The following is a 72,089-nucleotide window of genomic DNA, read 5'->3' as shown; positions in this document are numbered from 1 at the left end:
GACCTTGACAGACTGAGCAATAGGTGACCCGACATCTAACTGATGTCTCTACAGTTTCCCAGCTGTTTTCTCCCCACTCCCCACACTGGGTTCAGTCTCCCACTGGGCTGACTGAGTCCCACTCACTGGACTGCAGAGGTGTGGACTCTGAGAAGCTGACTGCCTCGGGTGTCCATCTGGCAGTGCCCATTACCCTGTATTAATGCCAGAGACTGCTCTTGGTGAACCTATCCTGCATGAAGGCAGCCGACCTTGCCTCGACTGTGGGTTACTCCCTTTAGATTCTGAGACAGTGCTTCCAGGGTGTGTAGAGTGATTTTTACTTATATATTGATGTGAAAGCTTTGTTGATTTTTATTTTGAGTGGCCTAAAAAGTCTGAAACCTGACGTCCGTGTTGGCTTAGTTAGGATTTTAGAGTTGTGTTTTCTAAGCAAGAGCAATGTGATATCAGAAGAGCAAACAGATCATGGACAGATGTAACTACACTGAAGTCAGCATTTTATCTTTTTTGGTCCAGTATTTAATTTTTATGGCAGTCTTTCTCTTTACATGTTTAATTTTGTTTTGTCTGTCATGATGGTTTCATTTATCTTATAGATTTGACTGTTATTTCCGGTCAGTCAGCTTGCCGAAGCAGTCAGATTTCCGTCATACTACTCTGAATAAAAATGGTTTGTACTATCCTTGGTTTTTTACACATGACAAATTCCAATCCCCTGATTACTTATTCTTCATATTCCTATATACCATCCAACACTCACTCACTCGCACGTTCTTCCACGATGTGCAAGATGTTTTATATATTTGGTCACAGGTTTGTCCCATTTCATTCTGAGGGAGCTGAAATATTTGAAGGCTGATGCTCTCGTCTGCTCACTTGGCCTTTTAAAGTTTCAATTGTTCTAAGGAAGAGCAAGATGATATTGAAAGAGTAAACAACATTTGTGTTGACCATGAGGGATTGTCCTTCTCAACTTCTCCCCGTGCCTGACATGCTGGTTAAACAACCACCAGCTGTCTCTCTCTCTCACTCATGTGAGCACAGCCCTATGATGTGGTGTGATAATGGTGACTTTTTTTTTTCGAAAGGTGGGTCACTTTGAAACAGACAAGCGGGTTTTTCTTGTGATAATCACTGACTGTTTATGTCAGGAAATATCTATTGCTGCACTTTTCAAATCCAAGCTATGTCCGTTGGGTGTGAAATCTGGCGACAGACGTTTTTCCAAAAATGTTGTCCGTTGGAGCTTCTGAAGTTGGAGTCTGTTGGGTTCATTCAGAACTTCAAGACTGCCATTTATGTTATGCCAGTGTATTCACGGTAAATGGATAAATGGTGGATAAATGGAGTTAAGAGAGAAACACATCATGATGTGATACAATGGAGCAAGCTCAAGAAACCTTATTCCTATGAATTCAGAAAATATCGTTTAAGTTCTGAGATATTCAGCAAGCAAACTGTAAGACAAATGGAGTAACAAAAGTATGCTGTGTACTAGGATAGAGATCTGTTCAACTTTTCTAATTGGTATTAATTAAGTAAGCGACGTGCAAATTCTTCTTTTCAATTTAAGACTGAGATAGAATAGTCACCCAATTTACATTCATGATGAACATAGAACAACGACATAATCATGAAGAGGAATTGTGTCCCTTGATGTAGTGTAGTGGGGGTGGTGAACGTAACTGTCATGTTTTTCGTAAATTTTTGACAATCATCATGACTAGAACTAACTTATAGCCACAAACTGGAGTGTGTTAATAGGAGTTAAGTGTGGACATGAGATGGTGTTTCAATCACTGGCCACATTCCACTGCTCTGCCACATGCTGTGCCTGGCAACCTTCAGTTAACAAAGTCCAAACTTGAACCAGATTTGCAAACCAGTTCCTGAATTTGAAACAAGAAGAGAACATGTCATCTGTCAGGCAAGCTAGTGTGTTGTGGCATTTTGACTACGAGAGGTAAATAAAACAATGTTCATGTGGAACTCTACTTAATATTTGAAACCTGAATGTGCACACTTCAGTTGATTTTCTCCACTGCATAATTAACTTCAACTCTTCCATCCTGCTTTTATTGACATGTTAATATCTGCTTGAGAGATTTCCTCCATGCCTGTTGATTGCTTACTAATTGCATATGTTCAATATGCTGTGAAAATGCACCAGTTTTGAATTATCGCCGCAAAAACTGTGCGTTGAGGGACTGTGATTTACTGTGCTCGATTATTTTTTTTTCCTTTTTGCTGGCATTGTGAAAACTTAGAACACTGAAGGGCACATCCTTCCATAGATATCCTGCCCTTTCTTCTGTTACACCGTGCGATGAATGGGAAGGAAAGGAGCGGGAAGAATGATTATGAAGTAAATTTGAGTAGGGGAGCTGATAGCCTGGTACCACAACAGCAGAACAGATGGAAGGAATGAGAAGTAGGGTGAGAGAGGAAGGAACAGAGATTTCACCATTAAAAATGGTGAAAGCAATGTATTGACAGCTGGTAGCCTTTATTTTAGTAACGTATTGCAACCATTCAATAGTTTTGCTCTTGTAATATTTAAACATGGACATTACGTAATTTCTCTTGCTGAGATTGTCAGCATGGTCATAAAACATCAATTTATTTTTAATGTTATTTGTCTTACTGGATCAAAATATGGTGACACGTAAACAATTTGAGCTTCAAAATCTCCCCTTCCCCTACCGCATCCCAATACCAGCCCAACTCGTCCCCGCTTCCCTAATCTGTTCTTCCTCTCACCTATCCCCTCCTCCCACCCCAAGCCACACACCCATTTCCTTCTGTCTAACCTCATCCCGCCCCCTTGACCTATCCGACCTCCCCAGCCTGACCTATCCCCCCCACCTCCCCACCTACACTCACCTTTACTGGCTCCATTCCTGCCTCGAAACTTGTCTGTCTCCTCCCCACCGAACTTCTCCTCTATCCATCTTCGATCTGCCTCCCCCTCTCTCCCCATTTATTTCAGAACCCTCTCCCCCTCCCCCTTTTCTGATGGAGGGTCTAGGCCCGAAACATCAGCTTTTGTGCTCCTAAGATGCTGCATGGCCTCCTGTGTTCACCCAGCTCCACACTTTGTTAGAGATAATGGGAACTGCAGATGCTGGAGAATTCCAAGACAGTAAAATGTGAGGCTGGATGAACACAGCAGGCCAAGCAGCATCTTGTGCTCCTAAGATGCTGCTTGGCCTGCTGTGTTCATCCAGCCTCACATTTTATTATCCACACTTTGTTATCTTTGTTTGAAGGTTATGCTTTTCTTCAGTCATGCGTTTTTATACTTGTGTGGGGTAAAGTTCTTAAAACGACAACTTCATTTAATTGAAACACATTTTGTACAATTTTCTATTACTTGGAACAAGTCTTGGAAATACATTTCCTGTGATTACAGACAATTCATCATTCTGACTGAACCGGCCAGCTACTCTGGCAAAGTTGAGAGGTTCACATTGGATTTCAAATTTCAAATCAGGCTCCTTAAAGAGTGCTCCAATTCCCTCCTTTGCTGACATGCTCCACCCTGACCCCTGCCCAATCCCAAAGGTATATTCATCTGCTGACATGAAGGAAACTGAATTTGATATAGGGGTGCTTGATGCGATTTGAACTATGAAGTTCTTTGTGAGAGTTCTTAATTTCTTTTGCACACTCCACAGTATCAAGTATGATAACCCTTAGGCAGCACATTGGAAGAGACCTTGCATAGCACGAGCTGTGGAACAAAAAAAAACAGAGGTTTCCTTTTTCTTCAGTTTCTCCCTCCTTCTATTTTCCGCCAAGTCAGCAAACATTTTACACCTCTCTGTTTTCCTACCAGTTAGGTAAGCTTGCTTTCAAGAGTAATTAGATTCCTAAAAACAATATTGTTCAGAAATGTGAAGTCAGTGATATTGTTAGCAGAGAATTCAAACAGGATTGAAGCCAGACTGTCCTGTTTCCGGTAGCTTGCTGTGGCCTCGAGCTGTAGACAGAAGTTGCTGTACATAATTCCACATTTACTCTGTTGTGGAAACTTTCTGGCCCATCTGATGACTGGATTGAAGTAGAAATTGAGAAATAGTGGGTGGTCAGCTGAAGGGATTTAATATTAAATGTTTATTTACTTAAAATGATGGTTTAATATTCTTGAGATCGATACAAAATAACTCCAAGGCTCAAATTTCTGTTTTATATGAATCTAGCTGGCCATGTTTCTGTGATGTTTTGACTTTAACTTTGTATTTTCTTTGAATGGTTCAAGTAATACATGAAGTGACCAGCTGCTTTATCATTGGATTGAACATATTGTATCTCCTCATCAATGGTATTCCCCTCCAGCCCTTCAATGCTCATATCTTTGCACTTCTAATTCCGGCCACTTTGATCTTGCCTGCATGCTTGATCTTCTTTATTCTGTCATTGGTGTGTTCAGCTACCCAGTTCTGCGACACTCTTCCAAAACATCTCCGCTTTGTCCTCAAAACCAATCTTTCTGACCAAGCTTTTGGTGGCCTGTCCTAGTTTTAGCTTCATGAATCTTGGAGTGATTTTTAAATGATTATGTAAATGTGAAGCATTTTGAAATGTTTCTACCATGTCAGAGATCTATACAAATAAACGTTGTTCCTGCATCACATTTACTTTTTAAATTCATACTCTCTGTAGGCATCAGGAGATGAGCTTCCATCACATCTCACTGTCGATACCTCCAACGTTCAAATTCTTAACTCTGAGACCTCAAAAAGACTCGTCGAAAATTTTGTAATCGCTCTCATGAACAAGGAGCGTTTCTACATCCGCACATTCTTTTCGACATACAAAGCATATACCACTGCTGAAAGTGTGTTGTACATCCTCCTGGACAAGTGAGCATAAATCTAATGAGCATCTCCTTTGTTTAATGGTAATGATAGAAAAGTATGTTCTGTCGAGTAATTTTTGTTATTAATCCTTCTGGCAATGAATCGCTGAAACTAGCCATATGGAAACAAACTCTCAGTAAACTGAGAATCTCCATCCAACCCTCAGTAAGGGAGACGATTTTTTGTTCATTGAAGACATGAACTTACCTGCACCCCAATCCCTCGGACGTTAAGCTCTGCAAATTTGGGCTTTAACTTTCATCCAGTTTCATCAGAAAAGTCCACATTTTTTAAAGTATTCTGGAGGATTTTATCCTCCACACAGATGGTTTTATCCTACACCTTCTGCCCAAAAGGTCCAGATTCAAATTCTATCTCCTATGTCATGTGTCATAATAAGTTTGAATAACTTGATTAAAAGTAATTAGACTTGAAGTCCTTCATAAAGAGAGACTGCAGTGGGACTGATGAGCTTGTTTGTTTACAACAAGGCAAAGCAGTCCTTCAGCCCTCCTGTTTTGTGCCCCCATCGCTTTCCAATATCCCTGATCCCAAATGGTGGCACAAATCATGTTTAAGCACCCGGCTAGTGATTTGGGACAGAAGTGAATAAAACATACTCACAAAACATAATGCTGAGACAGGTGCCAATGTATTTTTGATTATTTTTTCGCAATAATGAAGCGATCGAGAACCAGTACAATACAACGATTAAAAAGTGTGGTGAATGTATTAGGACAATGTCTAGACCTTGGTATTAAAGATAAACAGTGACGTTGACTTCCTTCAATGCTTTTTATGTAGTTTGGGGCTTCCTACAACTATGTTTGGAATGTTTAAGTTTCTGCATGTAGTGAATGGAAAAATGTTATTTTAATTGAAAGAAGCCTATCAATTGTCTGTAATAACAAAGTGTGGAGCTGGATGAACACAGCAGGCTAAGCAGCATCTTAGGAGCACACACGCTGACGTGTCAGGCCTAGAGCCAGCTTTTGTGCTCCAAAGATGCTGCTTGGCCTGCTGTGTTCATCCAGCTCCACACTTTGTTAATTCGATTCTCCAGCATCTGCAGTTCCCATTATCTCTGATCAATTGTCTGTAAGTCTGTGTTGGGCATAACAATCAAAGTTTGGAAGCTGAGTCCAGGGTGAGGAACCTTCATTGCAAAACTGAAATGTTGGTCAAATGAATGTCTGCTTCCAACTGAAATATGCAGGAATATCGCAATTCTGTAATAATGGGTGAAATGTTTTTCAAATGACATCAGTGATGGTTTCTCTCGTCACCTCAGTTTTTATACATTAGTTTTTTTGCACGTTGGGTGAGCATTGAACAGTTTATGTACTTCACAAATGGTGTTTTGGGGTAACTTATCAAAGCTCAGTTCGGGTACAAAGCGATTCTCACCACTGCTGACCTTCAATTGATGTACCTCTGACATTAGAGGGATATCCCTGGGTAGGAAAAGTTTCCCAAATGTGCTATGGTTATAAAATTTGAGAAAATCAGCAAATAACCAGAGATGATTAGATTTTTCTTCAAAGCAGTAAGCTAATGAGCTGGCTTTCATGAACCCAATGGGTTGCAGAAATCGATCCAGCTGGACCTTTCAAAAGTGAATTTGGGTTTCTCTTTTTGCCTGTTGCCAAAATATTCTCTTTCTTTGCCCAACTAAATAAATGTTCCAGCAGAATAATTCCAGCAATAAGCTTCTGAGTTTTTAAAAAAAGGTGACCCATTCTTGCCGTAGAATTTGAAACATCACAGCTCACTCATGTGTCTCATGTTATCTCTCAGAGGTGAGATAGTGGACAACGATTCTTCGCAGGTTATTACTTTCTTATTTGCTTTTGTGTTCGGCCGGTGGTCATCTTAGATGATGGTATTCTTTTAAAGGTAAAGCGAAAATTCCGTAAAACCAAGGAATCTCAGCAAACTGTGGTTTGTTGAAATTTGAGGAGTTTGGTTCTCATTAAACTCTAAGGTAGCTGCGGTTAAGACAATCATCTGTTATATTTACTGTCTCCTCCTTTCACAATGTAGCTGTTTATTACTTTGGCTGCTTTGATCTCTAACTTGTCCATTGTCTTTTGGTGAAAGTCTCCATCTGCAGGGAGATTCTTGGAGTTTTTAAAAAGTCAACAACAAAATGGCTTCCATGCCATTCAAATTTCAAACCCATTTTACCAATTGGACAGATTTTGTGTTTAAGATTAGTGTTTGAGTCAACCATTTTAATTCGGCTCAAAGATCATCATAATTCAACGGATGTTTATAGCATCCGTTCACCTTACATGCACCCTACATTTCAAAATTTTCCTTTATCCGTGGTGAAAGGGAGAAACAGTCTGACTAGATGCTACAGTTATTTTGGTGTTCTGTAATTAGATCCAGGGAATTCATCTCTTTTTACTTGAGTGTTTTCATTTACTGAGGTTTTTATTTGAGACAGAGAATTAACTTGAGTTCAAAATGGTTAGGATCGTATAGTATGAGTATAATTTTAAAAATCAGTTCCTGCCCAAGTTTTCCAAGTGTTGACGATCAGTCCATGACTTCTGAAGGAATGAATTTGTGACTGACAGATTTGGTGACGTGACAAAGATGCGCTAAAAAATTAACCTTAGAGGACATCGGAATACTGCAGAGAAATATAGGTTTAGCAAGTCGTCAACGATCTGACAAATAGAGTTGTATATGGTAAATTTGAAGTCCATTTTGGCAGAAAGAATAGCAGTTTTGTTTTTATTGAGGGAGATTGCATTGCTCTGAGATACAGTGGAATCTGGGTATCCTCGTGCATGAATCACAAAATGATCGTGTACAGACATGTTAAGTAATTTGGAAAGCAATTAAATGCAGAGCAGAGCTCTGGAATATTGTAAATGCAAAGATAAACAGATACTTGTTGAGGGAGAGGAGGTGAAAGGTCATTAGGAGAGGCAGGAATGTAGATTTGAAGTTACGATCAGATGAGACAGAACCACATTGAAGGCTTTACTCTTCCCTCCTTGTATGGGAAGTGGCAGGTATGCTGTAAAATGCCAAATTGGAGTTTCAATGCAAAGTATGAACAAACTCGGCAATCAAGGCTTCAAATGCCGAAATCCTGAACCTTCAGATGTTTTTCAGTGGCTGAATGCAAATTGTAGATTCAAGCTTGTTTAAAATCACTTAGTTTGTGCTGTCTGACCAATTGCAGATATGGAAGCTTTGACACCTCAGAGGCAGAAGAGATTCCAGTAATCGATTCAGTGAGCACAAAGTAAGATTTAATCTTATGTGTGACATAATTAAGTTTCATCCAAAATACATCAATGTTAAAAAACCTGCTGGCACTTCCTGTAAGATCTATGGAGGGCCTTCCTCCCACAGCAATGCAGCAAACACGAGACAGCAGCAGTCACATTAACAAAGTTGCTTGATTGTATCAAAAATCTACACAGATTTTGTTTGTTTAAAAAGAAAAGTTGTATCAACAGAAAAGATCCAAAAGTGTTCAGTGAAAAATTGCTCATCCATTCACTATTCAGATCTCCATTTGTCGCCAAACATTTAGATAGCTGAGCTCTGAATTAAGGATACAACATGTCGAAGAATTGAGGTTCCTACCTTCTCCCCTCCCCTCAGTCTGCCTGTGGTGTCTTTCAAATCTCCTGTGAAGGTTTTGAAGAAAAACCTACTCGCAGTACATCTGGAGGGTAATCTATTTTATAAAAACAGTTGACCAAGAATGAAATAGAGGCAGAGCTGCAATCTTTTCTTTGCTGTCATTACGGTTGGTATTGCTGAGCTTATACAAAAGAGATCTGCAGGCCAATGTCCACTGTAGGAGTTGAGGAGCTCCAATATTTGCCAGAGAGACAGACATGTGCAGCTCTCAGCTGGTGACTTAATTCATGCCCAGTGCGTCGTTAAGCCGGCTACTTTGCCCACCGCTGACAATACAGTACAATGGTGCAGAAGAGAGTTCAGCTTTCCTCCTGAACTCCCCTCCACTTTGCCAAGAATGTCATGTCTCAGGCCAAGGCCAGTTGACTTGGGACATTCAGCCCTGTATGTACAGACAGTATCTGAAGTTCTTCATTGGAAAGTTGGTTGCCCTTCTATATTTGGGCCAGGAGCTCTTTGTTTGAGATATTTTTAGACTTTGCAACAAATATAAAATGTTGAAGATATGAATCTGTTACATCCTTCTGTCCCTCTCTCTGTCTTTACAACCACACTCCAGTCTCACGGTCTTATCCTGTAAACTATCGTTCAGGGTTTTGGGGAGACCAATCACCATATTCTGTCGTTGCGTCTTGACCCGTTGTTAGAAAATTAGCTCTCAATGGCACGAAATGCCGACTCAATGTCTTTCAGGTGTATGGAGATAATTTTCTTGTGGATGTGGATGTTTCCTCAAATTTACTTGATAACACTTTTAGGACCATTTGCAGATCACCTGACGGTGCAAACTCCAAGGTAGATGGGAAACCATGCTCTCTAAAATCTGTCATGAAAGAGTAAATTTGAATACAATATGTGGTTAAGGTTTGCTTTATTCAGAGCACAAGGAATACAAAGGAAACTACCGATGAGCTAAGAATTACTGGGTACAAGTGTTTGTTTAAAATGACATTCTTCACAACTAATTTCAGCAGCGGAAACAATGCTAACATTCCGAGCTGTGAGGAGCTTGAAAATCCAATTCCTCTAGAGACAGTTGCTGAGATCAGAAAGTAAGTATTGATCCAATGTATGAGGAAATGATGCTTTAATCAGAATACAACTATGTGAAGGGCAACCTCTGGAGGCCGCCATTTTCAGGAACATTATTTGGAGACTTTCTCCTGAAACTTAGCAGCATCTGTGGTGAGAAAACAAAGTGGGCATTTTGAGTTGAGGTTCCCATGTTCAGAACTTCGCATCTCTGAAGACGTGTCACTTGGCTCAACTTGAACGCTGTTTTCTGTCTGTAGATGCTGCAAAACCTGTTGAGTTTCTCCAGCAATGTCTGCTTTTCTTTCAGCTTGTCGGCTTCTGTAGTTTGTTCTTTTACATTAAAGAAACAGTTGGCTGTTGTTCTAATATTTGCTCTGTTCTTAGTGTTGTAAAAAGAAATTTTAGATGGAAGATTGTGGTTCATGCTGCAGGCCTTCTGCTGGAACTGCAACCTGGAGGCATTGGCCGATTCTAGCGGTGACCAACAAAGAGATCATTGCCGGGTTACTCACCAGTTGACGGTTTGGCTCAGTTTTGACAGCTGCTAGTCCAGTGAAAGGGATGGCAGATCAGCACCTTTCTCAGCCCTACTGTTAATGCTGATTGTCACTGAGGTTGTGTAAGTGGGCGGAAAGTGAGGGAGGCAGTCCTTAGATGTCAGGGAGAGCCCAGGTGAAAAAGAGAACTGGCCCATGTCACATAGCTTTGCAATGTGTAGGTGGTAAACTCCCTCCCTGCCATTTTCCTAATCCTCCCACCTCCAATTTAATTGTCAGCGAATGATTGGCCATGCATTAACACACAGTCTTTAATGGAATATTTCTTTTCCAAACATTGGACTGTGCACTGCCGGTAAATATATTGAAAAACTTGACTCTCTAACTCTGTTTGCAGTGTTATTACATGTCCCACCTCCCCGCATCGCCCAAAAAAATCCAGACCATTGTGCTTTGAGAACTTGTGTGAAAGTTGAAATCCCTTCTTCCTTGCAACTCCCCCAGCTCCTCTTCCAGACTCAACTCCTGTCACTTGCAAACCACCTGTTAGAGCTTGGAAGGGAAAAACAAATCTCGATCTATTGTAGTTACATACATCAGAAATGTTGCCTGTTTAACAAATCCAGTTGAATAGGACTTGAAAACTTGAGAGGGCTTGTCATCTGAAGAGTGGTTGAGGGTTTTGGTTCTGTTTAGGATGGAGTTTAGAAGGATGGGAGGGAATTTTATTGGCACTTACAGAATACTGAGAGGCCTGGAAGGATTGTACATGGAACAGAGAAGATGTTTCCACTAGGAGGAGAGATTAGGACATGCGGGCACAGTCGCGGAGTGAAGAGGCCAACCTTTAGAACTAAGGTAAGAAAGAATTTCTTCAGACAGGGAGTGGTTAATCTGAGGAAAACATTGCAGGAAGCCGACGTCATTCGGACTATTTAAGATAGAGAGAGAGATGGGTTCTTGATTAATAAGGGGATCAAGGCTTTCAGAAGAAGGCTGGCGATTGGGCTTCAGAAACATCACAGCCAGAATTGAATGGCAAAGCAGACTGAGGAGGTCGAATGAGCTAATTCTGCCCCTATATCTTATGGTCTTATGGATTTGACACTAAATATTTCATTGGTCCTTTTGTGATGAAGCCACTTCTGGGTGCAAGTGTTTTTTTAAAATGTCTTTAGTTTTTGCCTTATATAGTCAGGAAGGCAAATGTAATGTTGGCATTTATTGTGAAAAGATATGAATCTAAAAACAGGGCTGTACCTCTGAGGCTTTATAAGGCTCTGGTCTGGCCGTACTTGGAGTACTGCGTGCAGACTTGGGCCCATATCTCAGGAAGGATGTACTGTCCCTGGAACGTGTTCAGAGGAGGTTCACGAGAATGGTCCAGGGAATGGAAACCTTAAAATATGAGGAACGGTTGATGACTCTGAGACTATACTCATTTGGAGTTTAGAAGGATGAGGGGTGATCTAATTGAAACTTTCAGAACACTGAATGGCCTCGACAGAATGGTTGTTGGGAAGATGCTTCCATTGGTAGGAGAGACGAGGCCCCGAGGGCACAGCCTTAGAATGAAGACAAGACCTTTTAAATTGGAGATTTGCAGAAACTTCTTCAGCCAGAGAGTTTTAAATCTGTGAAATTCACTGCCACAGAATGCTGTGGAGGCCAGGAAATTTAAAACTGAGACAGATAGGTGCCTGATTATCAAGGGGATCAAGGGCTATGGGGAGAAAGCAGGAGAATGGGGTTGAGGAACTTATCAGCCATGACTAAATGGCAGAACAGACTCAATGGGCCGAATGGCCTAATTTCTGCACCTATGTCTTACGGTTTTGTGGTCTTAAATAATTGCAGGTCTAAAACCTTTGACAGCCCAAACTCTGAGAAAGATGAAGAACCAAGTTCACCAAAAGAGACAGCAACAATTTCAAAGTAAGTTTCATCCTTCTGTGCTTCATTCATAATACATACCATGAAAAGAAATTGCAGTGAATATAGTAGCTCTTGAAAGATTATATCGCCGTTCGAGACAATAAAAATCACATTAAAGAAACAGCTTTAATCCCTCCGAGGCCATTGCCAGTAATTAAATCAATGACACATTTCAGCCTTTGATCGATAGAAAACATTTAAAAATGTTCAGTGAAAATTTGATTGGCCCTCAACATCCAGACCTTGTGGTCTAACTTGCAACAATGCTAAACTGCGAAACCTCCCACCTCCCCTCAAATGCACAAGCCGATGTAACTGGAGTGTCCTACATATTTTCTCTGAAAATTTGGAAAGCAAACCATCTAGTGTAGTCATTCATCTGGACTTTGACCAAATGAGGACTTGAAATACAGAGCATTTTGGGATTCAAAATTTATTTTCAATGTTTACAAGTCATTTGTAGATGCAAATCCTTTCCTTAATTTGTGCTTCATGAGCACTTGCAGCTGCAGATATTTTGGCCGTATAGATTGTCGGGTGGGTGGGAATCAAAGTTTGCCAGGCATCTGTGTAACCATGAGGAAGCAAGTTTGATCAGAAGTACTTTTGATGTGTTTTAATTCTGCAATTTGGAATGCAGCAGTGTGAAAAGGGAATGATGGAGTATCATTGATTTCAAAACTTTTTGTGCAATGTAATGAATGCCACTCCAGACTATGGCAGTCACATTAAAGTGTCTGCTGGACTGCTTTCCTAGAAAATTCATGGTAGAGATATTTACCTTAAATGATAGCATCACCATTGAAGCATCCAAAACACTTAGATGGGAAATTGTTCTCAGATCAATATTGAGGTTATATTTCTGGACAATGTGGCTCTGGTAAAATTGCTAAAGAAATGAGTTAATCTCCTCTACCCCACCTCAGCACTTCTCTGTGTTCCTCCTTCCTGCTTCAGCTGCACCCTCCCCACAAACTTCCTCCAAGTTCATTGAAGTGTCCTTCAAACGTCTGTGACATTTGTAGAAATATGTTATCAATTAAGAATGTGACCTGCTCCCCGTGTCCGAGCCTTGGTATTTCTCCCATACAATATTGCCATTGAATAATTTGCATTTTGAATTATCTAAGTTGGCCATTTGCCATGTGTATCCATGGAGTCAGGCAGAGACCTGGAATTAATCCTGAGTTTATTCTGTCCAGGTCTTTAAGGAAACTCAGAACTGTTAAAAGAGCAGGAAAGAAAAATGATTTTTTTTCAGCAAAACAGCCACTGGTGACTAATCTGACCTTAAGCTTCAGTGAATTTGAGCAATGACAAATTCCTACATCAGTGCTCCGAATCAAACTATGAGTTACAAGCTGTGCTTGTGAGGGTTGAATTGTCAATAGTCTGTAAAGAGCTTGAGTTTCTTTGCCAGAGATGAGGAAGTTAAACTTAAATCCTCTCTTTTGGGATGTTTATTGTCTGTCCCAGTGTAGAGGTTCTTTATTTGACCTCTTTACTCCTCATCTACCCACTGGCTCCCCCTCACAGCCAAAATAAGATAAGAGTGCCAGAAATTAAAAATGTGATCATGTGCACAAGTAAAATGATTTATTTGGTGTTTTGTGACCAGTTGCAGCTGTGAAAATGTTGACATGTCACACTGTGTAGTGGGTGGAAACCTAAGTTTGTCAGAAACTGAAGGAGTAATTGACAAGTAAATTTGATGTGATGACAGATTAAACCTGTTGTTCAGTATTTGGGATCTAATACTGTGAAAGGAAACTGTTGGGATTTGCTGTAGGATTATGTCAGGGTTGCCTCAGGAAGATACCCCAACTGGCAGTGCAGTGAGCACCAATCCAGACAACAGCAATCACATGAAGCAACTGCTTCACTGCTTCTGCAATGTTTGGCTTATTTTAAGAGATGGAATAATGTTGAATTAGCATAAAGCATTCAAAGCTTTTCAATGGTAGACTGAAATTTGCTTGTCTTTCAGTATCAAGTTCTTGCACAGCGCAGGAACGGCTTTCAACAAGGGTGAAATACTGAAGAAATGGTTTTCTCTCCTTATTGCCCTGCTCTGTCTCTTCCAACCCACACCCCAGCACTGCCTCAGTATGAAGGCCTGTGGGCATCCTGTGGAAGTCAAAAGGACCCCTCTCTCAACACTGTGATTTTTTGTTGTTGAATTGGGTTGGATTTAATTCTGGACGTGTTTGCCTGTTCTAAATGACTTAATTTGTTCTCTTCGATCAATTGCAGTTCTGGAAATGTTGACAGTGCAAATGGTGAGGAAAATGGAAGTTGTGTTTCTTCAGGATCCAGCGAAATAATTGCTGAGTAAGTTTAATTGCATGCATGACAAAGTGAATCATTATTCAGAATATGACAAAGCGGTAGGAAATAGCTGGGGAGCTAGCAGTTTGTGCAATGTTATACAGCCATCAAATGGTAATAGCCCAGAGACAATGATTTGATGTTTGTACCAGCTCTCAAAGAGGGACTTGCCTACGTTCACTCCTAAGTCCTTTTACTGTGTAATACTGCGAAACCTCTCCTTTCGAAAATTGTAGTTCACTTTTGAAGACCGCAATTGAAGCTGCATCCACCACACTATTCGGCAGAGCTTTCCAGTTCCTGAACAGGCTATTGAAAAAAAAAATTCCTTGTCACCATTGGTTCTTTTTGCTGATCATCTTGAATCAGTGTCCTTTTCTCCTTAAGCCTTCTGTCACAAGGCACCGATTGTTCTTATCCATTCTAACCAAATCCCTTATGATTATGAACACTTTTACAATCACTTCTTAGTTTTCTCCAAGAGCAGCCTGAGCTTCTTCAGGCTCTCCACAGGGCTGTCTAGTTTGTCATCTCTGGTAATATTTTTTGGGAATATTTTGTGCACCCTGTCAAATCCCTTCCTGAAGTGTGGTTGGTAAATACCAGAGTTGAGGGCATATCAGGAGTTTTTTTTATAATGATTAGTCAGAACATATTTGTTTTTCATACAATGCTCCAATTTTTAAAGTTCAGAATCCTGATGATATCTTCAACCTGCACTACCACTTCTATAATTATTGTGCACACACACACACACACACTATCGATCAAATATCAGACATGGATCATTTCAGGAAGCACCATATCATAAGATATTTATTTTGGCTACAGAAGAGAAGAAGGAACAATCCAGAATAATTTTGATTTGGAGGAGGTCCAACTTCAAAAGGAGCAAGAAGGCGTTTGCAGCAAGTAAATTTCAACACAAGTTTAGGCAAAACTGCAATGAAACAGCAGTCTGTCTTACAGCAGGAGGTTGTTTAGTGACAATCTCAGAGTGTTCCCACAAGCAGGAGAGAGTGGCAAATGGTACAAATGATGAGGATTATTGATGACCCCAATGTGTACAGAGTGAAATATAGGTACTTCAGAAGGGAAGTGTAGAAGGAAAGGAGACTGGCAAACATTTTCAGGTGCCTTGCAGCATTCAGTAATCTCTTGCTAAATGTGGATTTGCATGCATAAGAGATTTAAAGGACCCACAAAATATTGTGCCATATTAATGCAGTCAGAATGATTTCACGGGCAATACACACATGTTCTAATTTTCAAAATGAAAAGAAAAGAGATGTGGAAATCCAGTGTGTGACGTTCATTCTGCTTCCCCGACATTTACATTAGATTTTCTTTTCTCAAAGATGAACTTGTAACTATTTTGGGCTCTCCTATTTCCTGCAGGAATCCTTGACAACATCCTGTGATGAACTTGTTTGTTTACAACAAGGCAAAGCAGTCCTTCAGTTCTCCTGTTCTGTGCCCCTATCCCCTTCCAATATCCCTGATCCCAAATGGTGGCACAAATCATGATTAAGCACCCCGCTAGTGGTTTGGGACAAAAGTGAATAAAACATACTCACAAAACATAATACAGAGACAGGTGGCAAAGTATTTTTGATTAATTTTTTGCAATAATGAAGTGATTTTGACCCAGTACAACACAAAGTTTAATAAGTGCGGTGAATGTGTTAGGACAATGACTAGAACTTGAGATTAAGGATAAAATGTAACATTGACTTCCTTCAATGCTTTTTATGTAGTTTGGAGCTTCCTGAAACAATGTTTGGGATGTCTAAGTTTCTGCATGTAGTGAATGGAAGAGTGCTATTTTAATTGAACAAAATCTATCAATTTCTGTAAGTCTGTGTTGGGCAGAACAATAAAAGTTTGGAAGCTGAATGCAGTATGAGGAGCCTTTTTGCAAAACTGAAATGTTGGTCAAATGAATGTCTGTTTACCACTGAAATATGCAGGAGTACCGCAATTCTGTCATAATGGGTTGCATATTTTTCAAATGACATCAGTGATGGTTTCTCTTGTCACCTCAGTTTTTTTTAATACATTAGTTTTCTGAATGTCGGTGAGTATTTAACAGTTTATGCAATTCACAAATGGTTTTTTGGGGTAACTGATCAAAACTCAGTTCAGAGACAAAGCGATTCTCACCACTGCTGACCTTCAATTGATGTGCCTCTGACATTATAGGGACACCCCGGGGATGAAAAGTTTCACAAATGTGCTATGCTTATAAAATTTGAGAAGATCAGCAAATAACCAGAGGTGATTAGATTTTTCTTCAAAGCAGTAAGCTAATGAGCTGGCTTTCATGAACCCAATGGATTGCAGAAATGATCCAGCTGGTCCTTTCAAAAGGGAATTTGGGTTTCTCTTTTTTCCTGTGGCCAAAATATTCTCTTTCTTTGCCCAAGTAAATAAATGTTCCAGCAGAATAATTCCAGCAATAAGCTTTTGAGTTTTAAAGAAAAAGATGACCTGTACTTGCCCTCAAATTTTAAACATGACAGCTCACTCATGTGTCTCACATTATCTCTCAGAGGTTCAATAGTGCATAAAGATTCTTCGCAGGTTATTACTTTCTTATTTGCTTTTGTATTGTGCCTGTAGTCATCTTAGATGATGGTATTCTTTTAAAGGTCAAGCGAAAAATTTGTAAAACGAAAGAATCTCAGCAAAATGTGGTTTGTTGAAATTTGAGGAGGTTGGTTCTCATTAAGCTCTGAGATCGTTCTGGTTAAGACAATCATCTGTTATATTTACTATCTCCTCCTTTCACAGTGTAACTGTTTATTACATTGGCTGCTTAGATCACTGACTTGTCTATTGTCTTTTGGTGAATGTTTCCATTTGCAGGGAGATGCTTGCGAGATTTTAAAAAGTCAACAACAAAATGGCTTCCATGCCATTCGAAAGTTCAAATCCATTTTACTAATTGGACAGATGTTGTGTTTAAGATTCGTGTTTGAGTCAACCATTTGAATTCAGCTAAAAGATCATCATAATTCAATGGATGCTAATAGTATCCATTCACCTTACACACATCCTACATTTCAAGATTTTCCTATATCCATAGTGAAAGGGAGAAACAGGCTGACTAGATGCTACAGTTATTTTGGTTTTCTGTAATTAGATCCAAGGAATTCATCCCTTTTTGCATGAGTGTTCTCATTTACTTAGGTGTTTATTTGAGACAGAGAATTAACTGGAGCTCAAAATTGTTCGGATCACATAATTCCAATATAATTTTAATAATCTGTTTCTGGCCAAGTTTTCAAAGTATTGACGAACAGTCGATGACTTACGAAGGAATGAATTTATGGCTGACAGATGTGCTGAAGAGACAAAAATGCATTAAAAATTAACCTCAGAGGACATTGGAATACTGCAGAGAAAGAGAGGTTGAGCCAGTCGTCAAAGATCTGACAAAGACAGTTGTACATGGGTAAATTTGAAGTCCATTTTGGCAGGAAGCATAGCAGTTTTTTTTGTTGAAGGAGATTGCATAGCTCTGAGATACAGTGGATTCTGGGTATCCTCGTGCATGAATCACAAATTGCTTATGTACAGATACATTAAGTAATTAGGAAAGCAAATAAATGTTTTCATTTTATCATGAAGGAACTTAAACACAAAATTAGGGATCACTGGTGAGCCCATATCTTGAATGTTTTTCTTTGTGGTGGTCAGCCTTATTTAAAGATGGAAGTAAATATATGAGAGGCAGTTCAGAACAGGTTTACCAGAATAATACCGAGCCTAAGTGACTTGCCTCACAAGGAAAATTTGTACAGACAAGGCTTGCATCAGTCGGTGTTTAGGGCGGAAGGCGCAATGTGATTGAAAGAAAAAAACCTGAGCATTTGTACAGGGTAGATATGCAGACGGTGTTTCCTCTTTCAGAAGAGACTAGAATGAAGGGCGAGTGTCTAAAATTCAGTGGTTGTCAACTTAAAACAGTGGTTTTTTAAATATCTCAAAATGTGGGTATTCTTTTAAGTTTTCTTCCTGAAAAGATGGTAAAAGCAGAGCGCTGGAATACTGTAAATGGAAAGATAAATAGATACTTGTTGAGAGCAAGGGAGTGAAAGGTCACTCAGATAGGCAGGAATGTAGATTTGAAGTTACGATCAGATGAGACAGAACCACATTGAATGTTTTACTCTTCTCTGTTGTATGGGATGTGGCAGGTATGCTGTAAAATGCCAAATTGGAGTTTCAGTGTAATGTTTTAACAAACTCGGTAATCAAGGCTTCAAATGCCGAAATCCCGAACCTTCAGATGTTTTTCAGTGGCTGAATGCAAATTGTAGATTCAAGCTTGTTTAAAATCACTTAGTTTGTGCTGTCTGACCAATTGCAGATATGGAAGCTTTGACACCTCAGAGGCAGAAGAGATTCCAGTAATCGATTCAGTGAACACAAAGTAAGCTTTAGTCTAATGTGTGACTTAATTTAGTTTCACCAAAATACAACAATGTTAAAAAACCTGCTGGCACTTCCTGTAAGATCTGTGGAGGGCCTTCCTCCCACAGCAATGCAGCAAACACTAGACAGCAGCAGTCACATTAACAAAGTTGCTTGATTGTATCAAAAATCTACACAGATTTTGTTTGTTTAAAAAGAAAAGCTGTATTAACAGAAAAGATCCAAAAGTGTTCAGTGAAAAAAATTGCTCATCCATTCACTATTCAGATCTTCATTTGTCGCCAAACATTTAGATAGCTGAGCTCTGAATTAAGGATACCACATGTCGAAGAATTGAGGTTCCTACCTCATCCCCTCCCCTCAGTCTGCCTGTGGTGTCTTTCAAATCTCCTGTGAAGGTTTTGAAGAAAAACCTGCTGCTGTCCATGAACACACTAAATCTGGAGGGTGATCTTTTTTCATAAAAACAGTTGACAAAAGGATGAAATAGGGGCAGAGCTGCAATCTTTACAATTGTCATTGCCGAGCTTATAGAAAAGAGATTTGCAGGCCAATGTCCACTGCGGGAGTTGAGGAACTCTAATATTTACCAGAGAGACAGACAGACACAAGTGGCTGTCAGCTGGTGACGTGATTCATGCCCAGTGAGTCATTAAACCACCTACTTTGCCCACCTCTGACAATACAGTATAATGGTGCAGAAGAGAGTTCAGCTTTCCTCCTGAACTCCCCTCCACTTTGCCAAGAATTTCATGTCTCAGGCCGAGGCCAGTTGACTTGGGACATTCAGCCCTGAATGTAGAGACGCTATCTGAAGTTCTTCACTGGAAAGTTGGTTGCCTTTCTATATTTGGGCCTGGAGCTCTTTGTTTGAGATATTTTTAGACTTTGCAACAAATATAAAATGTTGAAGAAATGGATTTGTTGCATCCTTCTCCCTCTCTCTCTCTCTCTCTTTACTTCCACACTCCAGTCTCATGGTCTTATCTTGCAAACTACCGTTGGGGGTTTCGGGGAGACCAATGACCATATTCTGTAGTTGCGTCTTGACCCGTTGTTAGAAAATTAGCTGTCAATGGCACAAAATGCCGACTCAATGTCTTTCAGGTGTATGGAGATAATTTTCTTGTGGATGTGGATGTTTCCTCAAATTTACTTGATAACACTTTTAGGACCATTTGCAGATCACCTGAAAGTGCAAACTACAAGGTAGATGGGAAACCTTGCACTCTAAAATCTGTCATGAAAGAGTAAGTTTGAATACAATAAGTGGTTAAGGTTTTGCTTTATTCAGAGTACAAGGAATACAAAGGAAACTGCCGATGAGCTAAGAATTACTGGGTGCAAGTATTTGTTTAAAATGACATTCTTCACAACTAATTTCAGCATCGGGAACAATGATAACATTCTGAGCTGTGAGGAGCTTGAAAATCCAATTCCTCCAAAGACAGTTGCTGAGATCAGAAAGTAAGTATTGATCCAATATGTGAGGAAATGATGCTTTAATCGGAATACAAAAATATGAAGGGCAGCTGCTGGAGGTCTGGCATTTTCAGGAGCATTACATAGAGGCTATCTCCCGAAACTTAGCAGCATCTGTGGAGAGAAAGCAGAGTGGGCGCTTTGAGTTAAGGTTCCCCTGTTTAGAACTTCACACCTCTGAAGAAATGTCACCTGGCTTCACTTGAACTCTGTTTTCTGTCTGTAGATGCTGCAAAACCTGTAGAGTTTCTCCAGAAACATCTGCCTTTCTTTCAGATTGCCGGTGTCCATAGTTTGTTTGTTTTTACATTAAAGAAACAGTTGGCTGTTGTTCTAATATTTGCTCTGTTCTTAGTGTTGTAAAAAGAAATTTTAGATGGAAGCTTGTGGTTCATGCTGCAGGCCTTCTGCTGGATCTGAAACCTGGAGGCCTTGGCCGATTCCAGCGGTGACCAATACAGAGATTGCTGCCGGCGTTACTCACCAGTTGACGGTTTGGATCAGTTTTGACAGCTGCTGGTCCAGTGAAAGGGATGGCAGATCAGCATCCTTCTCAGCCCAACTGTTAATGCTGATTGTCACTGAGGTTGTGTATGCACTGTCCCTGGAACGGGTTCAGAGGAGGTTCATGAGAATGGTCCAGGGAATGGAAAGCTTAAAATATGAGGAACGTTTGAGGACTCTGAGACTATACTCATTGGAGATTAGATGGATGAGCGGTGATCTAATTGAAACTTTTAGAATACTGAATGGCCTGGACAGAGTGGATGTTGGGAAGATGCTTTCATTGATAGGAGAGACTAGGACCCGAGGGCCCACTTTTAGAATAAAGAGGAGATCTTTTCAATTGGAGATTTGGAGAAACCTCTTCAGCCAGAGAGTGTTGAATCTGTGAAATTCACTGCCACAGAAGGCTGTAGGGGCCAGGTCATTGAGTACATTTAAAACTGAGACAGATTATCAAGGGGATTAAGGGTTATGGGGAGAAAGCAGGAGAATGGTGTTGAGGAACTTATCATCCTGACTGAATGGCAGAACTGACTCAATGGGCCGAATGGCCTAATTTCTGCTCCTCTGTCTTATGGTCTTATGGTCTTAATGAATTGCAGGTCTAAAACCTTTGACAGCCCAAACTCTGAGAAAGATGAAGAACCAAGTTCACCAAAAGCGACTGCAGACATTTCAAAGTAAGTTTCATCCTTCTGTGCTTCATTCATAATACATACCATGAAAAGAAATTGCTGTGAATATAGTAGCTCTTGAAAGATTATGTCACCATTCGAGACGATAAAAATCACATTAAAGAAACAGCTTTATTCCCTCCGAGGCCATTGCCAGTAATTAAATCAATGACACATTTCAGCCTTTGATCCATAGAAAACATTTTAAAATGTTCAGTGAAAATTTGATTGGCCCTCAACATCCAGACCTTGGTGGTCTAACTTGCAACAATGCTAAACTGCGAAACCTCCCACCTCCCCTCAAATGCACCAGCCAATGTAACTGGAGTGTCCTACATATTTTCTCTGAAAATTTGGAAAGCAAACCATCTGGTGTAGTCATTCATGTGGACTTTGACCTAATGGGGACTTGAAATACAGAGCATTTTGGGATTCAGTATTTATTTTCAATGTTTACAAGTCAGTTGTAGATGCAAATCCTTTTCTTAATTTGTGCTTCATGTGCACTTAACAGCTGCAGATATTTTGGCTGTATAGATTGTCGGGTGGGTAGGAATCAAAGTTTGCCAGGCATCTGTGTAACCATGAGGAAGCAAGGTTGATCGGAAATAATTTTGATATGTTTTAATTCTGCTTCATTTGGAATGCAGCAGTGTGAAAAGGGAATGATGGGGAACCATTGATTTCTTCAAAATTTTTGTTGCAATGTAATGAGTGCCACTCCAGACTATAGCAGTCACATTAAAGTGTCTGCTGGGCTGCCTCCCTCAAAAATTTATAACAGAGACAGTTGTCTGAAATAATAGCATCACCATTGAAGCATCCAAAACACTGAGATGGGAAATTGTTCTCAGATCAATATTGAGGTTATATTTCTGGACAATGTGGCTCTGGTAAAATTGCTAAAGAAATGAGTTAATCTCCTCTACCCCACCTCAGCACTTCTCTGTGTTCCTCCTTCCTGCTCAGCTGCACCCTCCCTACAAACTTCCTCCAAGTTCATTGAAGTGTCCTCCAAATGTCCGTAACATTTGAAGAAATATGTTATCAATTAAAAATGTGACCTGCTCCCCATGTCCGAGCCTTGGTATTTCTCCTATACAATATTGCCATTGAATAATTTGCATTTTGAATTATCTAATTTGGTCATTTGCCATGTGTATTCATGGAGTCAGGCACTTTCACAAGTCAGAGACCTTGAATTAATCCCGAGCTTATTCTGTCCAGATCTTTAACGAAACTCAGAACTGTTAAAGGAGCAGGATAGAAAAATGATTTTTTTTTTCAGCAAAACAGCCAATGGTGACTAATCTGACCTTAAGCTTCAGTGAATTTGAGCAAAGACAAATTCCTACATCAGTGCTCTGAATCAAACTTTGAGTTACAAGCTGTGCTTGTGAGGGTTGAATTGTCAATAGTCTGTAAAGAGCTTGAGTTTCTTTTTCAGATATGAGGAAGTTAAACTTAAATCCTCTCTTTTGGGATGTTTGTTGTCTGTCCCAGTGCAGAGGTTCTTTATTTGACATCTTTACACCTCATCTACCCACTGGCTCCCCCTCACAGCCACAAATCCCAATGTTTATAACAGTGCCAGAAATTAAAAATGTGATCATATGCACAAGTAAAATGATTTATTTGGTGTTTTGTGACCAGTTGCAGCTGTGAAAATATTGACATGTCACACTGTGTGGTGGGTGGAAACCTAAGTTTGTCAGAAACTGAAGGAGTAATTGACAAGTAAATTTGATGTGACGACAGATTAAACCTGTTGTATGGTATTTGGGATCTAATACTGTGAAAGGAAACTGTTGGGATTTGCTGTAGGATTATGTCAGGGTTGCCTCAGGAAGATACCCCAAATGGCAGTGCAGTGAGCACCAATCCAGACAATAGCAATCACATGAAGCAACTGCTTCACTGCTTCTGCAATGTTTGGCTTATTTTGAGAGATGGGATAATGTTGAATTAGCATAAAGCTTTCAAAGCTTTTCAGTGGTAGATTAAATTTTGCTTGTCTTTCAGTATCAAGTTCTTGCATAGCCCAGAAACGGCTTTCAACAAGGGTGAAATACTGAAGAAATGGTTTTCTCTCCTTATTGCCCTGCTCTGTCTCTTCCAACCCACACCCCAGCACTGCCTCAATATGAAGGCCTGTGGGCATCCTGTGGAAGTCAAAACAATCCATCTCTCAAGGCTGTGATTTTTTGTTGTTGAATTGGGTTGGATTTAATTCTGGACGAGTTTGCCTGTTCTAAATGACTTAATTTGTCCTCTTTGATCAATTGCAGTTCTGGAAATGTTGACAGTGCAAATGGTGAGGAAAATGGAAGTTGTGTTTCTTCATGATCCAGCGAAATAATTGCTGAGTAAGTTTAATTGCATGCATGACAAAATGAATCATTATTCAGAATATGACAAAGCGGTAGGATATAGCTGGGGAGCTAGCAGTTTGTGCAATGTTGTATAGCCATCGAATGGTAATAGCCCAGAGACAATGATTTGATAATGTTTGTACCAGCTCTCAAAGAGGGACTTGCCGACGTTCACTCCTAAGTCCTTTTACTGTGTAATACTGCGAAACCTCTCCTTTCGAAAATTGTAGTTCACTTTTGAAGACCTCAATTGAAGCTGCATCCACCACACAATGAGGCAGAGCTTTCCAGTTCCTGAATAGGCTATTGAAAAAAAAAATTCCTTGTCACCATTGGTTCTTTTTGCTGATCATCTTAAATCAGTGTCCTTTTCTCCTTAAGCCTTCTGTCACAAGGCACCGATTGTTCTTATCCAATCTAACCAAATCCCTTATGATTTTGAACACTTTTAAAATCACTTCTTAGTTTTCTCCAAGAGCAGCCTGAGCTTCTTCAGGCTCTCCGCAGGGCTGTCTAGTTTGACATCTCTGGTAATATTTTTTGGGAATGTTTTGTGCACCCTGTCAAATCCCTTCCTGAAGTGTGGTTGAGGGCATATCAGGAGTTTTTTTTTATAATGATTAGTCAGAACATATTTGTTTTTCATACAATGCTCCAATTTTTAAAGTTCAGAATCCTGATGATATCTTCAACCTGCACTACCACTTCTATAATTATTGTGCACACACATACACACACACTATCGATCAAATATCAGACATGGATCATTTCAGGAAGCACCATATCATAAGATATTTATTTTGGCTCCAGAAGAGAAGAAGGAACAATCCAGAATAATTTTGATTTGGAGGAGGTCCAACTTCAAAAGGAGCAAGAAGGCGTTTGCAGCAAGTAAGTTTGAACACAAGTTTAGGCAAAACTGCAATTAGCCTGTCTTACAGCAGGAGGTTGTTTAGTGACAGTGTCAGAATGTTCCCACAAGCGGGAGAGTGTGGCAAATGGTACAAATGATGAGGATTATTGATGACCCCAGTGTGTACCGAGTTAATTATAAGTAGTTCAGAAGGGAAGTGTTGAACTAAATGATGCTGGCAGCTAATGTTAAAAGGGAATCCGAATGTCGTCCTCCATTGTGAGCAGTGAAAGGGTAGCGAAAGTGGGGCTAATGGTCATAAATCACTGTTTAATCTTCACAGAGGTAAGGGCCTGGCTGCGATACTATTCAGAAGAAGTTGATGTCCAATTCACGATGAAAAGTAAATAGTTGAGACAAGGATGAGCTGAGGTTGGGCAGCATTTTAGAAATGTGAACATTAAACAACTGCAGATGCTGGAAAACTGAAACGAAAATGGAAATTGCCGGAAAAGCTAAGCAGGTCTGGCAGCATCTGTGGCGAGAAAGCAGAGTTAATATTTTTGAGTAATTTGAGCCACTGAGCTTTTACAGCAATTTCTGCTTTGATTAGAACGGCTGGTTGTCCCTGGTGTTGGTAACTCAGAAGGAAGTGAATTGTAGACAACTGAGGATACTGAGAAAGAAAAAAATAGCTTGAGGCTGCAGTGGCACTTTGCACAACAACCTAATCCTGTTTGAATACAGGGGGTGGTATCAGAGGACTGGAGGATTACAACATGTACTATGTTTATGTTCAAAAGTGTGTGGATAAATCCAGCAACTAGATTCATCTTATTGGCGGGACGGCATCACAGGAACTGTAATCCCAGTCTCAAGCAAGAATACTTGGGGAGCATATGGGCTAACATTTTATGCTGACTCAGAAATCTTCACCATCTGGTGTGTAACCTGTTTAATAAAACCATCTGATGGAGGCTTGTCATTCTGAATCTTCAATTTTCATGGGTATTTTAATGGATTTAACTGAAGATGAAAGGGTTTGCTTGAGGTGTTTTAAATTGTTCTTGATGTTCAATTGCAGCTGTGAAAGTGTTAAGTCCAAACACTGTCTGAATTCTGATGAAATTCAGAATTTAAGTTCACCGGAGAAGGGAGCGACAGTCAAGAAGTGAGTTTGATCCAAAATGTGACCATATTATGCTTCATTTGCAATACAGTAGTGTGCAAAGGGAATGGCTGGAGAGCTGGTGGCCATAGGTTGGATAATCAGAAATCTCTTCATGAAGGCAGAGATGTTTCCATGCTGTATGACTCTGTCAGACATACCACAGAAACAAAAACACGGATATCATTCCAGATCATGGCACATTGATGAAGAAACAGCTTCTGAGTTCTTTGCATATTCTCTCCCTAATTCTGAGGAACAAGCAATACAAAGCACAAGCAGCAGTTGCATGTGAAGGTGTTGAGTTTATCTCAGACTGAAATTTCTGGACTAATAGCAAATGTAAGCTATTGAAGAAGTGGCTTCACTCCTTGCACCTGCTCCTTTCCCCTGTTACCACCAGCCACCACCACTGCTGGCGAGCTGCTTTGGCCCTCAAGGGCATTTCTGGTAAACTTCCTGAGGAAATTTAAAGAAGGCATTCACTATTTTATGCAGTTTTACATTTAGAGTGTGACCTTGTTTCATAAAGTTAGCTGATCACGGCTTAGGATGCTGAATTTTGAGACTTCATTTCTTATTTTACGGCTGGCAAGCAATTGTAGACCCAAACACCATTTTAATTTGCTTTTTCTTTTGTGGTTTATGATCAATTGCAGAAGCATAGACTTCAACAGATCAAGCTTTCTAGAAGAATATAATTTCAGTCCTGCAGAAAAGGAAACACTAATGAAAATGTAAGTTTGATTTGACATGCAGTGAAATTGTATTTTCAATGTGAAATTTAAGAATGTGAGAAGAATTGCTGGAGAGCCAGAAAGACCTGTAAAATAATGTAGAGCCTTTGTCATGAATATATAAGGCACCCAAAACAGGATGGCAAACAGCACTCCAACCCATAACAATCACATTCAAGAAGCTAAATAATAACTGAAAGAATCATGGACACTGCAACTCAGGGACAAAAACAAAGTTGTTGGAAAAGCTCAGCATTTCTGGCAACATCTGTGAAGGTTAGAACGGAGTTAATGTTTCAGGTCTGGGTGACCCTTCCAGTTCTGAGGGAGGGTCGCTGGACCCAAAATGTTAACTCTGTTTTTGCATTAAAGAAGCTGCTTGCCTTGCATGTCCAATGATTGCATTATTCCTAGAGATTGGCTTGTTAATATTTTTCAGTGTAAATCATCCAAGATTCTTTGTCTTTTGGAATTGTTTGTCCTACATGATCACGCTTTTGGGGTTGTTTATCTCAGATTGTCATTAGTCTAGTTTGTGATAATGATGCATTATTGCAGGAATGGTTTTCCTCTTCACACCACTTTATTAGAAGTTATCCTGCAAACTTCCTGTGAATAGTTGAAACCGAATTATACCGCTATCTAGAGCAGTCAGATACTTGGCAAGCGGTTTGTTTGTGGTGTCCTGACTTTGGTAGCCCTCCGACTCCATGCTGCTGTTGTACGTTTTGCACATAATCGATCTTGAATTAATACTTCCTGAATCTATGAAATCCAAATAATCTCGTAAATCATTTTTCATGTTTGAAGTTTGTCAACGAAGTGCATTCAAAGATATTTGACTGTAGAAAGCATCGCACAAATGCATCTCCAGCTGGAATTCTAGTTATTTTTGAGCTATACCAGATTGCTGAGGTTGTTTTACTGCTCTGAATAAGATTAGATTACCTACAGTGTGTAAACAGGCCCTTCGGCCCAACAGGTCCACACTGTCCCTTGAAGCATCCCACTCAGACCCATTCCCCGAACACGAAGGGCAATTTAGCACACGGCTGATCCACCCAGCCTGCACATCTTTGGACTGTGGGAGGAAACTGGATCACTTGGAGGAAACTCACTCAGACATGGGGAGAATGTGCAAACTCCTCACAGACAGTCACCCAAGGCTGGAATCAAACCCGGGACCCTGGAGCTGTGAGGTGGCAGTGCTAACCACTGAGCCACCATGCTGCCCTACATGACACTTTGGCAGCATGGGGTTAAAGATGGGATTATTCTGGTTTGTCTGGCCGTTCGATTAAACTCTGTGCTTTTTGATTAAGACGAAAGAACATTTATCCAATAGATTTGAGTGCTGGACTGGACTTGGGGACTTTAAAGTTTGAAATTCTTATCTTTATATATACAGTGATTTATTTTCTTTTGTACATGGTTTGCTTATTCATTTATTTTGTTTTCTTGAGTTGATATTGTTTGTCATTTTTATAATCAAGAAAGCCAATGCCTGAAGGGCCCAGCACAGATAAATTACTTGTGAGCAAATACAAAGGCAAATTTTTGCAGCATTGCATTGAGAAAAATGGTCAATTTGAGGGAGTGAGGATTTTCAGGGAATATTTTTACTTCAGATGCAATAGCAAGCGTTCACAACTGGGCTGCACTGAAGTTTGAAAGAAAGCTCAAACAATTTATGAAAAATGCAGCAAAGGAAAAATCCCTCTTGTTCATCAAACAAATAGGACACAGTTGGCCAGGCAGCATCAGAGGAGCAGGAAAACTGATGTTTCGGGTCTGGGCCCTCCACCAGAAATTTTCTGAAGAACGGTCCAGACCTGAAATGCCAGCTTTCCTGAGCCCCTAGTCTGCTAGCCTGCTGTGTTCATCCAGTTCCACACCTTGTTATCTCAGACTCCAGCATCAGCAGTACCTACTAACTCAGAACACAGTTGGGATGCCTTTTGCATTGCTATTCACTCTAACCCACCCAGTTGGCTTTTTGGGTAAATGAAACAAAGTTTTAGAAATCTAAGCCACAGGGCTTGGTGGTTATCTGGACATTTTTCTCCAACACCTAGCTATTCATGTCTGGATGAACACAGCTAATTGTGGATACCAAATTGGTCCTGATTAATTTCACAATATTCCTGTACTAATGTCTCAAGAGACATATAGGGATGAAGTGTATGAAGGAACCTAAATTATCCTGATCCCCGATTGAGGACAGTGTAATCCTCATGAAAGTAATGTGCTGGTTTGGCATGTTATTTGGTATGTTAATCTCCTTTTGAATTCAAGTTTTTTGGGTTGAGTAAAGTAGAAAAATATCATTTTTGTTTTCTACAGAATAATAGCTTACAACCTGTCAGTTTGACATTGAAGAAAACACAGATATTTTGGGGGTTGAGTAAAAGCATGGTCAAAACATGGTTTTAAAGGAACATCTTGAGTGAGGGCAGAAGTGGCAGGAACATATCCAGTGAAGTTGTCATCGATGAAACAATTAATCTCAGATGCGCAAGTGGCCAGAATTGAAAAGAAAGATAAAAGTGCACCTGTACATAATTATTTCAATTCTGGAAGACTCTAATACTTTAAGAATACACTTCTCTCCAGTGCCATTGCAATCTAAGTTTATGTTGTGCTCGCTTTCGGAAATGATCCTTTTAGATGGTGGAAGGATGATAATGAGTAATTAAATGAAATGACGTTGTACACTGCAGCTGATTAGAGGTTTCAGATTACTCGGTAGGGATGTAGTAACTTGTTAATGAATCTATTGGAAACAGAGACTTTAATTCTAGTGGGACGACAGAAAAGTGTTTTGGGTCAAATTTTGGACTCTGCACAGTCCTAATTAAGTTCTACCATATTGTCAGCAGGGTAGAGGCTCTTTAGCTCAGCAACTTATTTCCCAGCCACGAAGGCTTTCAGTAGGATATGGAATTTTTTGGTTTTGTGATCTTTTGAATTGATTTTTCTTTCTATATATTTTTGGAGGGTTACTGTTCGAGTGTTTGTAATGTGATCTAAGCATTTCTGAAAGATTCAGGACCAAATGAGCCCAGGCAACTTCCTTAAGTCACATTTCCAGTGTGTTTCAGTTAGTCAGTTTCCGAGAGGTAACATAACAAATAACATTTCCACAGCTTTGTCCCTCCATCTCTGCAATTTCCTTGTGTCCACTTCAGACGTTTCTCTTTTTTCCTGTCCAGTTTCACTTTTCTGCCTATCCCAGATTATGTTTGTCCTGTTGTTACCAGCCATGGCTTCAGCTGTTTAGACTCTAAAATCTGAAATGCACAGTATGCTTTTCTCCATTTTTAAAAAAGCTGATTAAAAACTTCACCTTTTATCAAGCTTTTCATAATTCTTCTGACCTCACTGAAAAACAATCTCTTGACATTTCCAAAAATGAGTCACTTCATTTCATAATTTGCCATGTTCACTAGTTAATATCATTCAGCACCTTAGCAGTGTGGGCCAGCGGTGTTTTTGAATCATTGCAAAAGAGTACGACCTATGCCAACTGACCTTGAAAGCAGATGAAGTCAAAATAGTCCCTCCAGTGTAAACTATTTCTAAGTCGTATATCTTTCTCAAACAACAAGAGGCTATTGCTGCATATGGCACTATGGCTGCCTAGCACTTCCTACACCAACCACTGTTTAACAGGAATGGAGCTGGTAAAGTCTGAGTGAAGCCCCAATGTCTGTGTGTAATGTTTCACATCATATAATTTCTGTGCTGTAATGATCTATTATGAACGGACTCAAATAAGTGATCATCTGTTTCAGTGTAGGGCTGCAGATAAATAAATTCCAAATTAAAAACTAGAACAGCACTTTCAGTGTAAAATATTCCATGTAAATTGGGGATGCTAATCAAACAAATGTTTACTTTTTGGAGTCTTTGGAACGTCAAAGGTTTCTTCTGCCTATTGCATCATCGACCATAGCTGCAACTCAGTCCATCTCCCAATTCACAACAAGACTCATTATTCTGATGTTTGCTGGCCCACGTTGTCTCTCGGTTGACCAATGTCTGAACTTTAGATTTTTTTTCGAAAAAACTTTCAATTCTTGTGTTCACATCCTTTCACGTTCTTATTTTGCTTTTGTCTGGAATTATTTTAGGTCCCAAACTTTGCCTGGTACATTTCTGTTCTGCCACGTCCAGTGTGCTGTGTACTTCTTATTTTTTTCATCAGCCCACCACCGTTAGTGCTTCTTCCTGCAGATGTATAGTTTCTTCCTCTAGACATCACCATCTCTCGCCTTTAAGAAACTCATGAAGAGTCACTATGACCGAATGTTTGGACACCTGTTTGAATATCTCCTCCTTTGTCAGTTTTTGAATGGTTAATCTGCTGTGAAGTACGCTGGGGAGTTTTTCTGTGCAAAGGGTTCGATTTCAGTGGTGTGATGACTTCTCTGTGCCGCTGACGTCTTGTTGCAAAAAAGTAACCATTGATTTACCTGTGAAATAATGCTACGTGGCCTCTCAGTATTAGCCAGGCAGGCAGTTAAAATAAGTGAATTGAAAGCTGACTATGTTGGAGTATTTCATTATTCATCCTCAGCTGGACCCAATTTATCCATGTTCCCGAGGTATCCAACTGCTGGCAATGCAACTCCCAGAACAAAGACAAACAAATCATCATTATCCTTGTGTTTTTCTTTGTTCATCTGATTTGTCCCATTTGACTTTTATAAAGAAGATTTTTTGTTAAAGCTCACTTTCTCTTTACTAGCAAACTCTAAACAACAAGAGGTCCTGCTGGTGTAATATGTAACCTCAGACACATGTGAAATCACTTTATACATGAGCCTTAAGCTTATTTGTGCAATCTACATAGAAGAAAACTTGGAAACATGGCCAACTTGCAGTTCCCATCCATGGCCAGCGTAATTCGAACTTGGACAGTCATTTCTTCATCATTGGGTCAAAGTGCCACACAGCCCCCCTCTGATGGCACAGCAGGATCACCATTGCCATGTTCACTGCAGCAGCTCAAGATGGCAGCTCATCTCCTGTGTGAGCACGATGACCCCATATTCCAACTTTAATCTATTGCATTTACATTTGTAGAATTAGAAGCTTTTTTCCCACACGTTTTGCTTCCCCGATAAACAGATATAAACTCTGACTTTATTTCCAGTGCTATACCTGAAATTCTTGAAATCTGGCTGGAGGACTCTGCTGAAGACTTTCGTCAAGTTCCAACTTACTCTTGTCTCTGGAAGGTACTTTGCTACTTGAACCGGACAGTGCCGGGGTCAGATGCTGAACATCGGGCCCAGAAACTCCTGAGTCGGTTTTTGGCGGAGGAAACAGCGGAGAAAGAGATGTTCAGTAAGATTTATAATTATGTTGCAAAAATGTGGTTTTAATTCAGGGTGCCTCCCTACAAGTTTGTGTGCGGCTTGCCCCTCTGTCTCAGGATTTAGTTCATTTTGGTTTCCTTTGACAAGCTTCAAAATTACTTACAAATTTTTGGGTAAATGAAGTTAATTAAAATTATTGCTCAGTGATTACCCCTGTACTACATGATGTACAAGGCCAAATTCTGCATAGAATTGATACTCTAATATGGTCCGATAAGACCCAGCAGCATGTAATACGACTTTCTGGACAATTTCCTTTTGAACTGTTGCCGTCAATGACATTTTATTTTATAATCTGATGTAATAAGTTTGCAAGTTATTGTGAAACAATAGATTGTGATTCGGAAGATTTCCTAAAGCTAGAAATTGGGATGGGAATCTGTCATTAAATACAATTTCTTTTGCAATTGAGATGCTCCCAACAAGAGGATTTCAGTGCAATATCATATTAATTTCACCAAGTCTAGATTTAGAAGTATGAATATTAGATAACTATTGTAAACCAATGCATGACTTCTATTCACCAGTTTGTGAGATATTTTAGAGCAATGTGAACTTTGGGCACAAAATAAATGTCTATCTTCACTTGCACAGAAGGCTACCGTAGAAGAGTTAGATTCTATATTGGAGAAGAACACGACCAAACCATCGAACAAGTTGACGAAAAGCTCCTGTCCTACCCATCACGCTTCATTGCAGAGCAGCTGACTTTTATGGATGCTGTGAGTAAACAGGAATCTGGGGCCCAGTCATTCTGAATAAGATATTTCAGTCAGCAGTAGGCATCTGAATCTCTCTGTATTGTTTAATGCTATTACTGCTCCACCAGTTGTTATAACTGAATTCCCTTCAAAATGCAGCCTTCCAAGATGTTAAAATGTGTTGTTTGACGTGTAACTTCAGTATCTCGCTTGAAATACCTGCCAACTAATACTTCAGCACTTGTCATTTGTTTTGAATGAACGTCATGTGAAATAAGTGACCTGAGAGAGCACTGAAAATCCTTTGTAACTTAGTGTTGAACCTTTACAAAATGAATAGTATTTCAGGGTAAAAGTTTAATTGTTTCATCATAACAGTCACTGTTTCTTCAAGAGTCCACTGATTTTGTTTGAAGTATCCAAGATGGCAATTTTGTTGTTTTCCCAGAATCTTCTGGAGTGGAATCAGCCACAGGGTATTCCAGTCTCGCCTGCAAGGTGGCTTGATGTCTACCTCTAAAAAATGAGACTCGTAGTTGCTGAATCAAAATTTGAGTTATGTCAAAGTCTGGTCATAGGCTTAGGCTTGAAGTGGAAGTTCAGTGGTCTGTATGTCAGCATTGGGTGTGACTCTAGAATGTAAGTAGTCCTCTAGGTCTCAAAAATCCCAAGCATATGTTAGTGTTCAGAACAGGGGTGCAGCGATCTCATCTGGAAGTGACCACTTTGTCAAAAGTAGGTTTTGGTTATGGGATAAGAGGTAATGGGAACTGCAGATGCTGAAGACCCGAGATAACAAAGTGCAGAGCTGGATGAGCACAGTTGCTCCTAAGATGCTGCTTGGCCTGCTGTGTTCCTCCAACTCCACACTTTGTTATCTCAGTTTGTTAAGGGGCAGCTGCTTTTCTGCACAGAGTTCCAAAGGTAACTGTCTGTTTTCACTGCAGTTTCTGTTGCATATGTGTATGTATATACCGACTGGCACTTAGAGTCTAATCATGTGACATAATGATGACAGCAGCCATTTTTGGTGGGCAGCAACCTCGTTGGGTGTCTGTCGAGGAATGTAGTTGCTTTTCTTTTGTTGAATCATAGAGATCTGCAGTGAGGGCTGTGAGTCTTTTTTTCAAATCAGTGGTTTGACCTGATGCATCTCAAAGCGGTTTTTTTGATCCTCATTGCCAGTTCTTTTTTTTTTCCTTTACCGCACAGGTCCAGGGGGCTGAAGCATTAAACAGCAGGAGTTTTATTATGTAGTTTGCTGTCGAGGCAGCAGGGTTAGCCTAAGCTATTCCTTGCCAGAAATGATCGCTGACATCATTGTGACGTGATCAGACTGTTAAAAGTGAGAGCCCACCATGCTTGCATAAACATGCAACAGTTTCCCACTCGATGGTTTCTGAGCATTCCATTCTATTCCAACCTGTCACAGCCAACTCTGGCTTTGAAAGTGATGAGACTGACAAATTTCTCCATTCTGAATGAGTGTACGGGGATCTGAAGGAACTATTTGCCAGCTGTGTTAACTTTCACTGTTGGGGCATAATTGTTGATGGGAATTGCTCATCTTGAAGAGGGAGACAGAAGGACATTATGCAATCTGAATGGCCAGTTGACAAGCTTGGATGTTTGGCAATATTCGTGTTCAGCATGAAACCAACAGTGGGGAAGTGTTGACATTGAGATCTGTTGAACCAACAGAGGGCCGGGCTGCCATCGTGTTCTGTCAACCTGCCTTGGTGCGAGAAGTAGACATGATGCAGGGCTGCTATACTGATGCCCAGCCTGTCTAGCCTGTGGGCCACCAGGTCTGAACATCTGTAGCAGTGACTATTGCCAGCAGAGCCGTGCATTGATGGTGTGCGTGGAGCCAACAGTCGGAGTTGGGTGGAGATAACCGGTGATTTTAAATCTAACCTACAAATAGGAAGCAGATGACTGAAAATTTGATGGTTTTGATCTGTCTGAATAGCCTATGTGCCCTTGTGCATCAATGTGAGTAATATGTAGCCAGTCATTGACAATATAGCATGCAGTTTTAATGTACAGTTGCAAACTAGCAGGACAAATGTACCCATGGACGGACAAATCTTGTTTGTCGTTCATTGCTAAAAACATGGCACGACTGACACCTTTAACCTTTGTTTCCTTTTTATTTTTGATCAGGATCTTTTTCGGAAACTTGTGCCCAGCCAATGTTTAGGGTCCATCTGGTCTCAACGAGGGAAGGAAGAAAAACAGCATCTGGTATCAACCGTCCAGGCCACCATGACACAGTTCAATAATGTTACAAAATGTGTCACCAGCACCATATTAAGACCTCAACAGCTGAAACCACGACAGAGGGCTAAAATCATTGAGAAATGGATTGATGTTGCCCAGGTACACTATTCTTTATTGGTTTTTAGCCTTTGTGACATGTTAAAGTCCACAGTGCATGAAACAACCATGGTGGAAGAGAGCAAGCCATTAACACTATGTGTTGATATGTCCAAGGTTTGAAAGCCTCTTGAACTGGCAAGCAGAATACTTTTCTGAATAAGAGTTGAATGCTTCATGGAAAATCCTAGCATTCATAATTTCTGTAGTGCTGGCTGCTAATCGTTCTTGCCTCAGTTTACAGTTGCATTGAAGTATTAATGTATTTTTTTCTCATCAAAAATATTTATGTGGATAAAAAAGGCAAACTGATTTCAGATTTTTACTGGCCCTTCAAAAATGAAGTTAGTTATTGGGCATTACATAGTGTTATTTGCCTCCCTTCCAAGCTGTAATCAGTCTACGAAACAGTGTACATTTTATTCCCAATGTTCTGCATTCTGTATGCCTACATGACGGCACTTCAGTAACTTGCCTGGTTGTCTGTTTCTTATGTGTTTGCCAAAGGAATTTGTCTCAGCATGTTAGTCAGCAATCGGGAAAAGAGTGAGGAAGGGCTGTCAGATCTGATACCAGGTTTGTACTTGTCGCCAACATGTGGCATTCCCATTCGTACATTTAGAAAGGATCAGGATAGGAACCGAGTAATTAACTAATTAAGTAAAGGAAGTAATTGATTCTTACTGATTTTGTAATCCTAAATTGCACTGGATTTTGCAACAAAACTGTACTTTCAATGTATTTTCCCGTATACACGTGACAACAAAATATTCATTCATTAGTAAGGTTTGGAATGAAAGTTCACAATAATTCTGTTGCCAGCTAATTTAGAGAAGTCTGGTTTGGGTCTTGGCAACACTGCCTGCATCAGTTTTGACTCGTTAAGAGTCTTGAGGCATTAATGGGACCTTGATGGGGATTTGAAAGTCTGTCTCCAGTTTTACAATATGGAGCAGTTCAACCGAATGTAGGCTGACACCCAGTCGTAGACGTGGATGAAAGAGTTCCTGACATATCCACTGGCACTATCAAAGGCTATTCTGAAGAGGAATCACTTGATCACTTGGCTGACTTTTCTAGTTCTGATTTTGAGTTTTTACAATAGTTGACAAGGAGTGGCTTCCATGTTGAAGTGCCCTCCATTACTTCCATTTTACTGCAGCAGCTTTATTTCCCTGAAGCCGGAAGACTCTGGGCTTGAGAACCTACCTGCTGGCCTTAATCAGATAAGGCACTTATGATTATGCCAATTGACGCACCTCCAAAGAAATCCCAAATGGTGTGATCACCCTTCCCCTCCCTGGCCTTCCTCCCCAAGCAGAAGTGGCTTTGAGACCTGATAACAAACACCCGCAGGCTTCCTCCTCATCTCCACCACACCCCAAAGTACACATTTGGGAGGTTTGATTTGATCCAGTTTTCTCCCTACCTCCAACAGGTTGGGGGGGGGGGGGGGTGGAAACAGATGAAGGACATTCAGCTGCTAATCTACGTAAGATTAGTTAACTCAGTATCAATAACATAGTGATTCATAAAAGTAGACCCAATTTCCTGATTTGTTTGTTTTCCCTCGAATGAGTATCTCACGTGACTGGTCCTGCCCTCCTATTCTGTCAGATAATACAACCTATCATTCATTTATGAGCTAAATGTGATGGATATAACAAAGATGATTACCCCGCCCCCACCCCCTACCTTCGCCACTTCTACCACTCAGATGTCCATGTCTCAATCCTACTCATTTTAAGCTCTCCTTTGGTGTCAGTAATCATATCTAACCAGTCACAGGCTGGCAGCAAGTGAACTGAAAAGGTTGTCTCAGAGGGATACAAAACGAATATCAAGGTTTGAGTTGCCAAGAATCATGGAATTCTTTCCCTCAAAAAGTTTGTTTGTTCATGCTGTTATTCTATCAGCTAACATTTTACTGATAGAACCTTTTTAAAAAGCCTGAGGTGTTGGGTAATGGAGAGTCACTGCTTTTTCCACAGAACTCACGGCTTTTTTTCTCTGACAGGAATGTCGGATCTTGCAGAATTTCTCGTCAGTGCATGCTATTACCACTGCATTGCAATCGAATAGTGTGTTCAATTTGAAGAAGACTTGGGCAGCCGTGTCAAAGTAAGTCATTGTTCAGAAAGAGCCTTGTAATATTTATTTAATAAATATCAGGTAGGAAATTGCAGGTTTGACCTCCAGGTTTACTTGCACAAGCGATCTTCACACACTCGGTGCATTAACAGGATTACCAGAGGCACTACAGTGCAATCCTAACAATTGGCTAATTTGCAGAATCTTTCATTCTTTCACGAAGGAGCGAAGAGTTAATTTGTTTAAGTGGAAAAAGAAAACTGTTTGGCATCTTGAAATATTTAACTATCGTGTTCCAAAACTGATCTGCTGTTGGATGGAACGTAACACAGTTTCCTGTGGATATGCTGTGATGGGGTGATATAAGCCAGAGGTTTGTGTGGGATGCTAAAATACAAAGACAACAATAACTTTAATCTCCCAAGAAAGCACTCTATAACACTTTGAAGTGCACACCTGTAGTTTATGTTCGTGTGCCTCAGACCATTTGATCATGGTTGTTTTTTGTAGGCAGCTTGGGAATGAAATCTCTCTTGCTGCAATGAGATTCACCAAAACGACTGCACTCAAGAGCTTTTGCGGCACAATGGCAGTATCCCCATCCCTGGGTTTCAACAATCAGGGTTCAAGTTCTACCTGCCCCAGAGATTGCCAAAACATTTCTGAACAATTAGGTTAAAATAACTATACTTATTGTAAAAATGCTTCACTGCCGTTCACTCTCTGTATTACTTGCTTATTTGTCAGATTCCATATCAGCTGTTTGTTATCTTGACTCTATTCTGTCAAGAGTAATTTGTCTCATTCTCTTGACTAGGAGCAGTAAGATAACATTTGAAGACCTTTCAAACAATGAAGAAGATAACTTTATAGCAAGTAGAGAGCTGCTAATGGAGGTAAGGTGTTGCACTTGGCCCAGTGTGACTATATTCAGGGCGTGATCAATAGTTTCTAGTAAAATATCTGCAATGAACTCAGTTGGTGACTGAATGCGTACAGATTCTGTCAATCAATACTGCAACAGGAATATATGTATTGCAGTCCAGGTGGTCTGGCTTGGCTCAAGTCTTCCAAGATTGTTTTGCCATGATTCTTATAATTGCTGATGATATTGCAGTTAACATTTTAATCAACATCTAATGTGGTTATGCTGCAGTGATGCAGCCTTCATAGATTATCTTTCTCAGTGTTCATTATCTTGGAAATTTGAACTGAAGCAATGTCTAAAGTGTGATATGTGCCAATTTCTTTTTCTTTTGCTTTGTACACTTCAAGGGCCTTGTAATTAATAAAAGCCAAGGCAAAACATTAAGAGATTTAACTGGTTCTCATAAGTGTTTTTACTCAATTACCATGTCTTCCTTTTATTGTTCTCCGCAGTAAGGACTATTTGCTGCGTAGGAATGGAGAGATATTCATATCTCTTTGTTTGTTCAGTATTTCAGACATCGACTATCTAGTTTCAACTAGCGTGGACAAAAATTGACAAGTTTCTAGCCATTCCTCCTCACTCCTTTTATCATGCTCTTTGTCCACTCATTTTGCTCCTGAATTTGACAAAATAACAAAATAGTTGGTTAGATATAAATATTTTGGTGCCACTTTACCAAACTAGTTGTCCAGCTCAGAAAATAGTCAAAGTTTTCTTATTCTCTAAATCATTCTTAGATGGAATTGAAGCATTTTTAAGCTGGTATTTGAAGAGGGAGAAATGCAGTAATCATGCTAGCATGTTGTCAGTTTGACAGACACTCATGTTTCAAACTGCTCAATGTTCTAGTTGCCGTGAACGATCTTTTTACATTGCTTTCCAGATGTTTGCCCCAGAATTTCTACTGCCCTGCTGTCACACTTTGTTTATTGTGTGTTGTGATTGGTGCACTGTACAGAATTTCAACATATTTTTCTGATCTAGATTGAATCTAAAAGTAGGTTTGCTTTTATAATCAAAAATGTGTGCTCTGCATGATGATTGTTTTTGTGGTGCAAAATTCTGTAAGTATACAGGGGAAAATGTGAGTTCATGATTGGACAGTTGTATAACTTCCATAAAGCTTTCTCCCAGATTATGCAGTGAATTACAGTGCATGGTTTGCTAATCTTTCAGCATCTTACACAAATGTGTTTTGGCAGTGGTGCAGGGCACCGTGGTAGTTCTTGCTGTGTGTACATTAATGCCCAAGACACAAAAGCTCCAAGTATGAACAGCAGGTTCACAGATGACACAAGAATTGGAGCGGTAGTAAGTAGCAAAATGCCTTAGTTTCCAGGCACACATTGTTCCAGCTGTGGCTCAACTAATGTTATTTACAGTTCCATCATTACCCCTTTGCTCTTATATTCAGGCAAGTATCCAATATTTTACCAACTTATCCAAAGGTCCTCCTGCCTTCAAGAATATGTTTATGCACACACCAAGGTCCTTCTGATCCTCTGTCATACAGACCCAAAACAATAACTTTCCTGCTCCTCTGATGCTGCCTGGCCTGCTGTGTTCATCCAGCTCCACACCTTATTATCTCATTGAACATATATTCTCCTGACTTATTAGACTCCCAAAATGCTTCACCTCACACTTTTCTGGATTGAATTCTATTTGCCTCTGTTCAAGCCTTCTAACCAGCCCATATGTGTAACCCGAGAGACTAAGGCTTTTTGCTGTTTACAACCGTCCAATTCTTGTGTCATCTGTGAACCGGCTGTTTATACTTGGAGCTTTCGTGTCTTCAACATTAATGTACGTTCAGTAAGAACTATTACTGTACCCTCTGGTATGCTGCTGGATGAAAGCATCAAGTTGCCGAAAAGCCCCTCAAAAATCGCATTTACTTCCTGCCACAAACCCAATATTGGTTCCAATTTGCCAATTCCGATAGATCTCCTAGGCTGTTAGGTTCTTAACCAACCCATCGTCTGAGACCATTAAATTATTTCTTTGGGTAAGAGAGGTGTCCTATGAAAAGACATTGAGAAGAATTATATTCTTTTGTTTAGAAAAAAATTACATTTAAACTTGTTGAGCAAAGTTTTGGAGATCTGGTGAGGTAAATTATTTTTATCTTCAAGCGAAATTGCACATTACGTAGAAAATTTCCAATCTCCAAATGATGAAGTTACTCAAATATTGAGTTTGGTTTACAGTTCACAGATGAGGGATCAAATGTTGAACTTGTCTGGCCTTTATAACTCCAACTTTGCATTCCACCGTATGACAGTCTAAAATTTTGAGTTCTAAGTTTTGATTCTAAATAGATTTAGTTGCATGATCAAGGGAATAAATAAGACATGGAGTCGTATGTTTGGGAACTATGACACTGAATTCACAATGGATTAAACAAATTCACCTCTCTTTTTCTAGGATATAGTTCAGGGAATTGTGCCGTACCTGGGAACTTTCTTAACAGAGTTTTCAGTGCTGGATTCAGCTTTCCCTAATTACTATTCAGTAAGTCTCTTTTACAAGATTTGGATTCCTTATTTGCAGATGACCACTATTGTTACAGTTTCATTGCAAACTGCTTGTAGATGAGAATCAAAGCAACAAAAAAAAAACGATTGAGTTTGATTAATCACCCTGATCAGATTAATTTGATGCTTTGCGCTGTGAATCAAACAATTTGTAAACAAAGGAACATTCAATTCACTTTGCAGTTAATTGAATATGGGTTTAGTTTTACAAAAAGTTGGATAAGTTGCAAATCATTTTTATTCTGTACAGCTAAATTTGGTACCTGGATGTCACTGCCTATTGAGAAGTTGAGCAGCTGAGAATGCCACCAGCTTGGCACTGACCTACTTGACTGGAGCAAAGGGCTCTATGTAATGTCCAAAGTTGGACCTGGTGGTATGATAGATCATTTGTGATTGACCTTTGACGATATCCTAAAATGGAAGCAAGTTTACAGAGCTTGTACTTCACTTCTGATCTTTTAAATTTCAAGATCGTGTAGTACCATTTGATCTTTGTCCATATTGAATTAATTTTCTTTGTCCTTGTCTATCTCTTACAGAATGGCTGGATCAACTTTGACAAGAGACAAAAAGTTAGTACTGAAAATTGCATTGTGCAAAATGTTTGGAATTGTCTGAAAGGGGAAAAGCATGCTTTTCACTCATGTGCTGCTTTATTTGCTTGATGGGAGTGTAGGGGGATCTACAGCTGCATCCTAAATGTATATGGTCACTAATAAATCCAATAAAGAATTAAGGAGATGCTTTGTGGCTCAGAGCAGCCAGATTGCAGAAGCTGCTGCTACCAGGACTCGTTGAGAGGATGAGCACAGATGAGTTTGAGAGAAAGTTAGATGTCAGAAAGGACAAAAAGAGGCATATTAAGAGTTGAATCGAGGTGGGAGAGGTGTATAGATCAGCATCGAGCAGTTCAGCCAAATGGCTTGCTTTTGCGCTGCTAATGTGCTGCAATTTACCTTTGAGCAGTCACAGCCACGTACAGGATATGCCAGGCGTTATGTGAGTGAAGATGTTGTTCAATTAATCTCAATGTCATGGAAGCTATTTCATTATTGAAGACACTGGGTAAACAATCTCTCCATATTAGTATTTTACTTTAGATGAGAGACATCATTTCGTCATGGGATGTCAAAAAATTGAGGGATTGCAGCTGTTGGGGTTCTCACTGACTGGGCAGTATTTTTTACTTCATATTTCTGAATTTGGTCATACCAAATTCTCAAACATCCCTGTTGCCATGGTTACTGTTGAAGGTATCATCAAATCCCCACAGTGTGGAAACAGGCCATGCAGCCCAACAAGTTCACATGGCCACTCTGAAGCGCGTCCCACCCAGACCCATTCCCCACGTCTAACCCACAGAACGTAAATATCCCTGGGAACGACAGGCAATTTAGCATGGGCAACCCACCTAACCTGCACATCTTTGGACCTTGGGAAGAAACCAGAGCACCCAGAGGAAACCCACACAGATTGTATTTTCGTCTTGTACTGCAACATTCAGCAGGCAACCTGGGAATATTAATTTGAGAGGAATTTGACCTTATGACAAACAGAGCTGTAACTTGAGATCCCTATGAATAGAATAGGTTCCGATCAGAAGCAGCTGATGCTGAATTTGCCAAACTGGGCCATGTGATGTAAAATCAGCTGGGTGGCAAAATAGGCATCGAACGCTGTGTGACTCCAATTCACCAGCTCGGAATGTAATCTGTCAAATGGCCCGCCATTTGTCGTGGCTGATGTGGATGTAGTGAAGTGTTTCTTTTCACTGACCTGTTGAAAACTGGCTGGCACTTTACAACTTGGCAGTAACATGTTGTCAGAGTTTGACTTAGAGAGGCCTGCCCCTTTTTACATGTCAAATTGTGACAAGATTCAACCAAGAAGCCACTGTGGTTGAAAGAAAATAGTCCAGTAACTTCAAGCTGCTCATGGTCCATTCAATTTCGTGGTGGTGCAACTTTGAAAAATTAACTCAACATTTTCACCGTCTGTCTTGGTACCAGTTACTATAGATCAGCCACTTATTTTGTACTTGGCAGACTTCCTTTTGCATCGATGAATGACCTTTCATAACATTTCTTGTCTTCACCCGAAATCAGCGTATTGTTCTTGAGTGAATCATTTAAAAAAAAATCCATCTTTGAAGCACTGTTTTGGGAATTAGTGTCCTGAAACCATCCTGGATAATTTGTACAGAAATATCTCCTTCAAAAATCACGTTCGTGTCATTTATTTCCAAAGCAGAAATATTTTTGTGACATGATGTACTGTGCACTTTGAATAAAGTTATCGATGCTGTTCAAAATACCACGGACTAGGATTTAGCAGGAACAATTATAGCAGTTTAAACTTTCTTTAACAGCTCATTATTTATTTGTGTTCTTTCAGGAATATGAAATAATTTTGGGTATCAAATCCCTGCAGTTTGCTTGCTCATCATACACCCTTCGTTCAAACGAGAATTTTCTAGACTTGTTCTTTATGCAACAATACTTAAGTGAGGATAGCGAGTGCGTAACTGGTATTGTAGGAGTGTGCAGGTAAAACAGTTAAGGGTTTTGTGTGAAATCTTCTCTAGTTATAATTGCTGTTTAATGCTAGTGAGCTGCCAGTTTACTTACTGTCTTCCTTTTCCTTGGTTTCAAAGTTTTGACAATGAATTCTGACCTATGAGGATAAAGCCAGTTGCTCAATGAATCAATTCTGTCGTGTTGCATCAAATTTTTTTTCAATTCCATGTGTTCTGCAAAAAGACTAGGATGGTTATCGTCTTGGTAAAAAAAAAATACCCAAAGGAACTGCAGATGCTGGAAATCAGAAACACAAAGAGAAATTGCTGAAAAAAATTAAGCAGGTCTGGCAGCATCTGTGGAAAGAAAGCAGAGTTAACTTTCGGGTCTGGTGATACTTCTTCAGAATTCTTATTGTCTTGATCTGCTGTTCATAAAGCAGAAAAGATTGATGTGCCCACAGAAGAGATTTTGTTGCTCATTAGTCAAAGTAATGTTCAGTGTTCTCTTGCCTGAAAATGCGTGCCTTTTGCAAACAAAATTATCATTCATGCAGTTTCAATTCTCTGTAAATGATTCATTTTGCCAAAAATATTCAGAGTATTGAACAAAGGCACCTGATTCTTTTTAAATGAATCTTGTCTGAACATGTTTATCTGCTGTCCTGCAGCTCCTCTGAACTCGAGAAACCGCCAAAGCCCAAAAAGAGTGTGTTGAAGCGCCTCAGCTGGTAAGTATCCCATGTTAAGCATCTCAGATATCTCATTATTTCCTTTTTTATCGGGATGATTGGACAGAAAGATAAGTACATCTGTTCCTTGATAAATAGAGACATTTGATGCGTGGTCATTATTGTTTCATTGGAGTGGGATGTTTTCAGTAACTGGTCGAGTAATTTGAGACGCTGCAAGGAGTGGTGGTGTTATTCTCACCACGTGCATGTGTCTAGTGTAGACTGATTGATACAGATTCTTTGCTATGGCCATGAATGTGGAATGTGGACCTGTGATGAGCTTGGTATTGCCTCGCGATTCTCATTTATCCACTGTGAAGTTTCTGCACCATGGCTAAATTTATGAATTTGTTTATGAGAGACAAGTAAGCAAAAAAGGTGTTACAGTGAATTAAATTTGCATATTTGTGGGCCTGTATAATGAAAACTAGCAATGTTTAACAATTTTGAGTGAAAAATCAGATTTGTGTGCTACTTTGTGGGTCAGCAGGCAGCAGAAATATCTTCTGTTGAAAAATTATCAGCCATGCTTCTCACATTTGAAACTCCACCTCAAAACTCAAATCTCTTTCCATGTAGAAGTTGACATGAAATTATGTGTTTGTGTTGTCACGCATACATGTGTAAAGACTTCAAAGTTATTGTTTTCAGTAATGTTCCTGAGTTGGAGATATTATCTTATATTTCTGTTCAATAGGCAAGGACTGACCAGAACTCAGCAAAGTCAGGTTTTTCCCCCACCTACCCGTGCAGAGTTTCAGAGAAAAAACCATGCCTTGTTGCTGTGTTGTGCCTTGCAGCGATCTGGACTGTGACATGTGACTATTGTTATATAGAAACCAAGAAAGAGAAGGGAAACACTTAATCACTTCCTGGGATATCTTCTCTTTACATGAGTGTGGATGTTACATGGATGTGATTTAGGCTTCCATGGCTTAATTGTGATTCTCGAAGTGCAGGCAATCAACATTGCAACATTAGTGTGCAATCTCACATTTCAGCAGCCATCTGCTCTTGCTCCCTGTACTATTTAATGCCCAATATACCAACAATCAGGATTTTCAGTGTGGGAATTTTTTATCATGCCATCTGCTGTACTTCTTTTGAGAGTTTTGGAAAATTTTCTATGTTAAACGTGCAATATAAATGAAAGTTACTGAATAGAAATCCTAAGGTTTGCAGTACCAATATACTGAAGGCCAAATTCAGAGTTCACTGTCCTACCTTACAAAGTGCTGTGGACAGTTTTCTATCAATTATCAATGGTGTTACTTTGTTTTACGTTTTATGTTTTATTTTTAATAAACTTCAGCTTTCGGGAAGAAATTATGTACACACTAGCATGTGGCCAGGTTGGGGGAAATTTTCCACTCTCTGGGTATTCAAGTCCACATTTTGCCTTTCATAAGATCTAGGTTGATAGCAGGTTGAATAACATTGCAAGAAGTCCAGATTTTCGTGCCATCTGAATATGCAAACATTATCACCTATTCATATACTCCCTAACTATTAGACAATGTAATGGTGTTCAGTACTAGTAATGCGAGCTCTTGGTATGAGTGTGCCACTATTAATTTCTCACAGGTCAAATGTGGCGAACATCAAACTTCTGGTACTCTCATCATGAATATACCTTCATTCTCGTTTAATTTTTTTGACAGTTTGTCTAGAATGCAGTGACGTTTCCATATTTTTGTTGTGTCCCCTTTCCCTTGTGCAACCTGTTTTCAAGGAGAGGTGTTAAAGTACACAGCGCTCCAACTAAAAGCTCTGAGCAGCCAGCATCCCTTCGGAATGAGGATTCAGATGAGAGCATTACCTCAGCCAGACACTTGGAAATGGAAGAGCCAAGCACCTCGCAAAAAGCGCTGGAAAAGGTGAGACAGTGAGGCACTCATCACATAAAATATGTTGTTCTTGGAGACACTGGTTTGTTTAATAATGTCCAGACACTTTTTTTCTTCTTTCTTTCCTTTCTTTCTTCTGTCTTCCTGCCATCTATTATCCTGACTACACTTTGGCAGTCAAGAGGACACAAGGGTACTCAGTGAGACCGTCCCAGCCACTGGAGCTGGATGACTGCCTGGCCAATCTCCTTCTCCTTTTCAGAGTTATTAGCCTAATTGCCATTTTGATGTTTCAGCCAGACTGAAATCCTTAATTTGAATGCCATTCCATCGAGCATCTTCATAATTGGCTGCTGCCAGCAATTTTCCATCCCAGGTCCCACTTGCCAAAGTTGGGTTACTTGCTTTCAGAACGAAGGCAAGACAGCTGTGCAATTCCCAGCAAAATTCAACCTTTGTGCTGGTTACTGAAGCATTTGATTCCAGAAAAGATATTATTCGCTCATGAAGTGAGAGCTGATTTTTTTTTCAGATGTGGTTTGCTTTGTTTTGTTTAGATATTTTATATGGTTTTAAAAATGTACAAAGGAAGCTGTACGTGTTTTTTTTAAAGATCGCCATATCAATAACCAAAATATTTCATCTTTAATTATTCACAGCATGTTTAATTTCTACACAGTAAATTTTAGTGCATGGGGTACATCTTTCGCAGCTTGAAGCTCACTGCCCACAAAAACAGTATTTAGAGTATGTTGGACAGGTCTTGATCCAGCAATTGCAACAAAGTAATGCAGCTCTCTGCATGGAGTCCTCGTGACTGCATGTTTTGTTTTTCTTCAATATTTGGGCTTTGAGCTGTTGATTAGTGTGTTCTCTTCCAAACACCATTGTATTCTGGATGATTATCAGAGTTGTGTTATGGTTATTGTTTATAGAATATGTCTAGGACTTGTCCCAGGAATGTTTTCGCAATGTATTCTCCCATGAATTGGGCTAAGTATTATTAGGTCACATTTGGGTGTTTTGGAGTGGTATTTTTTGTTTTAAAATACCCTCTTCCTTTTTATAGATTCTCCTGTTTAGTGTTGTGACTGCCTCTGTATTAATAATAAACTAAGAGCTGCAGTGACTTGGATGATTTCGCTTCCAGTTTCTTTAGTTCTCTATCTCTGTGTGTTTTGCTGTTGCTATCTCTCTCTTTCTTTCTGCCAGTGGTGCTGTGCCGCACACATTCTGACCTGCACCATACACTTGTTGGCCCATTCGCAGTCACCCACACTTCATAAATGTGTGTTTTAACTCCAAACATTGTAGTTGTATTCAAGATTTCTGTGCGTAGCAGGGTGAAGTGGGCAAATAAATATTTATGTAAGCATGTTCACATACTGAGTGCAAACTGAAACCCCAAAGGGTTTATCTGACAAACTTGGAATTGAAGCAGCAGTTTACATGGTTAAGTGAAATGACCACAATGTTATTGTGCTGAGGGAAACTAATTAGTAATTTATGGGCATGCTAAGTACTGAATTGTTGATGTTGACTGAACAGCTAGTAAACACAAACAGGGGTATAATTCCTCAGAAGTGACCTTTCCTGGTAGAGGAAAGAACTGCAAGTAAAAAAATTCACAAGACAGCAACGACCAAGAATTCATGTACAACATCATGTTCTTGCAATTAAGCTGTCCTGCGCAGAATGCCTTCACCTTTATGGGCAACAGGCGAGCATATTTTGTGTAATAATAAATATAACTGGAAAGGGGGAAGTTTCTAATGTGCAACAATTGACAAACGTCTTCTTAAACAAAATAATTATTCCACAGTCATTAAAATCCGTGGATACCGCCTCCTGTGGAGGTTCATCCAACAGTGGTGCACCAGCAAAACCAAATTATGACACAGCCAAGTCTGGTAGGCGTGCGGGTTTGGGCAGCTGCTGGTGTGCAACACGTCGGAGGGACAACCGCCAGAATGAGAAAAGCTGCCTCATCCGAGTCCGATTAGAGGAGGACAGAGCACTACAATTCAAAATGATTTTGGTAAGTCCCTGGACTGGTTGCTCTCGTCATGCTCGGTCCAAATAATTGCCATTGCTTTCTGCCAGTATCGCAAGAGGATTTTTTTATCCCAATTATTTGTTGCCATGCAGTCATATTCACTGTGTATTTTCCACATTGCTGAAGTCTTTTTTGGTCAATAGGAGTGCTTTGACCGTCATTTTGATACTGTTTTGTAATGCAGTAGCAATGTTTAGGTTTTAGGCCTGAACACATTTTCCTTGCATTTCTCCTGGCAAGGTGCAGCACTCTGTTGCCCCACTTTGTGGATGAACCGATAACTATTCAAGAGGAAATATCACAAATTAACACGTATCATTAACTGTACAATAAATCAGCAAGGAGGTACCAGATCTTCAGTTAGCTGACCACAAGCACTTTGGCCCATCTGTAAACTAATCGAGTAATATTGGCAGAGATATTGAATATTTCTTTCCTGGTTTTGGCTCATGTGAAATTTAAAAGGCTGGTACATGGAAGAAAGCACATCAAAAATGGGTTGGAGAAGAACATAGAACATTACAGCACAGTACAGGCCCTTCGGCCTTCGATGTTGTGCCGACCTGTCATACCAATCTGAAGCCCATCTAACCTACACTATTCCATGTACATCCATATGCTTGTTCAGTGTCGACTTAAATGTACTTAAAGTTGGCGAATCTACTACTGTTGCAGGCAAAGTGTTCCAATAGCAAGAGTGCAATCCAAAACAGAACAGCTGCCTACTGGCTAGTTCAGGAAAGCCGAAGGAATATTGGCCAAATTAGAAGGCACATCGGTTGTTTTGTTTGATCATGTATTTTCCTTGAAAGGATCAGTCATACTCTGATTGTGCCTCCACAGAGGTCAGTGTGATGCGTGGAAATTGCTTCTGGTGTTTAAATATTGTTGACAAACAGCGCCTCTTTACTCTGGTAAAGAGAATATTTGTTAGCTTGTCAGTGAGCTGGAGATGGGGCAGAACCAGCCTAAGATCTGAGGCAGAATTTGGATAAGCAAATGGCAAACAGCATATTTAAATTGGACATCTATGAAACACAGAAAACAAAATTCTCAACCAAAATGACAATAATGTCTCCTGATGAATGTGCAACAAATTGTTGCCAACTAACACAGTCATGAGAGGCCAACTAGAGAATCGTGGAATGTTATCACAAAGCAAAAAAAAAAGCTTGACTTATTGTGTCTGTGCTAAATCTCAGTAAGAAGTCGCTAAATTTGCCACCCACCACCACCACCATTGCCCTTTTTACCCCTGCCCAGCAAATTTTGCTCCATGTAATTATTCAGTCGTCTTATGAAAGTAATTTAATCTGCTTTAACCACCTATTCAGATATTGCGGTTTGGAAAAAGCAGAATTCTTTTTTTTGCTTTTGCTCCCCACCAATGACCTTAGATTTTGACCTTGGTACATAGTGTCAGAAGGACCAGTAAACAGTTTCCCTCATTTACTTTAGTTAGCCTGAGCAAATGACTGTTCTTCATTATTCTACTTCATTATTCTATGTTCTCATCCTCACCCAATTTTGTGTCTATACCGCCACTGCCCATTTCATTCCACAGGCTTCAATTTTGCTTGCACACTTGTGTGGCACTTCTTCGAACATAATTTAGAAAATCCAATTTATCACTAATTAATCACTAAAATTAGTGATTAATCATTTAAAGTGTGAGCATACAGAGTGGAAAAGGTATTGGTTATTCAAAAAAGATCACTTTACGGGATGTTAGTTCATGTAAGATAACAAGGTGTCGAGCTGGATGAACACAGCAGGCCAAGCAGCATTAGAGGAGCAGGAAGGCTGACGTTTCGGGCCTAGACTCTTCTTTAGAAAGATAATGTAGCTCATCTAATCTCTAGTTGTGTTATATTTGACTCTGTAACTTATAGAATTGTAGAGACATACCGAACAAAATATCCCTCCAAGCCTTTCCTATTTATGTACTTATTCAAATGTCATTTAAACATTGTAATTGTGTCTACATCTGCCACTTCCTCAGGAATTTAATTCCACTACATTTGTTGGATTTTTCAGATTTGTTATCCATTAATATATTTATTATGATCTTTGCTTTTGACTGGGTGGCAAAAGTAATTTTTTTCACCATGAACTATAGCACAATTAAAGTAGAATTAAGTGTGAGTCTGCTCAACCAGAAAACATTGGAGTTCTCCAGAAGAAACAGAAAATTTGCGAGTGCATTTCATCTTCCAGGTCATTGCTCAAATTTGAGCTGAGAAAAGCAATCTCCAAATATAACACAGAATGAAACAAAAGCAGACAATTGCCCCAAAAAGTTGGTCTTCTCAATATCCTGCCTATCAAATATTATTCCTGTCCAGCCACATTGATTGAATATTAAATATTTGCACTGTCTTCAAATCACAAATTGCTAAATGTTTCAAATTGTTAAAGCAATTTTATGAATAATTTATACGAATAAGCATTGCATTAGGAAATGTCAGACTTCACAAACAACATTGAGCCATTTGCTGTCATGACAATAAATGTTAAAAGCATCAAATGGTATGGGGGTAACAAAGTGGGAAGCTGGATGAACACAGCAGGCCAAGCAGCTTAGCGTCTTAGGAACACACAATCTGACGTTTCAGGCCTAGACCCTTTTCTGATGAAGGGTCTAGGCCTGAAACATCAGCTTTTGTGCACCAAAGATGCTTCTTGACCTGCTGTGTTCATCCAGCTCCACACTTTGTTATCTTGGATTCTCCAGCATCTGCAGTTCCCATTATCTCTGATACAATTTTAACCTCATTGCGAAGCCTCTTCCAGGGATGCCTAACCTGAAGAAGTTACCCTCCTCCCTCCGGACAAACCTCAGTGGATCTCTTTCCCACTGCAACTCTCTTGTAATCTCTTCAGCCTTGAAACAAAGCTTTTCTGTTGAAGGGTCTGTGCCCGAAACATCAGCTTTTGTGGTCCTGAGATGCGGCTTGGCCTGCTGTGTTCATCCAGCTCCACACTTTGTTATCTTGGACTCTCCAACATCTGCAGTTCCCATTATCTCAAATGGTATGGGGGTTTTGGGTGGGAGGGGATGGAAGTGGATTATTTAAATTATGAATTTCGTCATTAGTTACTTGTTTCAAACTGTGTGTATAGGTAAACTTGATCACTGGGCTCTGTTTCCATTCAAATTCCACCCTTTACTGTTCACAGTAACTGTGTTATGGAGCGTCGAATGCAGATTTTACAACAACAGTCCCACCAGATATTATTTTATTAATGTAACTTTTACAGCTTTCAGTGTAATGTCCCAATTAGTTTTCTGGGTGAAAGCAGCTATATTTATAAGCCCTTTGGAAATTGAGGCTTTACATATTTCATTTGGTGTGTGTGTGTGTGTATAATGCATTAATGAAAAGTGAATGTTGTTTTAATTGGGTGACTAATCAAGATCGTGTATCTGAAGTTCTCAACAAAGCCATGACCGCGCTCAAATTTGAACCCGAGCGTCCTCAGCAATTTGCTCTAGCACAGATCATTGAATCAAATAAAGGTGAGCAGTGGAAATTGCTTCAATTTAAGTTAAATCTATTTCTGAACAGCATAGCCACTGCAAGGGAATTGATATTTTCTTTTGATTTCACCAAAAAGGTGAAGATATCTAAATTTGTATCATTGAACATATCCAACCATGTTCAACAGGATTCAAGTCTGAGGAATGTAAAGCCAATAAACAACTAATATCTGCACCTAATAAAAGCAAATTATTTCATCAGATTGCCCTAAAGCCAAATCAGAACAAAGAACCGCAAATGCTGGAAATCAGAAACTGCTGGAAAAGCACAGCAGCAGTGGCAGCACATGTAGAGAGAAGTCAGGGTTAGTGTTTGGAGTCCAGTAGCCCCTTTGTAAAGCTACTTAAAGCCATATTGAGTGAAGGATGTACATCAGGATTTGGTTGTGGTATTATTCACATTGCTTTGTTCATTCTTATTTTAACTGGTTATTCCAAAATAAATGTTTCCTGTTGCTGAAATTAATCTGTTCTTCCCCTCTTTTTGGCCCGTGGCTGAGAGACCAGAAACATGGATGGGGTCCCTGCTGTCAAGTTGCTCATCTGTCGCAACCCTCCCCCAACTCCATTTCCTGATGAAAAGTAGAAATGAGGACTCATGGGTTTAATACGTGCCATCCAGGCTGTGTTAAGCAGAATGCCTTATGAAAATGAAAGGTCTCAATGCTTTTGCAGCAGGCGATCCCTGTCAGTTTTCACAGAAAAGAAAAATCAATCCCCTGGATGCAAGTCTCACTGACAAAGCTGGTATTTATTCTGCATCCATCATTGCCCTCAGAAAATGGCCATACACTGGATCACTAACTCGTGTTTGATTTAGGTGCCCTCAGTGGTGTTAGTTTCAAGATTCCAACACAATGCTGAAGGAGAGGATAGCTTTTCTCAGTGTTTTCACGTTGAACACACTGCACCTTTTTGTGTTTGATGCTGGTATCAGCAGAAGTGACCTTGTAGCTGCTGGGTCATTCGTGAATCAGTTGGGGTTTTGCATTGTTCTAAAGAGAGGAAAATCTGACATCTTTACCTGGGCTACTGTATGCTTGGCTGACTCTTCATAGCCTCATATGTAGCCTAATAAAGCCAGTCAATTGTACAAACTGTCATGAAGAAGGCCTGTGCCATCGGAGAGCGAGGGGTTTGAAATGGATTTTAGTCTTGGCCAACAATGCTCATCCTTAGAATGAGTCTTAGATATAATGGTTTTCAGTTATTGAGTTTACCTAAGGATGGTATAACTCCAAGACTTTCTCTTGTGTTTTGTAATACATTCTGAATCCTTGCAGTACATTTGTTCTGTTCCTCCCAGCCATTGATATTTCCATATCCAGGAAGCAGTTGGACTTGTGCACAATCAATATGATGAAAACACGTGTGAATAATAATATGCTTTCCCTCTGCTTTTTCAGTGCTCATACTTCCGGCCGATGCCATCCTGTATTACGCAATGAACAAGAAAGTGAGTCACGACTTCATCCTGAGATTCACTGAAAGAAGATCTTCATGTCTATGCAAGTTTTAGCTGTAAGAAATATAATGTTTCATGGGACTCTGTTGGATCTAAAATCTCTGCTCAGTATCAAAAACCCTGCAATATATGAATAAATTACTTTGGCAGTTTTCTACTTTAAATTATTGGACAATTTGGATAGTGTGACTTGACTTCAGACAATTGCTGAACATTAACTTTTGAGTCCAGTGCTTGTTTGTTCTTTTCAAACATCTTGCACATCAGCTATTTTTTCTGGAGGGCTGGAGAATTGAACCCTGCTCCCTGTCTTCTATGAACATCACAGTCATGTATCAATTGGTTGGATGAGAAAAAGAATCTTTTACATAACAATCTTGTTGACCAATTGTGATTGACTTTTCCTTGGTTCCTCAATGGTTGTTTGGTTACAAAGCAAACCAGCCATTTGTTCAGCCAATGGCAGGATGACGAATACTTCAACTGAAGTGTTTGGTTTGGACTTTAAACTCTTCAGTACTCCATTCCTGCCTTCTATATTTTTATTTCTCCAGTGATTTTAGCTAATTTGGAGAGAATGCCATTGACATGCCTTCAACAAAGGGCAACTACAAGAAATAATAGAGTTATTTATTACTGCCAGTGATACTGCACTTGTTTGAGACTTTAACTGTTTTTACTTAATGTTCAATTTTACAGAAATTGAATATAAAATTATTATACGGGCTACGTAGTGAGACCAAGTGTGTGAGAGTACGAGTCAGACCATGTGTGTGTGAGTGCCAAGTCAGTGAGAGTGAGTGAAACTGTGTGTGAGTGAGTGTGAGAGACTGTGGGAAGTCAGAGTGAGACGGTATGCATTAATGAGACTGTGTGAGTGAGAGTCAGAGTGAGCTGATGTGGAAGAGTGAGACTGTGTGAAGTTAGAGTAAGACCATGTGTGTGAGTCAGACTGAATGACAGTGAGTATGAGACTGTGTGTGAGCGATACTGAGAGTTTCTGTGTGAGTGGGTGTGAGAGAGTGGCACTGTATGAAGTCAGTGAGACTGTGAGTGAAACCATATGTGTGAGTGAGACTGTGAGAGAGAGAGTCAGAGTTAGATTGAGAGAGAGAGAGAGAGAGAGTCGGGATTTGTATGTGAATGAGACCATGCATTTGTGAGAGTGAGACCATGTGTGTGACTAAGAATGTGTGTGTGAGTGAGAGAGTCCGAGTGGGGCTGTGTTCGAGTGAGACTGCGCACTCAAAGTGAGACTGACTAAGAGTGTCAGAGACAGCGTGTGTGAGTGAGACTGAGTTGGTGTGTGAGAGTCAAGATTGAGCATGTGTGTGTTTAACCCTGAGTTTGTGCGTGTGACACAATGTCAGTGTCTGTGTGGGAGTGAGTCAAGCTACGTGTGTGAGACTGTAGGAAGTGAGAATGAGACTGTGCAAAGTCAGTATGGGACTGTATGTGTGAGACTGAGACCATGTGTGTGAGTGAAAAAGTCATTGAGGCTACGTATGAGACTGATGTGTATGCGTTTAGTTCTGAGAGTGAAACTGCAAAGTCAGCGTGACACTGTATGAGTGAGGGTGTGTGAGAGTGCTTCTGAGACTGTGTGAGACTGAGTGTGAATGAGACTGTGTGAGAGTGTGTGGGACGTGAGTCAGTCCACGTGTGTGAATGAGTCGATTATTTTTGAGTGAAACTGAGTGTGAGTGAGGCTGCGTGAAGTGTGAGTCAGACTGACTGAGTGTGTGTGAGTGACTATAACAGGCTGAGTGAGACGATGTGCGTAAGTGTGAGACTGAATGAAACTGTCAGAGTGTAAGAGTGAGAGAGTGTGTGTATGAGAGGATATATCAGGAAAGTGCATGCCATCTCAGGGGGGAAAAAAAACTAACAAACTAACCATTTATCCAGACCATTAGGGGGGGGATGATGAGTACTTCAGCTGGACTGTTTGGCTCGGCCTTTAAAGTCTCCAGCAGTTTTAACTAATTCTGGATTAAAAAACCATTGCTATGTTTTTAACTCACTGCAGCTGCAAGAAATAACAGCATTGTTTATTATTGCTAGTGGTATTGCACTTGTTTGAGACTTTAATTAATGCTCAGCTTTATAATGAATTTATTTTGAATGGTTATGTTGTGAGATGTGCGCGTGTGTGTAAGAGAATATATATTTGTAAAGTGCGAACCATTTTGGGGATAGCAGGTATTTAAAAGACGTACAGGGGACCAGATCACCTCAGACATGAATACTGTAATACACTTGTTGTTCCCAGTTTATCTGCTCATGTTCCATTACTCAGATCTGTCATTGTTTCAAGTGGGTCTCATTGGTTAACAGCCTAATCTGACACTCATTCATTGACCTTTTCATCTTCATGCAATCACATCTCACGTGCAGTACAGTGTTGGTTATGTGTATTCACTTTTCAAATGGATCCAAAACAATAATCCATTCAAAGTAGCAAAATGTCAGGAATTTTAAACAGTATTTGCGTCTCCATCAAATTCACATTTGCACGATGTATAAATTAACACCAGGAACAACAAACACTTTAACATTTCTGGCATTCCTTTCTTCCACAGGCAATGTTCGAGCCTCCTTCCCAATGTGAATCAATGAGCTCTAGTGAGGAAGGGCTTGAAGGAGCTCACCGCCCTGATTTTTGAGAGGTCGGATGTATTTTATTTTCTTCTCCTTCTGTAAATCGCTTGGTGCTCGATATAGGATTCACTAATTAGACATTTACACATAACCACTTTAAAACTAAAATGGTTCAACATCGAAGCTATGCCAACAATGCCAGCCACAGGTAGAAGAGGAAATCATCTCAGTTCTTTGTCTAAGTTTCGTTTCTAAAAATAGTGTTCAGTAAATGTTTTCAATATTAGTACATTTGTTTTAAATTAAAACAAACTTAAATTGCAATCTTTTGTTTCATTCTTTTGAAGTAGAAGACAAATTCTGGGCTGAGGGAGTATACTTCATCTCTAATTAGTGCTGCTTCACTAAATATAACCTCCTATCAACAATTTGTGTTGAGAGCTCACCTCCACCAACCATGTATCTGGGGCAATTGACAGTCATAATCCTAGAGAGCAAGGCAGGTACCTTGGCACCACACAGGAAATCTCTATTGGGCGGGGGGGGGGGGGGGCAGCTGATGGAGAAAATGGTTGAACAAATAATGGCTCTGCCAGGATTGGAACAGTTTGTTTGCAATATGTGGGAAAGGTGTCTCCATTAAAAATGGCCTCTGACATCCATCTACTCACTTGCATCACTGACCCCATGCCATTTGTAAAATGCAAGCTTCAGTGCAAAGGCCACATTGGCCTAGATGCACTTCCAAAGAATTTCTGTGCAAGACTTTTGTATAATGGCGTTTGCAGTGACTGTCACATCAGCGCTGTGGGGCAACTCGTGCTGGCACAAGCATTGGTGGGACAGATAGAAGAGTTAGCTCCAGGAATAGTGGGTGTACTGTTGTAGTTTTCCTCATCTTTGGATTCTGGGGAAGTATCTGGAAAACTGCCAATGTGACACCCCTATTCAAAAACAGAGGAAGGCAAAAGGCAGGTAACGTTAGGCCAAACATTTGCAGAAAACATAAAAATAAGTAGAAAGGCGGGTTGTGAGAGAGATACAAACAGTTCACAATGAAATATTGCTGTCTGAGTAGACAAAAAGCAAATGGAGTATAATGTGGGAAAGTGCAAATTTGGTATTTTTGGAAAGAGAATAAAGGAGTTGTTTTATTCAAATGAAAAAAAAAACAAATCTGCAACAAAGGTAATTGAGTTCCTTGTGCACAAAACACAGGAAGCTAGCACACAGATGCAGCAGGTAAACATGAAGACAAATCGAATATCGGCCCTTACTTTAAGGGGTTAGAATGTAAGACGAGGGAGGTGTGCTGGTGGGACACATTTGGACGATGTCAGCAGTTTTTCCTCCCTTATTTAAAGGATATCATTTTACTGGAGGCAGCACTAAGAACGGTCACTAGATGATCTCCAATGTGTTGGGATGACCTTATCAGCAAAGGCTAAACAGATTGGGACACGACTGTCTGGAATTTAAAAAAAAAACGAGGATGTGATTTTGTTGAATTGTACAGGATTCTTAAGAGGCTTGACAGGGTAAATGTTGAAAGAATATTCCCTTCATGGGAGACTATATGACCAGAGGGCGTAGTCCCCAAATATAAGGTGCCATGTTAGAACTGAATCTGAGAAGTAGCTTTATTGTCACATATACTCAAATGCCAAGTACTGGGCCATTTTAGGTACAGAGGTACCCAGGTTAAGATTCTTAAGTACAAAGTCTTGGTCAGGAAGACAATTAGAAAAATAAAGAAAGAAAAATTCCTCTGATCTATAATCCTGGAACAAGTGAGAACAGTAAATTTTTTAAAAATCACCATGATAGATCATACGAATAAATTTTAAAATATAAATGTAAAGTTCAGAATGTCAGTCGTTTTAACCCAGTTCGCGCTGGCACCGAGCTTCCAGTTTGAGTTTTGACACCCGACCATGCCAGGCTTCACTTTGAGCCTCTCGAGGCCGGGAGACTGCTCTGGAATCACCTCAAGGCCAGAAGTCCATGCTGAGGGCATGTCAGCCGACAGATCACCTTGCCAGACCCACACTGAGGCCTGACATTCAGGACATTACTGAGAAGAAAGAAGCAAAAAAAAAGGAGGGAAGAAACAGAAAAGAAGTGGACAGGTCCTCCTCCTCAGCCGAAGCCTGAGGTGAGGAGGACTTTGGTCTCTGGTACTCATGGAGTCATTGAGCTGTACAGCACCGAAACAGAGCGTTTGGTCCAATTGTCCATGCCAACCAAATATCCTGAACTGACCGAGTCCGATTTGTCAGCATTTGGCCCATATCCCTCTAAACCTTCCTATTTATATACCCATCCACATTCCTTTTAACTGTCATTGTACCCACTTCCACCACTTCTTCTGGCAGCTTGTTCGATACATGCAACACCCTCTGCGTGAAAACATTACCCCTTAGGTCTTTTTCAAATCTTTCTCCTCTCACCTTAAAACTATGTGCTGTAGTTTTCAACTGCCCTCCCCTGGGAAAAAGAACCTTGGCTATTCACCCTCCCCATGTCGATCATGATTTTTAAAAATCTCTCCCCTCAGTCTTTGACATCCCATGGAAAATAGCCCGAGCCCCTCCTGATAGCTCAAACCCTCCAAACCTGGCAACATCCTTGTAATGAATCCTCGTAATGACAGGTATATGAATCGTGTCAAGTTTCACATCTTTCCTATAGCAGAGAGACCAGAATTGGATGCAGTATTCCAAAAGTAGGCTAACCAATGTTCTGTACAGCTACAACGTGACCTTCCAACTCCTATGCTCAATGCACTGAGCAATAAAGGCAAGCACACCAAACACCCTCTTCACTATCCTATCTACCTGCGACTGCACTTTCAAAGAACAATGCACCTGCACCCCAATGTCTCTTTGTTCTGCAACACTCCCCAGGATCTTACTGCTAAGTTTATAAGCCCTGCTGTAATTTGACTTTCCAAAATGCAGACCCTCACCTTTATCTAAATTAAACTCCATTTGCCACTCCTTGGCCCACTGGCCCAGCTGATCAATGTCCTGTTGTACTCTCAGGTAACCTTCTTCGCTGTCCACTACACCTCCAATTTCGGTGTCGTCCACATTTCTACTATCCATACTTCCTGTGTTCACATCCAAACCATTTACATAAATGACAGAAAGCAGTGGAGCCAGCATTAATCCTTGTAGTACACCACTGGTCACAGGCCTTCAGTCCGAAAATGAACTTTCTATCACCCTGTCTCCTACTTTTGAGCCAATTTTGTGCCCAACTGGCTAGCTGTCCCCGTTTTCCACGTAATCAAACGTTGCTTAGCAGTCTACCCATGCAGTACCTTGTTGAATGCCTGACAAGTTCATATAAACAACATCCACTGCTCCACCTTCAACAATCTTCTTCATTACTTCTTTAAAAAATACTCAAACAAGTTCGTGAGAGACAATTCCGCATGCACAAAGCCATGTTCACCATCTGCAGTCGGTGCTTGCCTTTCCAAATACCTGTAAATCCTGTCCCTCAGGATCCCCTACAACAACTTATCTACCACTGGAGTCAGACTCACCAGCTTATAGTTCCCTGGCTTTTTCTTACCACCTGTCTGAAATTATGGCACCGCGTTCGCCAACCCCCAGTCTGCTGGCACCTTGCACATGGTTTTTGATGATACAAATATCTCAGCAAAGGGCCCAGTAATTTACCTGAGCTTCCCACAAAGCTCTGGGTTACACCTGATCAGGTCCCAGGGACTTATCCACCTTTATGCATTTTAAGACCTCCAGCACCTCCTTTGTAATATGGACTGTTTTCAGGGCATCACTGTTTATTTCCCCAGGTTCCCTAGCTTCCATGTCTTTCTCCAGGGGAAATACTGATGTGAAATATTCATTTAGTATCTCACCCATCTCCTGCGGTTTCACACACAGACGGCCTTGTTGATCTTTAAAGGGCTCTACTCTCTCCCTCATTACTGTTTTGCCCTTATTATTGTTCTAGAATCTCTTTGGATGCTCCTTAACTGTACTTGCCAAAGCTATTTCATGTCCCTTTTATGCACGCTTGATTTCGCTCCTAAATATACACTTATTGTCCTTATGCTCGTCCAGGGATTCGCTCAATCCCAGCTGTCACAACACAACATATGCTTCGTTTTTCTTAAGCGGACCCTCAATTTCTCTATTTTCAGCATTCCCGGCACCTACCAGCCCTGCCCTTCACATTACCGTCAACAAACTGTCTCTGGACTCTCCTTATCTCTTTTTTAAAGGAGTCCTGATTCCCAATCTTTACCTGCAAATAATCTCTCCCAGTCAAATTTTGAAAGTAAAAACGCAGAAGAAACTGCGGATGCTCTAAATTGGAAACAAAAGCTGAAATTGCTGGAAAAGTCTCGCATAATCTGTGGAGAGAAATCAGTGTTTGCGTTTCAGATCGATTGAAACTCCCTCAGAGCTCAGGAAGGGTCAATCGACCTGAAACATAGAACATGGAAAAGTACAGCACAGTATAGGCCCTTCGGCCCACGATGTTGTGCTGTGGATTAATCCTAATACAAAATAAAATAACCTAACCTACATTCCCCTCAATTCACTGCTGTCCATGTGCATGTCCAGCAGTTGCTTAAATGTCACTGAAGAGTTTGATTTCTCTCAACAGATGCAGCAACACCTGCTGAGCTTTACCAGCAATTTCTGTTTTCGTAACTTTTGAAAGTTCCTGCCTCATACCATGAAAATTGTTTTTTTTTTTCAATTTAACTTTTTGATCAGTCTGTCCTTTTCCATAACTATTTTAAAACTGATGGAATTATGATCACTTGCCCCAAAGTACTCCCTTCCTGTCGCCTCAATCATTTGCGTGCCTTATTCCCAACAGGTCAAGTTTTGCTCCTTCTTTTGTATATACATCCACAGACTGAATAAGAAAGTTTTCTTTCACACACTGAACAAATTCCTTCCCATCCCACCTCTTAACACTATGCCAGGCCCAGTCTATGTTTGGAAAGTTAAAATCCCCAACCATTACAACCCTGTTATTCTCACAGATATCTGAGATCTCCTTTCATATTTTCATCTCAATTTCCCGTTGACTACTGCGGGTGCCTTTTGTACAATCCCAACAAGTTGGTCATCCCTTTCTTTTTTCATAGTTCAACACAAATAATTTCCTTGGGCAAACTCCCAGGAATCCTCCCTAAGTACAGCCATAATGTTATCCCAAACCAAAATCACCTCTCCCCCTCCTCTCTTTCCTCCCCTTAAGTCCCTCATATCATCCACAAACAAAACTGTTTAATCCTGGTGTCAAATTTAAGTCCTTTAAGAAATTTCCAACAAGTGTTGATATTTAACCCCAATCCCGAGCTCTAATTTTGAGTAATAACCTATTTAATTATATTTTTCAAAATCTTACTGATGTTTTCTGAAGGCCCAAACACATTATTTGCATGAGGGAAGCAGCGGGGACCTGTGGGGCAATATTTTCACACAGAGGGTGGATCGCATGTGGAATGAACTGCCAGAGGAATTGGCGCATACATGTACAGCTGAATTCTGCTTATTACAAAGTTTAAAAGACATTTGGACAATTATCCAAAGAGGAAAACTTTACAGGGATATGAAAGCAAATGGGATTAGTACAGTTTGGGAAACTTGGTCAGCACGGACAAATTGGACTGAAGGGTCTATTTCTGTGCTGTATAACTCTGTGACTCTAATAAATGCTCTAGGTTGAATGTTTATATTACCACCCTTCATTATTGGAACTAGTGGATATTCCTGCAATCCTTAAGTGGAAATATGAAATGCAAACTTGCTTTCAGTAATGTATGTTTCCCATGGCCTGATATAGATGTTTGCAAAAATCTGAGCTCAGACATCCCCACTGAAAGATTTAACTTGGCTGCAGTGGCAAATGTGATGTGTCCTGTTCTACAGGGGAACCAGCTAATTGCTTAAGTTGTGAAGGTGACCCATGGCAGCTGATATGGGGGACTTTATCAATAATTCCAACATGGGTGTATTTGGAGAATCTCCGCTGCATCACGCTTGGCAGTCATCAGCACAGTTTCAGAACACAAATGGCAGGTACATGAAGGCAAATTATGGTATTTGTCAAATCAGATGATCACAATATGTTTGATAAAGCTCCCCAACCAGTTCCTGCTCATTACTGAATTCCTCAGCAAGGCTCCCTGTCCGTACAACCTTAATATTTTCTGCAAAGTAGAAATTATTCTTCAAGATTAGCAGTTGAATTCTGCTCTTTATAACTTCTGTATACTGAGCTCTGTTTAGAGCATTAGCTAGCCCGTGGTGAAGAAGCTTTGGTCACAAGGTCTTTGTCAAAATGATGTTTGATGCTCATTGCTTGCATCTTGTTCCCTTTTCTTGAAACAAAAGCTGCATGTTCATTTTTGCAGTTTCTGAGCTCTGAGGTGGGTCAGCTGTTTTATTGGAAAATGCATCTAGGACCAAAGCAGGGCTAAGGATTGAACCCTGAAATGTTAGCTTTGTCTCTTCACAGATGTTGCCTGAGTATTTGCAGCACTTTCTGTTTTCCCCAACTTCCCCACATTCTGATTTCCTGCATCTGTAGTATTTTGCTTAATTACATTTAGGTTGAGTTGGCCTGTGAAAGGCCTGATTAATTGTTTTTTGCATATTACAAAAAAAACTGTCCCAGTAATATCAAACGGCTTGGAAAACATCAGCCTTTCAACAGCCGACCCTTAACTATTGAAACAGTCATTCCTCATCCCTGTTAAATTTCTGTTGGAATATGTGAGTTGCAGTAAGCAGGATATTCAGTTCTTCGTACAGAGTTGGTTTGGCCTCTATAGTGATTTGGTGTAGTGAACGAATGAAGAACTGAAAACCAAAAATAATTTGGAAGAGGATCGCATTGTCACAGCACGTATTGTCCATTTCTGCAGAGGCAGCTGAAACAGTTGGAACAGCAAACAACATATGTTTCAAGCTTTTATCAGAAAATAAGTAAGATTCACTGCAGCTAAGGCAGGTTGCACATGGTTTGTATCTGTCCTGTCCACAGTTATTTGCCATTGAAATACACTGCATGGAAAAAAAACTAATAGTCCAGTGTAATAAAGTGTGAAACTGGATGAACACAGCAGGCCAAGCAGCATCTCAGGAGCACAAATGCTGACGTTTCGAGCCTTGACCCTTCATCAGAGAGCATCTTCATCTCTCATGAAGGGTCTCGGCCCGAAACGTCAGCTTTTGTGCTCCCGAGATGCTGAACTGCACCTCCCAGTCGCAAACCATTTCCACTCCCCCTCCCATTCTCTTGATGACATGTCCATCATGGGCCTCCTGCAGTGCCACAATGATGCCACCCGAAGGTTGCAGGAACAGCAACTCATATTCCGCCTGGGAACCCTGCAGCCATATGGTATCAATGTGGACTTCACCAGTTTCAAAATCTCCCCTTCCCCTACTGCATCCCTAAACCAGCCCAGTTCATCCCCTCCCCCCACTGCACCACACAACCAGCCCAGCTCTTCCCCCCCACCCACTGCATCCCAAAACCAGTCCAACCTGTCTCTGCCTCCCTAACCGGTTCTTCCTCTCACCCATCCCTTCCTCCCACCCCAAGCCGCACCCCCAGCTACCCACTAACCTCATCCCACCTCCTTGACCTGTCCGTCTTCCTTGGACTGACCTATCCCCCCCCTACCTCCCCACCTACACTCTCTCCACCTATCTTCTTTACTCTCCGTCTTCGGTCCGCCTCCCCCTCTCTCCCTATTTATTCCAGTTCCCTCCCCCCATCCCCCTCTCTGATGAAGGGTCTAGGCCCGAAACATCAGCTTTTGTGCTCCTGAGATGCTGCTTGGCCTGCTGTGTTCATCCAGCCTCACATTTTATTATGCTGCTTGGCCTGCTGTGTTCATCCAGCCTCACATTTTATTATGCTGCTTGGCCTGCTGTGTTCATCCAGCTTCACACTGTGTTATCTTGGATTCTCCAGCATCTGCAGTTCCCATTATCTCTGCAGCATGCTCTGAACAGTTTAGTTTCCTGGATGACCTCCTGTCATTTACACCTCCTTGAGATTTCCCAGTTGGTCATGTGGGAATTGTGGTAATGTCGGCTAGACTGAGAACTGGAAATACATCTTTTCAGATGTTACCTAGAATGGTGATGAAACATCTGAAAACTAACCTTCCAGCTCAGTGAGCAAACTCACATCCAGAACCTCAACCTGAGCTACAAATCTTCTCAAAACTCGCTCGCACCTATGGGCGCAATATGCTAAAACTGGCCCGAAGATGGGAAACCAGTGCCATCTGACAGAGTGCCACCCGCGAACAGCTGTACATGCTGCATGAATGCCTAACGAAACAGGTACTACCTAAATGTCTCAAATACAAGCCTCCCCTTAACACCCCACTAGCCAAAAGAATAGCAGAGCAAAACAGCCACAGAATGCTTAGAGAAGTGATCAATGATGCCAACAGACTCCGTAAATACAACCGGGAAATTTCGCGCCAAAAATCTTTACTCGCTAACGCGACAGACCATGAATGGACAGGCACAGCACAACGAGCCATAGACATCAGGCAGCGGCAAACACAGAAAACGAAAAAAACCAGACAAACTCACACAAAATAACAATACAGAAACATGGATAAAAAAAACTTCTGACCGACCATTAACAGACACTGAAAAAGCTGTCTTATTTAGAGGATTAAATTACAACTTCCAGGATGCGGACAAGAAAGATTTCTTAGCAGCGTTAGAAACCACACTGAAAGACAACAAACTCACAGAAGAAACCCAGCAAACCATCAGACAGTCAGTCGCACCAACACTAAGCAGGAAAAAGGAAGGACACACACTCAATACACAAGAAAGGAAAGCCCAAAAAGGACTCAAAAAAGATAAAAACACCGTTATCCTACCTGCAGACAAAGGACGCTTGACAGTCATCTTAAACCGAACAGACTACATTGAGAAAGCGAACGCACTGCTTGCAGATACTGACACTTACCAACAGGTGGCGATAGACCCGACCCCACAACTCGAGAACCGAATCACAGCCTTACTCAAAAAACTTCAAAAATCTGGAGAATTAAACAAGAGCGACTTCCAAAAAATGAAACCAGATGGATCCAACACACCACGCTTCTACGGACTACCAAAAATTCACAAACCAGGAGCACCCCTCAGGCCCATAGTGTCGCTACCTGGAACACCAACCTACAGATTAGCCAAGGAACTACACCAAAGACTAAAACACCGAGTAGAAGACTCCCACCACTCCATTCACTCCACCCAAGAATTCCTGAACACCAAAGACACCAAGATAGAAGAGGATGAAATAATGGTCTCCTTTGACGTAACAGCCCTGTTCACATCCATCAACATCAACCTGGCCAAAGAAACACTGACGACACTATTAGAAGAACAGAAGACACATACACCAGACACCACCAACCTCATCAGCAAGGACAACATCATCAAGCTAGTGGACCTATGCCTCAGCACCCACTTCACTTTCAATAACAAAACCTACAGACAAACCAACGGTACACCCATGGGATCTCCGATATCAGGGTTCTTAGCAGAGGCAGTAATGCAGAGACTCGAACAAACAGCTCTGCCAATCATCCAACCCAAACTTTGGGTCTGCTACGTGGATGACACCTTTGTCATCACTAAACGAAACAAATTAGAGAAAACCTTCAAGACCATCAATAATACCTTTACTGGCATAACATTCTCAAAAGAGGAGGAAAACAACAACAAACTGCCATTCCTAGATATCACAGTAGAGCGAACAGCCAATGGGGAACTTCAAACCAGTGTCTACAGGAAAACAACACATACGGACCAAATACTGAACTACAGGAGCAACCATCCCAACACCCACAAACGAAGCTGCATTAGAACATTATTCCAACGAGCCACCACACACTGCAGCACAGAAGAACTATGCAGAGCAGAGAAAAATCACCTATACAGCGTATTCAAAAAGAATGTGTACCCTATGAACACAGTCCGCCGATTTCTCAGCAATAAACCCAAACAAACAGACAAAACGGGCTCAGAAACCATAACCACTCTCCCCTACATCAAAGACATTTCCGAAATGACTGCCAGACTACTCGGACCCCTTGGCATCAGGGTAGCCCAGAAACCCACCAACACGCTAAAACAGCAGCTAATGAACTTAAAAGACCCTATACAGACAACAGATAAAACAAACATCATCTACAAAATACGTTGCATGAACTGTGACAAACACTACATTGGACAAACTGGCAGAAAGCTGGCCACCAGGATACATGAACATCAACTAGCCACAAAACGACATGACCCACTGTCACTCGTATCCTTACACACAGATAAGGAAGGACACCACTTTGATTGGGACAACACATCAATCCTAGGACAAGCCAAACAGAGACATGCACGAGAATTCCTAGAAGCATGGCATTCCAACCGGAATTCCATCAAACACATTGACTTGGAGCCAATCTACCATCCCCTGAGAAAAAGAGCAGGAAATGACATCACCAACCCAAGGAAACCTAACCAGATAAATAGAAAGCGGGACATAACACCAGCGCTTCGTCGGAGGCTCACTGATGATGTTACCCAGAATGGTGACGAAACGTCTGAAAACTAACCTTCCAGCTCAGCGAGCAAACTCACATCCAGAACCTCAACCTGAGCTACAAATCTTCTCAAAACTCGCTGTGACAAAAATATTGCAAGCTACATGTTTCTACTTCATCGGTTTATTCCCATCTCAGAGAGGAAGTTTTACATTCCGTTTGGAACAGACCGACTGAGAACAGGAGAAGACCATTCAGATCTTCGCAAGTGTATCAGCTCTCCTGTGTGGCCTTGGCCAGTGCATCAACATGAGGTATTTATTTCAGATACGTGAAGCGGAGGGAAGCAGGCAGCTGATGAAAATGCACAGTGCAGTTCACTGCAAGCCACAGCACTGACCAATAGAAAATAGCAGGGGATGGTTTCGATCCATCGACCTCTGGGTTATGGGCCCAGCACACTTCCACTGCGCCACTCTGCTACCATGAACTACCTGTGTCTCAGGCAAGTATTCAGCTTTCCATCTGGAGTGCAGCATTTCCATTCGATGACGATGTTCAAAGCTTTTCACCGTCGTGCACAGAAGTGTCACAGCTGTGTAAATATAAGCTTTGTCTAATTTCCCCCATTCTGTTGGTCAATTTATGATTTCACTCAGAATCACAAAACTTGTCACAGCTCAGATGGAGGCCATACACCCTGCCTTAGTTATGTCACGTCTCCCCAATAAGCAACTAATTATCACTTTCAGTATCAATCTTTTGCCTTCTCCCTGTAACATCTGCACAGGTACTTTTAACATAGCTGTCCAATTGTATTTTTGTTAATTGAATCTGCCTCTGTCGCTGTCAGATCGAGATTTACCGACCCGAACCACTCCTTGTGTGAGAACGTTCTTCCTCAAGTCACTTTCACTTTGTTTTCCTCATGCCGTCAAATATCTGCCTCATCATTCTCAATCCCTTCAGGCGTGGTGTGGTAGAACTTTCACGCCTTTATTTCCACTGTCTAGACCCCTCGTGACTTGGAGAGCTTCGTTCGGATCACTTTACAGCCTTCTATTCCCCAAGGAGGACTGTCTCAACTTTCCAACCCATCTTCATTTCTGACATACAGATACATTTTAAACCTTCAATATTTGGACCTATCTTCGATGCTCCTTACTCACAACACCTTCTCTGCCTCCAGAAACAATTCTTTTGATGCGGCCTGGACTGTTTTGTTCTTCCAGTCTCCTCTTTGTCTACGATTCACATGAACCTGTTCAGCACTATCCCCAATCACTTCACTTTCCCACTTTCTGAGGTTTCATGTTCATGATTAGCAATGCTTCAGCCTAAGAATTCATTCAGAGTCGGATTGCCTGTGTTAACATTCTAAAACTCTTGTTCTTCCTTTGAACAAGTGTATTCCTAGGCCGGGTTCACTGCAATGGGACCTCTACCCTATTCCAAAGTCAGGCAGTTCAACTTCATTTCACGAAGCTGCTTTTTGAGATAATTAATTGGGTACTTTGGCGAAACACGTGTGGTTGTTTAGATGTAAAACTGGGACTTCTGGCATTTATAAATGCTGTAAGACCCAAAGCAAGAATCATACCCCTGGACCAACGAGCCATCTGTAGACCACAGGGGGCAATCCTCAACCAGCTGGGACTCGCTTTGTGTGACGTACATCCCACAATGCTTCAGGAATTCCAAGAATCAAACAGTTTCCTGAACATAATCCCTTGACCTTGATTGTTCTTGGAAAAGAACCAAAATTGCTGGAAAAGTTCAATACGTCTGGCAGTATTTGTGAAGGAAAATCAGGGTTACTGTTTAGGGTTGGGTGAACCTTTCTCAGAACTGACTGTTTAGACTTATTTCCCAGGACATGGCTCACAGCCTCACCTGTTGGCCTGGCAAGTGGATACCTTAAAGCTCTTTAACTTTTATGAAGGTTTGTGCTGGTTCTGCTATGACAGGCAGTGAATTACCTTTTCCCACTGTTGGTGGTCTGAGTGAAATGTTTTTTTCCTGCTGCTTTGATTCCTGTCACAAGCAAAACGGAGGAAGCAAACAGCCCTCGCATTCATTCTCAGCTTTTGCCCACAGTCAGCAGGATATGAACCCGTGCAAAAACACCGCAAATGGATTTGAAATCCATTGCCTTAACAATTAACCAAGAGATGCTTGTTAATATTAACAGCAGAGTTTATAAAGGGAGCCCGCAGATGAAGACTACTTGAATTTTCCACAGCACTCAAAAAGGGGTCAAAAAAGATCATAGCACAAGGTCAGAGTTCATGGTGTTGGCTAATAATTGAGCATGGACTTCCTATTGTTTAATTAACAGAACACAGAATCGGGATTAAAGGGTATATTTCATGTTGAAATACCCACACCCCACAACTCACCCACCGTACTCTAATGGACACTATTTGATGGGCACTGTTGTCTCGGAGATTTTTTAACTTGATGTAATTCATTAAACCTGCCACATTGCACATTACCAGAACTAAATTAGCCACATCCCACATCCTACCCCAAATGCATCTTTTGCCTCTTTGAACAGTTATGGAAACATTTTTCTCTGAAATTTATCACCTTCACAAAAAAGGGGCTTTACAGTGAAGCAAAAATCAGAAGCCATTCTTTTCTTGGCACAGATTATTTACAGAGTTCAACATTATGGGTGTGTAGTTCCTTACTCCGCTTTGTGTCTGTATGTGTAGAGTTATTAGTTCTCCAGTCACCAAAGAATGTGTACGTAATATTTGATAAAAATGAACAACTACAGTCAAGGCCACTAAAACATTTATCATCTGTGTGGCTACCAAGGTGTCTCAGTAAGTGGGATGACTGATTCAATCCTTTCCCACACTCAGAACAAATGCATGGTTTCTCTCCCGTGTGAATTCGCTGGTGTGAGACCTGATGGAAAGACTGGCTAGATCTCTTCCAACACTTGGAGCATTTATCAACATCTGCTAAGTGTGACCTCACTGGTGTGTAGCAGGTAGGATGTTTGAGTGAACCATTTCTAAACTTCAAGCAATTATCGAGTCTGAGAGATATTCAGCACAGAGAGTGTGTCTTTGGTCATTCTCGTCCATGCCGACCAGATTTCCAAAATTTATCTCCTCCTGTTTGAACATTTAGCCCATATCCCGCTAAACCCTTCCTGTACATGTATCCATGCCGATGCCTTTTAAATGTTGTGTTTATACCAGCCTACACCATTTCCAGTGTGAGTTCATTCCATACACACACCATCCTGCGTGTCAAAACATTACACCCTATGTCCCTTTAAAATCTTTACACTCAAACCTTAAACCTATAACCTGAAGTTTGGACTCCCCTATCCTGGGAAAAAGACCTGATCGCTACTCATGATTTTATTAACTTCGATAAGGTCACCCCTCAGCCTCCAACACTCCAGTGTAAAGAACCCGATTTTATTCAGCCTCTCCTTCCGGATCATCTGCTCCAACCCTGGCAACTTCTCTGTAAACACTTTCATCTTTCCTTGAGCAGGGAGAAGAGGAATGAATGCAGTTTGCGAGGTTTCGTCTGTGTGTATTAACGGGTGTTAATGGGTAGAGAGGATGAACACATCCGCTTTATCCCACCAGTTTAAATTGTGAAAATATCGGTTTTAAAGCAGTGTAAGAGGAGATTGTATCTTTCTGTGCATTTTCACTGGAAATGTTCAACTGTGAACTGTCTGTCTTTAAAAAAATTGGTGCTTGACTTAAATTCTCACTGATTAACATTGAGATAGAAAAAAAGTTTCTGTGTTCGGGTGTTTAAGTTCATGAACATATGGATGGGAGCTGAAGCAGCTTGTGTGGTGCTGAGGCTTAGTTGGCTAATGTGCCTTTTTAATAGAACATAGAACAGCACAGCACAGAACAGGCCCTTCAGCCCACGATGTTGTGCCGACCATTGATCCTCATGTATGCACCCTCAAATTTCAGTGACCATATGCATGTCTAGTAGTCTCTTAAATGACCCCAATGACCTTGCTTCCACAACTGCTGCTGGCAACGCATTCCATGCTCTCATAACTCTCTGTGTAAAGAACCCGCCTCTGACATCCGCTCTATACTTTCCTCCTACCAGCTGAAAACTATGACCCCTTGTGTTAGCCATTTCTGACCTGGGAAAGTCTCTGGCTATCAACTCTATCTATGTCTCTCATTATCTTGTGTACCTCAATTAGGTCCCCACTCCTCCTCCTTTTCTCCAACTCAGCTCGACCCTCATCAACTTTTCTAGTCACATCCTCAAAGAACTCGATAAGGTTTGTGAGGCATGACCTGCCCCTCTCAAAGCCGTGTTGACTGCATTTAATCAAGCCATGCTCTTCCAGATGGCCATAAATCCTATTCCTCAGAATCCTTTCTAACACTTTGCAGACGACAGACATGAGACTTACTGATCTGTAATTGCCAGGGATTTCCCTATTTCCTTTCTTGAAGAGAGGAATTACATTTGCCCCTCTCCAGTCCTCAGGTACGACTCCAGTAGAGAGAGGATGCAAAGATCCTCGCAAGTGGCGAAGCAATTGCATTTCTCGCTTCCCAAAGCATCCGAGGATAAATCTGGTCCGGGCCTGGCGACTTGTCAATCTTAATATTTGACAAAATTTTCAGCACATCAGCTTCCTCCATCTCTATCCATTCTAGCATGCACACCTGCTCTTCAAAGGTTTCATTCACTACAAAGTTCGTTTCTTTCGTAAAGACAGAAGCAAAAAACTCATTTAGGGCTTCCCCTACCTCCTCAGACTCCACACACAAGTTCCCTATGCTATCCCTGATCGGCCCTACTCTTTCTTTGACCATTCTCTTATTCCTCACAAGTGTAAAATGCCTTTGTGTTTTCCCTAATTCGTTCTGCCAAGCCTTTCTCGTGCCCCCTCTGGCTCTCCTCAGATCATTTTTGAGCTCCTTCCTCGCCTGCGTGTAATCCTCTCGAGCTGAGCTTGACCCTAGCTTCCTCCACGTTATGTAAGCTACCTTCTTCCTTTTCACGAGAAGCTCCACCGCTCTCGTCATCCAAGGTTCCTTTATCTTACCCCTTCTTGCCTGTCTCAGAGGGACATATTTACTCATCACTCGCAATAACTGTTCCTTAAACAGTCTCCACATGTCTATAGTGCCTTTACCATGGAACAATTGCTCCCAGTCCATGCTTCCTAACTCATGTCTAATCGCATCATAGTTTCCTCTTCCCCAATTAAATATCCTCCCATTTTTTCCTAATCCTCTCCTTCTCCATAGCTATGTAGAATGTGAGGCAGTTATGGTCACTATCACCAAAATGCTCTCCCACCACAAGATCTGATACCTGCCCCGGCTCGTTTCTGAGCACCAAGTCCAGAATGGCCTCTCCCCTCATCGGCCTGTCAACGTACTGAGTTAGGAAACCCTCCTGAACACACCTTACAAAAACAGCTCCATTCAAATCTTCTGATCGAAGGAGGTTCCAATCAATATTAGGCAAGTTAAAGTCACCCATTACAACAACCCTACTACGTCCACACTTTTCCAAAATCTGCCGACCTATGCTTTCTTCAATCTCCCTGCTGCTATTGGGGGGCCTGTAGTAAACCCCTAACGAGGTGACTACTCCCTTGCTGTTCCTAATTTCCACCCACACTGACTCAGTGGGCAGATCTTCCTCGACAAAGGAAGCTTCTGTAGCTGTGATACCCTCTCTGATTAGTAGTGCTACACCCCCTCCTCTTTCTCCCCCCTCCCTATTCTTTTTAAATGTTCTAAACCCTGGAACATCCAGCAATCATTCCTGCCCCTGAGAAACCCATGTCTCTGTTATGGCCACAACATCATAGCACCAGGTACTGATCCATGCTCTAAGTTCATCACTTTTATTCCTGATACTCCTTGCATTAAAGCAAACACACTTTAACTGATCCCTTGGTTCCTTCCCAGGAAAATCCTTCCCACTAGCTGGTCTACCTCTTGCTCACCTGCATCAACTCTCACCTCCGGTAGACAGCTCAGGTTCCCACCCCCCTGCCATACTAGTTTAAACCCTCGAACTACTCCAGCAAACCTTCCACCCGGGATATTGGTCCCCTTCCAGTTTAGATGTAACCCATCCTTCTTGTACAGGTCCCACCTTCCCCAGAAGGCATCCCAATTATCTACATATT

The 72,089-nt window shown here is 40.8% G+C and overlaps 2 long non-coding RNA genes across 2 annotated transcripts; both read left to right on the top strand.

Moving 5' to 3' along the window:
- The first annotated feature begins 37,962 nt into the window (after positions 1–37,962).
- On the top strand, positions 37,963–43,826 carry LOC132208623 (uncharacterized). Its single transcript, XR_009444765.1, has 4 exons — positions 37,963–38,016; positions 40,479–40,565; positions 41,131–41,163; positions 43,778–43,826. It is a non-coding gene; the product is annotated as an uncharacterized LOC132208623 (long non-coding RNA).
- Positions 43,827–51,150: 7,324 nt separating this feature from the next.
- LOC132208614 (uncharacterized) lies at positions 51,151–55,567 on the top strand. The gene is made up of 3 exons (XR_009444747.1): positions 51,151–51,263; positions 52,691–52,805; positions 55,332–55,567. It is a non-coding gene; the product is annotated as an uncharacterized LOC132208614 (long non-coding RNA).
- The last annotated feature ends 16,522 nt before the right edge of the window (positions 55,568–72,089 follow it).

Source organism: Stegostoma tigrinum, unplaced genomic scaffold, assembly GCF_030684315.1.
Source record: "Stegostoma tigrinum isolate sSteTig4 unplaced genomic scaffold, sSteTig4.hap1 scaffold_49, whole genome shotgun sequence".
Lineage (NCBI taxonomy): Eukaryota > Metazoa > Chordata > Chondrichthyes > Orectolobiformes > Stegostomatidae > Stegostoma > Stegostoma tigrinum.
The sequence above is the reverse complement of the archived record's forward strand: the minus strand, read 5'-3'. Positions and strand labels throughout refer to the sequence as shown.